Source organism: Ipomoea nil, unplaced genomic scaffold, assembly GCF_001879475.1.
Source record: "Ipomoea nil cultivar Tokyo-kokei standard unplaced genomic scaffold, Asagao_1.1 scaffold1034, whole genome shotgun sequence".
Lineage (NCBI taxonomy): Eukaryota > Viridiplantae > Streptophyta > Magnoliopsida > Solanales > Convolvulaceae > Ipomoea > Ipomoea nil.
In genome coordinates, this window is record NW_017617462.1 from 2,232,775 (window position 1) to 2,286,028 (window position 53,254).

The 53,254-nt window shown below is 34.5% G+C and overlaps 2 protein-coding genes, 2 non-coding genes and 2 pseudogenes across 5 annotated transcripts; 2 read left to right on the forward strand and 4 right to left on the reverse strand.

Moving 5' to 3' along the window:
• Nucleotides 1-5,598: 5,598 nt before the first annotated feature.
• On the reverse strand, nt 5,599-8,228 carry LOC109180765 (annotated as a pseudogene).
• A 7,337-nt stretch (nt 8,229-15,565) lies between these two features.
• LOC109180766 (2-hydroxyisoflavanone dehydratase-like) lies at nt 15,566-15,955 on the forward strand. Its single transcript, XM_019330472.1, has one exon. The coding sequence runs from the start codon at nt 15,566-15,568 to the stop codon at nt 15,953-15,955; it is 390 nt and encodes a 129-aa protein (XP_019186017.1).
• Nucleotides 15,956-17,133: 1,178 nt separating this feature from the next.
• Nucleotides 17,134-21,713, forward strand: LOC109180799 (pentatricopeptide repeat-containing protein At5g50280, chloroplastic-like). 2 transcript variants are annotated; one of them, XM_019330503.1, is made up of 5 exons: nt 17,134-17,420; nt 17,500-17,583; nt 18,794-19,100; nt 19,143-19,566; nt 19,837-21,713. In XM_019330503.1, the coding sequence occupies exons 1-5, from the start codon at nt 17,262-17,264 to the stop codon at nt 21,155-21,157; spliced, it is 2,295 nt and encodes a 764-aa protein (XP_019186048.1). In that variant the 5' UTR covers nt 17,134-17,261; the 3' UTR covers nt 21,158-21,713. The 2 variants fall into 2 exon arrangements, with proteins under 2 accessions (XP_019186048.1, XP_019186047.1); XM_019330502.1 differs by having other exon boundaries at nt 18,794-19,566.
• A 2,996-nt stretch (nt 21,714-24,709) lies between these two features.
• Nucleotides 24,710-24,782, reverse strand: TRNAE-CUC. Its single transcript has one exon. It is a non-coding gene; the product is annotated as a tRNA-Glu (tRNA).
• A 1,316-nt stretch (nt 24,783-26,098) lies between these two features.
• On the reverse strand, nt 26,099-27,515 carry LOC109180767 (annotated as a pseudogene).
• Nucleotides 27,516-42,414: 14,899 nt separating this feature from the next.
• TRNAE-CUC lies at nt 42,415-42,487 on the reverse strand. The gene has a single exon. It is a non-coding gene; the product is annotated as a tRNA-Glu (tRNA).
• Between the last annotated feature and the right edge of the window lie 10,767 nt (nt 42,488-53,254).

Below are 53,254 nucleotides of genomic sequence, written 5' to 3' on the forward strand. Positions count from 1 at the left end.
ATGTTGAATTTGTTTATTTAAATCGGTAATTCAAAGTATATAAATTCAAGATAATATATGAGAGATTGATTATAATTGTCACTAAAATAAAGATTTGCAACTTTGTAATAACGCTAGTCTAAATACTTAGTCTTAAAGTAATAGTCTAAATAAATATTACTTTTGGTTTAAATTTCTCTAATTCTTCTTAATTCTCTTTTGGGTAGCATTGTCATTGTTTTCATCTTCAGTACATGTCTTTTTTTTTTTTTTCCTTTTTTTCTTTTATTGGTAGTGTGTCATGTGCATATAGGTTACTGGTGGCAGCATAGAGGATTCATCATACAATGAGATTATGGTGTAGGAAACTTTAGATTTGCCTTGTTGTGTATATGACTGAGATTTTAGTTGTAATATAAACTCTTTATCTTACAAACACCTATTGATATTTAGTAGTGGTAGTTTTTCCCCTACATGTTTCATGTGTTGTGAGATGTGCCGTAGGTTATCATGTGAAAGTATTGAACAAAATATTAATATTTATTATATTTGTATAAAATACTTGGTAAATAAATATATATAACATGTTTTGTATTATAACTTTGATATTTAATTACAAGATAATGTAAAAAGAAGAAAATGGACAATGTAGTGAATATAATAAATTAATAAATTTAAAGGTAAGGAATCTTTGAATTGTAGAAAATAAAGATAATATAACTAATGAAATTATATTTCATTTTTTTTATAATGAATAATATTTTTTTTTAAATAAAGCATTATAGACATCTAATTCTAAATTAATTAAATGCATATGTATTATTTTTTATTGTAGCTACTTATTTATTTTAATTTAATAAGAGTAATAAAGTGTTATATATACTTTTCATCCACAATAATGAAATCAATGATTTTTTTAAAAAAATTTTCATTCCTTGTTGAGACAAATTGTTTTGAGAGTTTGTCGATGACAATTGCTACAATTGCTGTCAATATAGGATGATAATAAATAATTCAAAATATATGATTACAATAGATATTATTATAATGATATAGTAAAAATTAACTTACAAATTTCTTTAGAAGTTTTCATGTATTGATAAAATTCTGATGTGTAAACTTGTTCAATTGGAGCTAGTAGGATGTTAACATTGTCAAATATTTGGAAAATGGTCCTACCGTTTTAGAGTCCATGTGTAATTGTATTTATGATCAACAACTTTAATTTGTAGTTAGGCCGCACAGATCTGACAATGATGCAAGAACAATTTTGTAAAGTAATGTACAATTATTGTACCATTATAAAAAAAATACAAAAAATATTAATACCATAATGATCTAAATCATTCCAATAATGTAAAAACATAATTGAAATATTAAGTTTTGTTCTAAATAATCCAAAGAAGATTAATTAAATGTTAAAAAAAAAAATTTAACCTAAATTTGTTTTTTTTTTAAATTCAAGAAAATCTAATGATTTTTAAAGTTCCTGATTTATAATCTTTAATGCTCAACTTTGAATGCTATGTATTTAGTCGGGCTAATTATTTGACCAAAATTTACGTTAAATTTTATATTATATATTTTTTAAAATATATTTTAACATATTCATAATATATGTTTAACAATTATGCCAACTCTAATTGGGATGGGGTTCAAACTTAAGACCTTTCTTATATAAATTAATGAGTATGTTAAGAATAATAAATAGTTAACGTAATATTCCGTTATTAAAGTTTATAGTAACAGAATTTAGGGTTATTTAACGGAAGAAATTAATATAATAGAGGGTAAATAAGGAAAATCATTAGAAAAATATTAAAATCAAAATAATATGAACCATTCATTTTAAGAAACAACTACTATCGACATTTTTTTGTTCCAGTTAAGGGCCTAACATTATTGACTCTTATTAGTTTTGTAGAAATGAGAATCACAAATAAACATATATCCAAATAGCATTGCATAAATATAAAAAATGGAGGAAGTTCATACAGTAAAACCTTACCTCTTATTTCTTGACTAGTATTTTCTGATGCGCGATGCGCAAAAATTAGGTGGCCAATTTTAGTATTTTATATTAAGATTTTAATATTTAAATTATTATAAATAATAATAATAATAATAATAATAATAATAATAATGTAAACATTTTTATACATTTGATATTTATATTGTAGGAAATAACTCCAAATTATAATGTATAAATATTATTATTATTATTGAATAAGATAAAAAAATATATGCTGGATGCATGTGCATGGTAACAATATTGGAAAAGATAACGGAAGTTATAACGGTAGGGGTATGTTTGTCCAAAATATTATATAAAGTACAACCTTTATAACATAATGTATTAAAAAAAAAACTTAACGGAAAAAACGGACATAAATAAATTAAAAGGTATAACTTTCATTCACACTTATTATATTTTTAAATATTTACCTTGGAACATGTATTTATAGGCAGTTCCTAAATGAAAATTCAATATTTTTAAAGCATTTACATTACAATTTTTTATAAGATAGAACTTTAAAATGATATAAAAGGAAATAATGACTAATCACCTCTTGTTTCCTTATCTTTATCTCTCATTGTGCTTTAATGTAAATGTGAGATTTCAACACAGGACAACTATTTATAGGCTATTTCTCACCAAAATATAGATTCAAATAGATGTCATCATTATTGTTTAGCATGCTTGTTATTATTGTATATAACTTGAAAAACTAAACATCACATTAGTAAATGGTACTAATTAATTACTTGTCAATCAATGTATATCTTTATCAGTTAAAAAGCAATTAATAGCATTGAAAATAGAATATACAAAACAACTGATACTGAGGTGGCATTAAATATGCAAAATCAGCTTATCAGACAATAAATTGTAAACAATAATTTTAAAAGGAAAATAAAGTCCAAAAAACTTGAGCGGTAAAATAGAGCTAAATGACAGGCCAAATCTCCTAACTTCTACTATCTACTTATATATTTATACTAATAACAGCTCAAAAGAATTAAGTCTATAATAGATAGAAAAAATGATGGTTAAATTTTTTAATCAAATGAATAACTCAGATTGATTAGATAATTTTTTCTTAAGATTTTTTAATTTATCACTGCTGGAAATTTGCATTTTTCCGACCACCAAAATATGGTCGGAAAAGGGTGATTTTCGGTTGGAAATGTAGTTTCCGACCAACTTATCGACCACTTTATGGATTCGGAGAAAAGGCCCTAGCTATTACCGACAACTAGTCAAGGTGGTCGGAAATACCGGCTTCTTTTTTAGGACGTCGGAATTACTAGTTGTCGGATAAAGAGAACATATTTCCTACCACCGGTGGTCGGTAATTGGTCGGAATTACCATCTACCGGTGGTCGGTAAGATTTACAATAAAAAAATTAAAAAATTTTGAATTACCGACCACCTAGTGGTCGGTAAGATTTATTAACAAAAAAAATAAAATTTAAAATTCTAAAAATATCAAATGAATTAGACCTGTTATAATTATACAAATTTCAGCATCACAATATTAAATTCTACAATACAATTAACAATTTAAAGAAATCTAACATTAGTCAATCATTTAAATCAAGGTGTAGCAATTGTTTCACTGCACCATCCAAGGATGGAGGATTGAAATGAATGCAGCCTAATTGATTAGTCAAGATCTAAAAGAGAATATTGTGCATAAAACATCATATTTGATATCATTGTATCATCAAATTGCAGCTCTAAATCTCAAGCATAAAATACATTGGTAGTCAAAGTATAAAACCATACATCAATTATGTAAATCACTAGGTAATAATCTAAAATAGCATAATTTCAGTAGAAACATCTAAAAATTTGCAAAACCTGAGTATTCAATTCTGCAGTGTGTATTAGCCTATTCCTACTTTGAACGCAAGCCCGGAATATGTCTTAGCCCCATCTTACCAATGACGAGTTTAGGAATTGCTGGAGGGTTGTCAAGCCCCATGCTTCGACTAAACTCATTTTCAAGCTCCACAAGTCTGCACTTGTCTCTGCCAACAGTCTTGTTGGAACTATAATAGCCAAGCCATGCCTGGTATGCAGACTTTTTGTTTTTCATCTCCACATCTGCCTTTGTCATTGGTAAATCTTTGATTGTGGACAAGAAGAATTCCTCCCAAGGAGCCAACACCAATATTCCTTGCCCCTCTTAACCTTTTCGCCCAGTTCGACCATGTCGATAGATATATTGCTGTCTATGAGATGACAGGCCAATTGTATAACAAGGGTAACATTGGGATAATCTACTCCCCAGACAGGCACATCAGACATTACAAGAATAAGACCTTTGGATTTATGAAATTCATCTTAAACTCTGTTTTGTAACTTTATGGCAAATGAGCATCCATTGACATTTCTGCTCTGTCAACAATGCAACATCATGTTTCAGGGAATAGTTCAGACAAAGCTATCACTATAGGAAAGCTAAGGAAAGAAAAACAATAGACTACAGGAAATTGAGGGATTTTATGAACACAACACCTCTGTCAATAAGGCCCAATCAATCCTTTTATGAACACTAATATATATATATATATATATATATATATATATATATATATATATATATATATATATATATATATAGGGTTATCAAGGCGACGCCTAGGCGTCTGGGCGGTCACAGCCTTGCGCCTAGTCCGCTCGCCTCGCCTAAGTGCAAAATACAACCCAAAACCCCACAAAACATACATGGGCAGAACCTACACACTAAGGCGGGTTGACCGGTGTAATTTTCAGCCGGAGAAGACGCTGGAATCTGCCTCACGCGCCGGCGCGTGGCGTCGGAGCAGCAGCAAGGCGGCGGCGCGTGGAGGCTCCGATGGCGGCGCGATTCGAGCTCCGGCGTCGTCCTCATGTTCCGAGCAAAGCCCACTACCTCACCCTGACATGTTATCAATAAATACTAGACTTCTCACTACTCTAGGAAAAACTATTCATCTTCTCAAAGATGACTTGAAGTAAATAGGGTTCAAAAAGGCTTCCCAAGACAAGATATTTCCAATATATACAATAAATACTAAACTTCTCATTATTCTAGGAAAAACTATTCATCTACTAAAGGCAACTTGAAGTAAATAGGCTGCCCAAAGACAAGATATTTTCAATATATATGTATATATTTTATATATTTTATTTATTTAATACTCATCGCCTAGGCGGTCGCCTAGTCGACTAGTCGACTAGGCAGTTGGTGGCATCTCGCCTAGAAAGTCCGCCTTGATAACCTTGTAATATATATATATATATATATATATATATATATATATATATATATATATATATATATATATATATATTACCAGACTTAAATTATTCTACTAAAGAAATATATTCAATCACCCCCCCCCCTACAAAGTAATAATTTATTGCATTTCATTCAAAATGAGAAGAATTACAAACCAAACACATTAATAACTGATTAGAACAGGGGCTACTTATCATGTTCTAGCGTTATTGTGCATGAGAAAGAGTTTTGATAGATAGCTATGGAGAGGGATTATACCAGGGTCCTCCGAGAAGTCGTAAACCTTGTCGTTGGCCAATAGTGTAGAACCAAAAACCTCTGTGTTTTTCAAGATAATCTCCTGTCTCAACTTCCAATATAATCTCTTCTTCCTCCCCAATGTGTCTTGCAACAAATTCACTGAACTTTATCTGCAGCACAATGGAGATAAAATCTGAGATGAAGGAGAATTAATTAAAGAATCCTGTAATAAGAAATTTCACTTGAGAAGTGATTCCTTAAGATTTAAGAATCTTGAAAGCAATGTGAATCCTAGCTAATATGTTCACTTGTTCTTTGATTATGATGGGTTTATCAGGAAAATGTAGAGTGAACTCTTTAAGTTGATGAAGTCCCTAACAGATGATAGAAAAGGAATCAGATTAAAGACCATTACTTCTATTTATTGATGGAGGTCTTCTATCTTCCAGTAATATCTTTGCAGCTTCATCAAGGTAAATCATATCTACCTGAAGAAAGAGCAACAACCATAGCATAAGAATTACTTCCTTTACTGACAAGTTTCCCACATAATAGAAAGCTTTGAAATCAAAACTCAACTTACATTAGTGCAGAGGAAGAGCTTAATAAAATTGTGTAAGAAACCCCAAAGATTTCTCCCTTATATTGTCTGCTGAAATTACTCAATGTATCAGTCAATTTGGTAAAAGATAAAGGTCACTTTACAAAAAAGAATTGCATATGAAATTACCAGGCTTAGAGGAGTCTGCCAACTTCGGAACAGAAATGGAGTCTGATTTCTCATTCTGACATGAAACATTAGGGTTTGAGTGTCTGTCATCTTCTTCATCATCCAAAACCTGTAGACATTGAAATCAGGAAACACTAAATATGTTGTATTGCAAAAATAAATAAAGAATTGGGAACAATTATCTGCATATATACAAAGATTGCATTTTAGAATTCAAATTAAAGACACATACTTGGACAGAGACATCTCCACTATATGCACTAATGCTATCATTTATCAAATTTATTGAATTGAGATGAGAAAAGAAAATAGAATTGATAATTTCTTGCTAAATTCAAGTTGCAAGCTAAGCTAATATGTCTTGTTACCTTCAGTTCTTTCAAAAGCTCTAGGAATTGCTTCAAACCCTTTTCATGTATACATATTCTTTGCCTTCCTTGAAAGAACCTGAACAATCGAGGTCAAGCAAAAAGAAGAAGACAACGTCAGTAATCCAAGTAATTAATTGGATCCAAAGATGAAGTTAATGCCAATTTAAAAGATCTTACACCAACACTTTCAAGAACATTCACAATGTTATAGATCCTCCTCCTTTCAACCCCTAAACCACAACCAAATATACCTCAAGTTCAGCGCATACACTTTTCAGAAAAAATAAATGTTTAAAATAAACCATATTCAATAAAAAAAATTGAAAAATTAGATCAGTACCTAGTTGCCTTGCTGCATCATCAAGCCCAATAGTTTCTACGCCTTCACGATTATACAAGCTCAAAAAATTGCATAAACACACAACAATAAGCACAAACTTGGCTTACATCAACAAATATAGACATAGGATTTAACATTTTTCGCATGAAACACTTAAATTTTTAGATCCAAACAAATTACTTAGCAAACAACCTACAATAGAGAATACTTGTCACAGAAAGATAAAACACAAATGCTCACACAAACAGCTAACATGATATATTTATTAGGCCATGCAAAATATTTGTTCTCTATTTCCTATTCACAGTGCATAATTTCATAAGACAAACAATTTAGAACCTCAAAAGACTCCAATTAATCTATATTAGTAAATCCTTAATAACATCAATAAATGCATATCCGTCATCAAGATTCCTCTACCAATCCCATTGATGAAAGATACCCACAAGTCTTCAATCTTGCCCTCACATATATGCAGAGGAACTGCAATTCAAAATTTTGCAGATTGGTCAATGGACAGTCACAATTTCAACTAAGTAATAAGACTAACAAGCAAACCCTAGGCAGTTCACTCCCCATATAATCAGAAATTACAACTGAAATAAGCTCAGAAAATTCATTTGAATCATCAGCTCAAACATTCATCAATATCAATTTTAACCTACTGACCATCATCAAACAGATTCTTCTTAGGTGTTGCGGGTGGATGTTGAATCCTAGGCGGTGTTCTCCCCTTCTTCTTGTCTTTCAGCCTCACCTATACAAATTCACACACAAATATTAATTTATACAGTAACAATATACTGAATCAGAATTGGTATGCCAAAATAAACCTGGATATTTTGTGAATTACACTCGAGCTATAAAGAAAAACACTTACATTTTGAAATGAGTGATTGAAATCAACGGTCTTCTTGTCTCCTCGTCCACAGTAGACTGAAATAATAAGAGTAAAGCATAAAACTCTATTCAGCTCATAAATATATGTAGGTCACAGAAAAGTACCTAAACCCTAAAATGAAAGAAGAGAATAAAGAGTACCTTACGTCGGTCTGTTCATGCCGCTCCTATGAAGTAGCGACAGATATGCTCAATAGAATTAGGAAGTTAAGGATTAGGGTTTAAGATTAGAGAACTAACTTGTAGGATGGTGATGGACACCATAGTAGAGTCGAGAAGAGGCGAAAACGGCAGAGTCGAGAAGAGGCGACAACGGCAGAGACTTTGGCGCAGGCTAAGATGGCGGAGGAGGTGGGAGCGACGACGAAGAAAAGGCTGAGACAACGGCGACGAAGAAAAGGCTGAGACAACGGCAAAGGTAGGAGCGAAGGTGGGAAGTGTTTGGTTCTGTTGAGCGATGCAGAGTGTGGTTTTTGTTTGGGTTGAGGCCGCTGAGCGACGTATTATGTTTGGGCGAGAATTACTCCATATTTTTTGTTTGAGAGGGAAGACCTTTTTATTTGAGATGGAAGACTGTTTTTTTGCTAAGTGAGTAAGGGAGGGTAATAAAAGAAATTAAATTTTTGCGAAATGTTCCGACCACCATGTAAATAGTGGTCGGAAATTCCGACCACTTTCCGACCTCTGTAACCCTCTGTCGAAAAAGAAAAAAAAATCACTTTTTGCGACTAAATTTTTGAGTGGACGGAAAGAGGTCGGAAAAATGCTAATTTCCAGCAGTGTATCCTTAATGAATATGACTATCCGTTAACTTTTCTGTTAAATATAAGAGCTCAAGAGAGTTAGGCCTATAATGGGTAGAAAAAAATGGCGGTTAAATTTTTTAATCAAATGAATGATTCATATTGATCAGATTTTATTAATTAAGAGAAATAATTTTATTAGTTATATTGTCTTTATATTTCTCCAATGTAAAAATTCTTTATATTCAAATTCATCAATTGATTATCTTCACTATATTGTCTATTATCTTTTTTGTGCACTATTTTTTAATTAAATATCAAAGTTATGATACAAAATAATGCTATATATTTATTTACCAAGTATTTTATTAATACCATGAAAAAATTAAAAAAATATAATTAATAAAGCCAATCATATTAACTAGGGATAAAGTACAAATAAGCCACTGAACTATTTGGGAAAAAACAATTAAGCCATCGAACTCAAATAACCCACAAATAAGCCATTGAACCCGGGAAAAAAGAGCAATTAATATTTTTAACAGGTAAACTCCAGGTTTTTGCTGACTGTATTGCCAAATGTTTATTTTATTTACATTATTTTATTATTATAATCCATCTACATAGTAATATATTTTAAAGTAATTATAATCAAAGTAGTTTTGTCTTGTCTATATCTAATTTATTTATTTATTATTTTTTAAAACAAAAGATCTAGTGAAAAAATAATAATAAATAAACAAATCAAATCTCGACAAGACAAAACTATTTTGATTATAATTATTTTAAAATATAATATTATCCAAGTGGATAATATTAATAAAAATAATAATAATAAACGTAAATAAAATAAACATTTGGCAATCCAATCAGCAAAAATCTGGAGTTAACCTGTAAAAAATGTTAATTGCTCTTTTTTTCAGGATTCAATGGCTTATTTGCTCTTTTTTTTTCGGGTTCAACGGCTTATTTGAGGGTTATTTGAGTTCGATGGCTTAATTGTTGTTTCTCAAATAGTTCAGTGGCTTATTTGTACTTTATCCCTATTAACTATTTGAGTGATTTGTTGACAAAGAGAGTATTCAAATCACACAACAAATTGAAGTGAGAACTATCTCGCAATGTCCTTGTTTGATAATCAGCAGTTAGCGGTTAGTGTTAGGAGATTATATTAGCGAATTTGACTAGCGAATTATATTAATGGTTGGTAAAAAGATATTTGAAAAATTAGCTGTTTAGATTAACATGTAAAATGACCTAAGGGTATACATATATTTAATAATAATAATAATAATAATAATAATAATAATAATAATAATAATAATAATAATTGTTTTAAAAAAAATATAATTAAGCCAATCATATTAACTACTTGGGGCCTTGTGGGATTTATTGACAAAAAAAGTATTCAAATCATACAACAAATTAAAGTGGGAAACTATTTCGCAATGTCCTTGTTTGTCAATGAGCAGTTAGCTTTTCAATATTAGTATATGTTTAATATTTTATGCCATAATTTTTATTTTCTCTCCCTTATGTCTCGTATTTGGTTTCAACCATACCTATACAATTATTTTATTGACAATTATAATCAATCTTGACTATATTATCTTGCATTTGTAAACTTAGAATTGCATATTTAAATACGCAAATTTTACATTCAATTATGTATGCATGAACAATTCCAATATAATCTTGTCTTGATATATTTTAAAGTACTTATTTAAAAAAAAAAACATTGGGCATTATCCCAATCGCGCAATGGGCGTAAAAAAGTAGTTATTTTTTTTTTGATACACTCTATTACATTAGGGTATCTGTGCAGACATACTTACACACAAAGTCGACAACGCCTCCACTGAAGTTTGATCTCATGACCTTCCACATGAAAGAGGTCACTACATGCCATCTGAACACTGCTTGACAAAAAAAAAAAAAAAAAAAAAAAAAAAAAAAAAAAAAAAAAAAAAAAAAAAAACTAGTTATCTACTATCTATCTACTATACTAATAAGAGCCCAAGAGAGTTAGGCCTATAATGGGTAGAAAAAATGGCGGTCAAGTTTTTTAATCAAATGAATGGCTCAGATTGATCAGATTTGAATTTTTTCTTAAGATTTACTAATTTATCCTTAATGAATATGATTATCCGTTAACTTTTCCGTTAAATATTATCTTTTCCGTTAATTTCTGTTAGTTCACCGTTAACTTATTCATTGATTTGAATAAGAAAAGTCTTAAGTTCGAAGTTCGAACCCCATCCCAATCAAAGTTGGCATATTTAGTACTCTATTTTACTTTTATTAAATTAAATAATAATTTATTAGTTACAACAAAAAAAGTAATACATATGCATTTCGATCTTTAATTTAGAATTATGTATCTAAAATGTTTTTATTCAAAAAAATTATTCATTATCAATAAATTAAATAAGAGAAATAATTTCATTAGTTATATTGTCTTTATTTTTTTCCAATATAAAAATTCTTTACATTCAAATTCATCAATTGATTATATTCGCTACATTGTCCCTACAATGTCTTTATTAAAAAAAAATTATTTATTATCAATAAATTAATTAAGAGAAATAATTTTATTATATTATATTATCTTTTTTTTCTCCAATGTAAAAATTCTTTACATTCAAATTCATCAATTGATAATATTCACTACATTGTGTATTATCTTTTTTTGTGCGCTATTTTTTTAATTAAATATCAAAGTTACAATACAAAATAATGTTATATATTTATTTACCAAGTATTTTATTAATACCAGGAAAAATTAAGAAAAATATAATTAATAAAGCCAATCATATTAACTACTTGAGGAATTTGTTGGCAAAAAGAGTATTCAAATCACAACAAATTGAAGTGAGAACTATCTCGTAATGTCCTTGTTTGACAATCAGTAGTCAGCGGTTAGCGTTAGCGGATTATATTAGCTGATTTGACCAGCGAATTATATCAACGGTTGGTAAAAAAAAATATTTGAAAAATTTAGCTTTTTAGATTAACATGTAAAATGACCTAAGGGTATACATATATTTAATAATAATAATAATAATAATAATAATAATAATAATAATAATAATAATAATAATAATAATAATAATAATAATAATAATAATTGTTTTAAAAAATAAAAAAATAAAAAAATATAATTAAGCCAACCTTATTAACTACTTGAAATTTATTTACAAAAAGAGTATTCAAATTACACAACAAATTGAAGTGGAAAACTATATCGCAATGTCCTTGTTTGACAATCAACAATTAGCTCTTCAATATTAGTATATATTTAAAATTGTATGCCCTAATTTTTATTTGCACTCCCTTATGTCCCGTATTTGGTTTCAACCATACCTATACAATTATTTTATTGACAATTATAATCAATCTTGACTATATTATCTTGCATTTGTAAACGTAGAATTACCTATTTAAATACGTAAATTCAACATTCAATTATTTATGCATGAATAATTCTAATATAATCCTGCATTGATATACTTTAAAGTACTTATTAAAAAAAAAACATTGGGCATTATCTCTAAAAAACTAGTCTACTATACTAATAAGAGACCAAGAGAGTTAGGCCTATAATGGATAGAAAAAATGGCGGTCATAGATTTTAATCAAATGAATGGCTCAGATTGATTAAAAGATTGATAAGATTTAAATTTTACACTAAAATTTCCTAAAATACCCGCACACCGTTACTAATTTCGTTAAAATTTTAAGAATTGCCGTTAGTTCACCGTTAACTTACTCATTGATTTCAATAATAAAAAAAAAAGGTCTTAGGTTCGAACCTCATCCCAATCAAAGTTGGCATAATTAGTACTCTATTTTACTCTTATTAAATTACTAGTTTTTTTACGCGCTTTGCGCGAATGAGATAATGCCCAATGGTTATTTTTAAATAAGTATTTTAAGGTATATCAATGCAATATTATATAGGAGATGTTTATGCATAGGTAAATAAATGTTGAATTTGTTTATTTAAATCGGTAATTTAAAGTATATAAATTGAAAATAATATATGAGAGATTGATTATAATCGTCACTAAAATAAATGTTTGCAATTTTATAATAACTCTAGTTTAAATACTTAGTTTTAAAGTGATAGTCTAAATAAATACTATTTTTAGTTTAAATTTCTCTAATTCTTCATAATTCTCTTTTGGGTAGCATTGTCATTGTTTTCATCTTCAGTGGGCGAGGCTGGCTGTCTACGAGCCCCCGAGGAACTTCCAAGAACGCTAAGTCAACCCAAACAAGTTAATGTGGAAATATGATTGTTGTGCTCTTCCCCTGATCATCCCCTTGCTATGTGTTAATGTGCACGTTGTTGATTGGTGATTGTTGATGATCATTGATTGATTATGATTGATTGTCCATGATAAGAAAAGATGAGATGTGATTGGTGGAAAAGAAAATGTTGGTGGTTGGCACAACGAGTGTCCGGTCATTGTACTGAAGGTACAGGCCTAGTGGTTATTATGCTATAGGCACAAACCCACCTTAGACTATCTTGCTAATGGCATGGGTCAGGTTATAAGTGTTGCGATGCCATGTCAGGGCTATATGCACTGAACATGTTCTTTCTTTTTTATATTTTTGTTGGTAGTGTGTCATGTGCCATTAGGTTACTGGTGGCAGCATAGAGGGATTCATCATGCAATGAGATTATGGTGTATGAAGCTTTAGATTTGCATTGTTGCATATACGACTGAGATTTTAGTTGTAATATGGACAATGATGTAAGAACAATTTTATCTGATAAAAAAATAATAGTATAATATTTGTAAAGTAATGTACAATTGTACCATTATAAAAAAAATATAAAAATATTAATACCATAATGACCTAAATCATTCTAATAATGCAAAAGCATAATTGAAATATTAAGTTTGTTCTAAATAATCAAAAGAAGATTAATTAAACGTTTTTTTTTTAAAAAACTTAACCTAAATTTATTATTATTATTTTTTTAAATCAAGAAAATCAAATGATTTTTAAAGTTTCCGATTTATAATCTTTGATGCTCAACTTTGAATGCTATGTATTTAGTCGGGCTAATTACTTGATCAAAGTTTATGTTTAATTTTATATTATATATTTTTTTAATACATTTTAACATATTCATAATATATGTTTAAAAATTATGTCAACTCTAATCGGGATGAGGTTCGAACCTAAGACCTTACTTATATAAATTAATGAGTATTTTAAGAATAATAAATAGTTAACGGAATATTCCGTTAATAAAGTTTATACTAACGGAATTTAGAGTTATTTTAGAGAAGGAAATAATATAATAGAGGGTAAATAAGGAAAATCATTAAAAATTACTAAAATCAAAATAATATTAACCATTCATTTTAAGAAACAATAGGACCCACATTTTTTTGTTCTAGTTAAGGGCCTAACATTATTCGCTCTTATTAAAAGTGTAGATATAAATGACCGCCAAATTATTAAATCAAATGAATGGTTCAAATTGTTCAGGTTTTAATTTTTTTAAAAGTTTTTTAATTTATCCTTAATTATATGATTATCCATTTAACTTTTCGATAAATACCGTTAATTCACCGTTAGTCTAATTCTAATATTAACGTCTAATATAGAATTATAATTATACCATTAATCTAATTCTTATATTAAAGTCTTAATAGAACTTAACCACAAATCCTAATGTCGAAATCTCCTCAAACAATATTAGTATATATTTAATATTTTATGTCCTAATTTTTATTTGTTCTCCCTTATGTCCCGTATTTGGTTTCAACCATACCTATACAATTATTTTATTGACAATTATAATCAATCTTGACTATATTATCTTGCATTTGTAAACTTAGAATTACATATTTAACCCGCACGGGCTTAGCTCAATGGTTTAGTGGGCAGTATTTGGGAGAAGAGACCAAGGTTTGAACCCCGGCGGCGGCAGTGCGGGAATTATGTCCAAAGTGGGTAGATTCCTTGTTCGCACCGGCATTTGGTCCTGTCTGCTGAACCATTGAGTCACCGTGATTTACAACTTCCCACAAGGCTCTGTCGGGTCGGAGTGTGGGGCCCTTGGGGTTGGGGACTCAACCTTTGGGAGAAGAATTACCTATTTAAATACGCAAATTCAACCTTCAATTATCTATGCATGAACAATTTCAATATAATCTTGCCTTAATATTATCTATGCATGAACAATTTCAATATAATCTTGCCTTAATATACTTTAAAGTACTTATTTAAAAAATATAAAAAAACATTGGGCATTATGCGCATAAAAAACTAGTATTATAATAAGAGATAAGAGATATAATAGTTTTCGTGCGGTGGGGGCAAACATGGGAAGTGCACAATTTAAACGATTGGTGCTGGATGGCCGTTGATGATTGTGAAGCGACCTCGTCACCCACGAAATAAGTTCGTTATTTTGCCTGCCAGCTGGCGTGGTAGTTGATTCTTTTCGTCCATATGAGTGGAATTTGGGCTCTAGCATTGTAACTCGGAATGACGAATCTAACTTCTTTTCTTACTCCACGAATGCCAACGCCCAAGAGCAACCAAACAAAACAAAAATATTCGTAAATTTAGGTAAAAAGATAGATTTATAATTTTTTAAAAATATATACAAATTTTTTAAACTAATTCTGATTTTTGTGATTTTATAAGTGGACCGAAGTAAAGCGTGGATGAACTTATGGTCTTTTTGTGTGGGCATTTTTGTCATTTATGGTCATCATCTTTCTTATAACCTCTTGTTGGGCATTTGCATTTATATTGATTGCCTCAGTAGCCCTAGAACTACGACAAAATTCGAAGAAATTGAAAAATCCAAACAACGAAGAATTAAAGAAGAAGAAGGATGTACATTGAGGTACAAATTTTATCATCTATCTATAGTAATAGACAAGGGGTGATGGCGTGCTCCGAACAAGGATGCCGTGCTATTTGATTTCTCTCCAATGCTTATAGTCTACACAGACGGCCGCGTTGACCGGATCGCTGATTTTCCGTATGTTCATCCGTCGCCGGAAAACCCGTCCGCCACTGTCTCCTCCAAAGACGTCACAATCTCTCCTCATATCTCCGCCATAATCTACCTCCCAAGGCTCGTCGCCGCTGACAAAAAACTCCCCATCTTAATCTGGTTCCACGGCGGTGGCTTTTGCATCGAATCCCCCTTCTCCTCTCTCTACCACCACTACCTCAAAATTCTAACATCGGAGGCCCAAGCCGTCGTCGTCTCAGTCGAGTATCGGCTCGCACCAGAGAACCCCTTGACGACCGCGTATGAGGATTGTTGGGAAGCTCTACAGTGGGTCGCTTCTCAAGATTATCATTGGCGGCGGTAATATAGTACACACTGATTAGAACCGGAAAAGTGGGATTTGCCTAGATCTCGGGTGCGATTCTATCGTACCCATACTTCTAGGGCTCATTCAAAGCTGACACTGAATGTTTATCCAGAAGGATATGGGGTTTCTTACGAGGGGTAAGAAAAGGGATGATGACAAGAAATGAAAAAAATGTCCAGACAAAAACGGAGTCATCACTGGCTTCTCGACGGAACAATTCCCCAATTTACGTAATTACGTAATTAACTACAAACATATATTGAACTAGAGTTTTAACTTTAATTTACCATAAAGAAAGCTCAAAGCCTCTACTAAAGGTACGATGTAGATGAAATTCGCCAATTGACTTTAGCGAAGCAAATTAATTTAAGTTATTTATAATTTATGGATTCAAATCGAGAAAACAAATAAATAGCTCTAAACATTCGAATTCGAAACACTATTGTTACCAAGCTAACTAAAATAAATTATATTATGACTCATTATCGCATTAAACTATTGATAAATATTTTTAATATATTAAATGTAGTACCAATATATTAAAAATATGGAAAAAAAATGTAATTTTAGTCTTTCAATTGTTCCTTGTTAGCGGTTTTAGTCTCTAACTTTTACCGTTGTAATATACACTCATAACTTTTTAAAAAACTTTCAGTTTTAGTACATGGATATTTTATTACTTTTTAATATTTCTTCTTTAATTATAATTTTGTTTAGTCTCAATATTTAATTAGTACAATAAAAAGTATGATTTTAACAGGGTCATGTAAGAAAAATAAGGACGATGTATCACAATTGAAAAGGAAAATTTTAACAAAAAATGTTAACAAAATCTCTATTTTGCAGATGAAATACCAAAATTGACAATGTTATAAAGAATAAAAGTAATAAAATTTTGACAAGTATCTTGTGCTCAGATGACATATACTCATATAGTGACTTCTCCCATGTGAGAAGTCATGAGATTCATTAGGTTGAGAAAGACGTTTGAACAATACTGCAATGTAATAGAGTCAATAACATTAAAAAAAAAAATTAAAAATACAATTTCTTTGAAGAGTCAAAATTATATATTGTAATGATGAAAAGTTAAGGACTAAAATTATATTTTCTTAAAAATAAACATTCAATATATTTATATATTTCATAATTTTTCCTCGACAAATTTGCACTAAAACAGGATTATATGACTTCGTGTAGCTAACTCTTATCTTCGATTGTGATTGGTGCTCCGTCAGGATATGAAGAAGGTAGTGGTTGTAGGTGGTGACGGCGCGTGAGGAGCACTGCTTAACAACCAACAATGGAAGCTCTTGGCCTTGGCTATGGACTTCCAAACCTTTCTCTTCTCAGAAGCTATCCTCGACGACAGCAACGAAGGTCGCGGCTCTCTGGTTCAGCCAGTTGCGTCGCACTTTTAGCGCCAAGGTTTTCTCCCATGTCCGGAGCTTCAATCGCAAAGGTCTTGTTTGTCTTGTTTTTAGTTAAATATGCGTTTCAACTGTTTGTGTGCTGAAATGGTTATTTTTCTCATTTTGTAGTTTCAGCACAAAATTGGAGTAAAAATGCTAGAGTTGAAGCAAATAGAAGAGATTGGTGCTGCTAGAAAAAGAGGGGATGCTCTGGTACATTTCTTGTTCAATGGCACTTCTCTTGAAAATCTCTTTGACATATTCGTTTTTGAGATAATGCTTTATGTGATTGTGGATTTGTGGATATTGCAAAATTCCCCAATAATTTTCTTCCCTCAAAAGAAGAACAAATGTAATTGTTTCATCATAATTCAGAAAAACTGCCACTGAATATTGTTGAGATTAACAAGAAAGGGCCAAGTCCAGTACATGCCTCTCGAAAATGTGATGGTGGTATAAGGAAATAAAGTTAGCCTTCTCTACTGGCTATAGCTCGTAGTAGTGTTAGAGCCAGGTTAGGTGGAGGCCGGTAATGGGCCAATTGGTGGTTAGGGGATTGTTGGGCAGAGGTCGGTAAAGGGTCAAGTCCAACACCCTGCCTCTCGAAAATGTGATGGCAGTAGGAATTAAAGTTGTGCTTTCGCTAGTAGCTTTAGCTTGCTTTTGGCGTAGTGGTAAGCGTTTGATCCTAACAAATATATTATATTTGAGTGAGCCTGAGGGTTATGGGCATCAATCTGCCATTGACTAAGCACCAAATGAAATCTTTGAGCTTAACAGGGGCAGCCTAGGAGAAACCTTGATGTTCTAAACTGGTTAGGAAAGCTCTATAGCTAAACATCTCTTACCTGCCTAATGCCCAAACTATAACCTGAGGAAATATATGGAAATGATTAGTGTGTGAAGAAATGATCTCTCTGCCTTTTATATTATGTAGAAAAAGAAAATCCCAATGAATAGGATTTCTAGTATGATGATAGAGTAAAAAGATGAAGGTGATTTGAGCTTGTTCACAGAGGTAACACTACAATTATTTTTTGTCTAAGAAAAATTCCTCACCAGGTTACCATCTGTATCCTTATAAATGTGCAAAAAGCTGTCTGCACTGAACCTTAATCTCTACACACTACGGGTCATGCCTACAAATAAAATCACATGTTGAAATCTAGACTTTTTGCAAGCTCTTCTGTAGATCTGTGTCACTGTATGCTGTAAGCCTGTAGCTGTTGTTTTGTTAAAATATCTTTATCGTATTACTGCTTCAGTGCTTGTTTTCAGACTTTTGAGCATTTTATCTCTGGGTTTTGTTTGTATAAACAATTATAAAATGAACAAATGGAAAAGGACCCCAATGTGCCTCACTTATCACCTTCTATCTTCATTCTATCTTCCGAATTGTCATGATTTTAAGTACTGCTTGCAGGCATGTGTGAATGGCTCTTCAACATCCTCTATTTTTCTTCATTTTCTCCTAGAAGAAGAAGATGAAGATGTAGATGAAGAAGAAGAAGAAGAAAAAGAAGAGGAAGAGGAAGAGGAAGAGGAAGAAGAAAGGTTAATCTCAAAAATAAATGACCCAATTATGAATTTCTTCAAGACACGGGTAGAGAATCCGGACTCAGTTCCTGATGCGGATCATCATGGCAAGTTCTCTCTCAGTAAGAATCGCAAAACCTCTTGGCACCTTTCTCCAAGCATTGGTTCAACTATAGAAAATGAAGAAAAAGGAGGAGGAGGGGGAGGAGAAGAAGAAGAAGAAGAAGAAGAAGAAGAAGAAGAAGAAGAAGAAGATAATGATGAAATTGAGAAACTCCAAACTGACCTTCCTATTACAAAAGTTGGGGGAGTTGTTGGTGAAATTCTGGAAAAGGCTAGGAGTTTACCGGAAAATGTGACATTTGGGGAGGTTTTAAGGGAGTTTGAAGGGAGGATTGGGGAGAAGGAGTGCGTGGAGGTGTTGGGGCTTCTGGGAGAAAAGGGTTTGCTCAAGGGCTGCCTATACTTTTTTGAATGGATGAGGTTGAATGAGCCTTCACTCCTTACGCCTCGGGCATGTACAGTTCTGTTTCCAATACTTGGGAGGGCTGGGATGGGCAATGAGTTAATACTTCTATTCAGAAGCTTGCCAAATCACAAGCCATTCAGGAATGTTCATATTTATAATGCTGCTATTTCCGGGCTTTTGAGCTCTCATCGGTAATATTTCTATTGCATTTCTGCTGTGCACTGTATCATGCGGTTAACTTAGGCAAAATCCCATTATTTTTTATTTAGTTTTCTTAGTGACATTTTTGCTGCATTTACTAATTTATCTACATTTTATTTAAACAAAAACTTTGCATTTGTGGAATGCAAGTAACATCAGCACTCAGCTGAGCAGTTTCTTGCATATGGCGTTTTAACCTAGTGACTTATGTTAGACCATCCCTAGAAACTGAGTTGGACTTTCTCTTGGTTTAATCATAGGTACAATGATGCCTGGGGAGTCTATGAGATGATGCAAACGAATAATGTTCAACCGGATCGTGTGACCTGTTCCATACTTATTACAGTAATGAGGAAAATGGGAAGCACTGCCAAGGAAGCCTGGCAGATCTTTGAAAAAATGAATAAGAAAGGGGCCATGTGGAGTCTTGAAGCCGTAGGTGCTTTGGTTAAATCATTTTGTGATGAGGGGCTTAAGAGGGAAGCCCTAATTATCCAATCTGAAATGGAGAAAAGGGGGATCTCTTCAAATGCTATTGTATATAATACTATAATGGATGCTTATAGTAAATCAAACCAAATTGAAGAAGCTGAGGGTCTGTTGGCTGAGATGAAGATGAAAGGAATATCACCCACATCAGCCACTTATAACATTTTAATGGATGCATATAGCAGAAGGATGCAGCCTGATATAGTTGAGAAGCTACTAGAAGAGATGGAAAATACCGGGTTGGAGCCAAATGTAAAATCCTATACATGCCTCATTAGTGCATATGGCAGGCAGAAGAAGATGGGTGACCGGGCTGCTGATGCTTTCTTGAGAATGAAAAAGGTTGGTATAAAACCAAATTCTCATTCATATGCAGCTCTTATTCATGCTTATTCAGTCAGTGGGTGGCATGAGAAGGCTTATATCGCTTTTAAGAATATGCTAAGGGAAGGAATAAAACCCTCAATACAAGCTTACACTGCTTTGCTTGATGCATTTCGGCGTTCGGGTGACACAGAAACACTAATGGAAATTTGGAAAATGATGATCAAAGATAGAATTCAAGGGACTAGGGTAACTTTCAATACTCTTCTCGATGGATTTGCTAAACAAGGTCACTATGTTGAAGCAAGAGATGTTATATGTGAGTTCGGAAAGGTTGGGTTGCAACCAACAGTTATGACATATAATATGTTGATGAATGCATATGCAAGGGGAGGGCAAGAATCGAAATTGCCACAGCTTCTGGAAGAAATGGCAGCACATAATCTAAAACCTGATTCGGTTACCTATGCCACAATGATATATGCCTATATCCGTGTTCGAGATTTCAAGAGAGCATTTTATTATCACAAGAAGATGGTTCAAAGTGGGGAAGTTCCTGATGCCAAATTATATCAGAAGCTCCGGACAATATTGGATGAAAAAGCTGCCATTAAGAACAGGAAGGATAGGAGTGCTTTGAAGGGCATTATTAGAAGCAACATGGGTGTACTGAAGCAGAAGAAAAGGAAAAAAGATGAGTTCTGGAAATATAAAAAGAATCGATCAAGAAATGATCAAACAGCTCAATATCAACGGAAAATGTTCTGATTGGCTTCCTTCTTCGATCACTATCGGGGTAATCCCTTTTCAGTTGCGCTTGATGGATATATTGTTTCATATATAATACTTATATGCTACTAATGGGGTATAAAAGGAAATATCAGCATGTTGACAAGGAGGGTGGGGAGGTTCTGAAATTCTTTCCAAGTGGAACTGCTGACAAGAGCCAAGCAGTGGTTGGGTGTAATTGCTCCTATTAGCTTGCAGCCATTCCTTGATAAAGGATTTCTTGTAAGATTTTCCTAGTATTTTTCATTCATTGCTTCTTTATGTTTGTGGTCGCATCATTTTTCACATGGGTTTTTAGTCACCTTAACCGAAAAGCCCAGAGGGTGGCCAAGTATCATGTATATGGTTCCAAGTTCATAGGAATAATTATTAATTATAAAGTCACCCCTAGAACTCTAGAAGGTTAGAATTTCTGCTATAATCGCTCCATGTACATGTTTTTTTAAAACATATTTTTGTGTTGTCAATGTAATCTAGGCCAAAAGAGTAGGTTAATAGAGTTGTTTTGGAATGGACTTAATTCCAATTTTGCTTCTTGACTATTGCATTTTCACTTTTGATTCTTGAGTTTAAAATTAATCAAACTTTATTCTTAATTATTAAAGATGTTATTTGTAGTTTTCAATTATTAAAAGTGGTATATCTGGAGCTATTGGGTCTGGACCCTAGGGTAGTTAGGTGACTTAGGTCAGGGAGTAGAGATCTATGGGTTAATTACGTTCGTTAAATAATTGGAGTCTATGACCAAAGTCTTTTGGCCTAAATTGGATTGAGAAATACAATTGGGAAGGGCCAAAGTGTAAGGATTGAAGGGGTGAGGTGTGAAAAGTATAGGGCGCTAAACTGTAAAGACGAGAAAAAGAGCGCTAAGGGTGTGTTTGGCGATACGAAAATTGAACAAAAAGGGAAAAAGGACCAAGGGAGGAGGAGGGCCGGTTTTGCCACTTGCTTACCTGTACCCATAAGTTTTTATGGATAACTATGGAATGTGATGCTGCTTTAGTTAGGGTGACCTTGCTTGTTATAGCTTTCTTGTTGCAATTCTCTGCTCATTATAGATTCAATTAACGAGTAATTGTGTGCCACCTTAACAATTTAACTGCACTGAGATTGATATTGGTTGGTGGTGATCTGTGCTATATGAATCAATTTTGATGTCTTTCAATTAAGAAAAGGTTGTTACCCCATTCTGCATTTTGATTCATTTATTATTTATTTACATACAAGTCAAGGTGCAGCTACTAGAGAAACGAAACTAACTTCAAATATAGAAAATTTTCTTATTTACTTTCTTTGAGACCTTTCTAACTAGTGAGTTCTGATAGTTGATTTTGCATTCTTAATTTCTTGTTGACATGAGATAGGCTGGAGTTTAATTTCTTGTTGACATGACTCATGAGATAGGCTGGAGGGGAAAAGTGACACTATTATTTGATTGATGAAATGTGATGGTAAAACGATCAATTACATAATATGGGCACATCTATTAGCAAATATTTCCGTCCTCTTAGATTCTCTTATGTCAGTTCACACAAATTTTCCTCACCTTATATTTTCTCTCAGTATTTTTCCTTATCTTGTTTGTCCAAGATTTATGGGATATGATGATATTAGCCTTTGAATTTGTTGCTAATGCTCTGACATCTATGAAAGGTGCTTTGGACTAAATGTTGGTACCTTATGGTGAATACATATTACTAAGTATTGCATGATGACTCAGCTAGATTTGAAATTGAGATAAAATATGTTATTGGGGCTGCTACTAAATGGGATTTACTCTATTCAGTTCATTGCAATAGTTGACACTCAGGTTCTGTCATCCAACATAATAACATCTCTAGTTTACTCTGAAGGCCGACTTCAATGCAGCTAAAATTTTGAACTTTGCTCTTTTGTGGGATGTGGTATGCATATGGACATTTTATTGTAAAAGAATTACGTGAAACTAAATAAGAATGCTATAACTAAAGTAAAAACAATGGAAAGCATCTAAGGAATTATTATTATTATTTTAAAAAATTATCAGTTCTAAGCTAAAGGAATCTACAATAGTGGATTTTGGATGATTATTGCAGGTTTCTAAGCATATGTGGAAGAGAGTGTGAATGGTTTTACTGCAAAGCGTTGATTTTTAATCAGACTTGTGGTACCCACAAAGGAAAAAAAAAAATCACGCCCTGATTGCGTGAAGAGCAACTACAATGCCTAGCCGTGCGTGTTAATCTAAAGTTTTTTTTTTTTTTTTTTTTTCTCTCATCTTCTCTTTCCTAGTCACACTTGCAAAAACTTCTCAAAAACTATGTCTATTGAGGATGCTCTAACGAACCAGAAGAGTGGTCACATATTTGATGAGATGACCCATAAGAAAATAACATCAAGAAAATAATTAGCGTATGTTTGGTTCGCACAAGGAATCAGAATCGGAATCGGTATGGGAATCAAATAATTGATAATGGTAATGGGTTTTGGTGTGAGTATGGTAGTAGGAATCAGAACCGGAATCGGTATGGGAATCAACTACGCTTCATTAAAGATGGAGAAGAAGTGAAGACAATTTTGAGCCTCAGCAAAAGCGCACTAAGAAACATTAATTTAATCTTCTCAAATTAGTACTCTTTTTTCAACTGTTTTCTTCCGGTGGTTGATGATTATAGAAAGTCAGATTTAGTTAGTGGTTTATTTGTTTTTACTTACTTTAGTTATAATTTAACTATTTTCAATTTCTTTATCTTGTATTAAAATAAGAGATTTTAGCATCTTTGTCTCTCATTATTATATGACTACTTTAACCAATTAAGGAACACTAATTAAAAAATGCACACTGGGCATTGGTCTAATCGCGGAACGCGTGTGTGCTAACTAGTAATAATAATTTAATAAACTCCAAAGGAAATTTAGATTGTTCGCCCATGAGAATCAAAATCGGAATAAGAATCAAATGCTTGGTAATGATAATAGATTTTGGTGAAAGTATTTTAAATGTTTGGTAGTAGGGTAGAATTGGAATGATTACCAATGTTGTTGTTTGGTTATGTATGATCCTATAATGGGAATAAAAGTTTTAAAAATACAAGAACAAAAAATTAAGACAATTTATTCTAATATAAAGACATCCAAAGCACCAAAAAATAAAATAAAATAAAATAAAAATCTAAAAGCACTAATCTAAACATAAAAGAAACCCTCATTTTATTAGGAAGGATAATAATGGAATGAAACCCTTATTTTATTAGGGAATGAATTTTCTAATTAAGGGGTAATCAAATTCATAATAATGTTCTAAAAATCGATCAATCAAACAATAACAATAACTTTAATTCTCATTCTTGATAGCTAAAACAATGAACCAAACACATCCTTAGTTGTCTAACTCTGGTTATTCAACTTTTGGCCTACGGCCATCTCTCCATTTAATTCCTTAGAATGTGTAAATATTTATTCCTTCCACATACTAATACACGTACACGTGATTGTACTGAATCGTATCAAGGCAGGATAAGACATGGACGCCTTGGACGCAAAAGTTTAAAATTCCGTTGCCGGGAATCGAACCCGGGTCTCTCGGGTGAGAGCCGAGTATCCTAACCAACTAGACTACAACGGATTGATGTTAAATTGCTTTCTGTAATCATTTTATATCTTAAGAATGAAAGATTCCATTTAATCAACCATGTTAATTTGCTGTTGTAGAAACAATTTTTCCATAATTTTTTAAAAAACTTTTCACCCCTATTGATCTCTCAAAATTTTTAAATCCACCAAATTCAATCCAAAATATTTAATATCATCATTTTTACCAAAAGTCACCACTTTTCACATGAAGTATTTTGGATGTTTTTAGCTAATTTTAGTTGACTCAAATTTTTTTTTTAAATCAAAATAATATTCGATAATTAAAACCAAAAATATCGCTATAGTCAGAAAACTAAAAGTAGAATGAACTCAATGATAAAATTACAAGCTACGTGTTGAATCAATTAAGCTATGGTTTCACTTGTTTGAATATTATTATACATGTTTAAATGACATTTTAATTTTTACGTCATATTTCTTATGAACGAAAATGAATTAAAGTGGGTACTATATACTGTGGATGAAAGCTCTCTTAGTCATGTGCTTGCCTTAGTAGAATTATTAGTGGAAGACAAATGGCTTATTTTATAATGCTAGAATCGCCATTATATTGTTGTTCATCGTTAATCACCTATTGTTTTATACTTATTGTCAACATTTGGTTCAAACATAGAAATTAGAATGAATTTTAGAATAATTATTTTGACATTTTTTGTAAAATTAAAAAGGTAAATGTCTGACTGTAGACACCAAAAATTTGAAGTCGACAAATAGGCCGATTAAATTATTATTGGGCCCAATTTCGAGGTTGATTATTGGAGCAATTTAATTAATTGGGTCATGATAATTAAATTAATTTAATTAGTCCAATTAAATTTGGTCTTGGATTATTGAATTAATTAAGAGTAAATACCATCTTTGGTCCCTCGAGTTTGGTGGCATCGCCATCAATGGTCCCTAACTTCCGTAATTACCATCCGTCATCCTCCGAGTTGTGAAAAGTTACCTTCTAGCGTCCTTTTGTTACTTCCTCTCGTCTTAGCCGTCAAAATGGAGGGTAATATTGTCATTTGACTTATACAAAAAGAGTTAATACCAGTCAAAGTCCCTCGAGTTTGGTGGTTTGGCCATCTTTAGTCCCAAACTTGGCCAAACAATATTAAAGAAAGTTGGTGGCTTCTCAAGTCCGAACTCGAACTCCCTCTTCTCCTATACAATATTAAAGAAAATTTACAAATGTATAGTATTCTCCTCTTCAATTTCTCTCAACGCCATTGCCTACATATTAGCAGAATTCATATATATTCACACAAAAAAATTTTATGATATGATAATGAGAGAAGAAATTTAAACCTGGGAATAGTGGTATTGAGTAGCCGGATACTCTCTAATATACATCCTGTGAAAATCCGTGGGAGGAAGAAGCAGAAAATGCTTCTCCCCAGTGATCACGACGTATAGATTTTTATAATGATCTTTATGGAACGATGTCTCCGAAAAATCATTCCCAATCCAGAGGTTCACGACATCAGGAAGGCATCCCAGGGCCTCGGATGCCCAGGAAAAATGGGGCTCACAGTCCGAACCGAGAGCCTCATACTCCGAACGGAAGCAATCATGTTGTTGCTGAAGGTAAGCAATGGTGGAACTATTATCGGATTGGAGAACCTTTGACAGAGCGTCAAAGAAAGAGAGCGGCTCGACATGTGCTGAGGCGAAGCAGAGGGAAGAAGGGGAGGTAGGAAGGGAGGTAACGGAGTCAGCTCGGACGTTTGGGGTAAGGTGGAGGGAAACAGTGGAGGAGGAGAGGGCGTCGAGGAGGTACTGCGTAGAGTGCCAGAGAGTGGTGGCCGGCTAGTGGTTGATAGCGGAGGAGATGAGGCATGGCTTGTTGGGGGAAACATAGTCGCGGAGGAAATGAAGAGGCGTATGTGGACAGAGGAGGCGGTCGATTTGAGAGGTCGTGCCTAAACTCGAGGGACCTTGGTTTGACAACAGAATCTTTCTAAGATATCCAATTCCATCCTTGAGCACCCAAACTTGGGACTAAAGATGGCCAAACCACCAAACTCGAGGGACCTTGGCTGGTATTAACTCTTTTCGTATAAGTCAAATGACAATATTACCCTCCATTTTGACGGCTGAGACGGGAAGAAGTAACGGAAGGACGCTAGAAGGTAACTTTTCACAACTCAGAGGATGACGGATGGTAATTACGGAAGTTAGGGACCATTGATGGCGATGCTATCAAACTCGAGGGACCATAGGTGGTATTTACTCAATTAATTAATTAATCCTAGCTCAATTCATATTTGAATTTAATAATAATTATAATTATAATTTAAATATAATTTTATTATATTTGAATTTGATAATTATAATTTAATTTGAATTTGAATTAGATGATAGAATCTTGAATCGTGATTTTATTTTGGCAAGGTTCATTTTAAATAATTTATCTTAAGTAATTAATTAATTATTTATTTATTTAGATAAATATTAGATGAGTTTGTTGAGGGATGGAAGTTACAGTTTTCATTATAAATAGAGCTTCCACTTCATTTTTTAAAGCACACCTCCTTGAAATTAAACATTAAAGACACAACTTGAAGACTTGAAGCATTTGAAGCCTTGAAGACATAGAAGACATTTTCTGCTGAAGACCACTTGAATCTCGGAGGCACACACCGCTTGAATCCCAGAGGCCACGCCACTTGAATTCCGGAAGCACTTTAAGGACTACACAGAGATTTTGTACCTGCATCTTAAATCATACGCACTGTAACCCGATTTTGTTATATATATACAATTTTAATTTTTTGTGTTTACACTGACTGTATTGAAAATGTTCAAACTAAATAAAATTGAAATTGGAAAAATTTAATTTTTTATAATAGATTCAACAAACACTAAAAATGTAATCTTTATTGAGCTCTAGATTGGTAGTTTTTTTTTTTCTTTGAATCCAATGCTCGATAAAAACCCTTTTAGTGCTGGTTGAATCCATTATAATTATTAAAATAATATTTTATTCCTATTTTAATTTTAAATACTTCAAACATTTTCAATGTGCAACATGAGTGTGAGAGTAATGTGGTTTTTAATGAGGTGTAGATTAGTAGAAGTTATAGTTGTTACATGTAACTTTTGTGTGTGTATATGTTAAAATCTTATGTGGGATCATTTCATAGGTCTCAATTTATGAGATGAGTCGGGTCATGAGAATTTGGGTCTTATGATATATATGGATTTAGTAATATTATTTAATATTTATATTTATTACAAATTGCCTATAGAATTTTGCTATAAAGTGTTATATATAAGGCTGGAGTATTTGTTATAGAATAAATGACTGATTTGGTCCCTCGACTATGCCATACTTACCAAATTGGTATTCAACTATCAATTTTACCCAATTACAGCCTCACCTATTAATTTTGTAATTGATTTGGTCATATGAATTCAACAGGCCCCCAAATATAGTTTAAAATGTATTTAAAGAAGGATAAGGGGTAAATTAATAATGTATTCAAGATTCTTTATATGGTTTAAATTTTAATAAATATTATGTCCATATTTTTAGGAGGTGTAGTAAACGTAGGTATTAATGCGTAATCAAACATCCTGTTGAAACACAAAGACAGGGTAACAATGGAGTCACCATCTCCGATTGAGAACGTGTACGTATTTTTTTTTTTTTTTTAAGAATTCACTGATTGAGGGGTGGTGTGTGCAGTGTCTGTGCCCTGGACGAAGGGTAGGTGTTAGTGGGTGTAGAAACCGCGTGTGTTGGGTTTAAAGGCCGTGTGCTAACAGATGCGATGACATTAACATGATGCATACGGTGACTTAGGATGGTTTTGCGAAGCAATAGTGTGACACCCCGAAATCCAAATTCAATTAAGGAATTAATTAAGTAATTAACCCTATTGCAATTAATGGTTTAATTCCTAAAAATCTTGAAAATTCAATAGTCGGGGACTAGTAATTGACTAATCAACCCCAAAGTCAAAATTGTACCTTAAGCTTTATAGGGAGTTCCCTTGTTCCCTTACATTTCCTTATGTTAGTAACGGTATTCTTGACCTTTCACTTGGTGTTAGTATTGTAACCTAACCTAGTAGACCACTTTCATTCTTTCCTTACACTTTCTAAAAATCTAGCTCCACCTTCTCTCTAAAAAGGTAGATAGCTTTCCTTCCAAGCCAAGTTGGAGCCTTGCCAAAACTTCAAGAGTTGCTTCCAAGATTCAACCTTTCATATATTTAGGCATCTAGGAGGGTAAGATCTAAGTTCATCTTGTGTTTTTAGTTTTATCTAAGGTGTCTTTTCTTAAAGACAGGATTTTTATGATCTTTTGGTATGTTCTTGAAGTGGGTTTGGAAGGTGAGCTTTGTGAGGAGCTTGTTGAGGTGTAAAGTGAAGTCTTTAGTCTTCAAGAGGTAACCCATGCTCTACAAAATCTATTTTGCTTACCTATTTGAATATTTCTTGGATTCTACATGTGTTTTGCTATGAAATGTGAGTGTTTATGCATTGTCTTGTGAAAATGCATATCTAGAGCTTGTGTTTAGGGTTCTTGTATGCCATTGCTTGGCTATTCCTTTGATTCAAGTCATTTTGTTGTATTTGGTGAGATTTGGCATGTTTTGGACTTGAATTTGAGTTTGGAGATGAAAATCCGTGAAGTGTTTTGTTGTGGTACAGGGGTGTACCCGCGGGCGGAACGGCGGGTAGGAGGCCCACCCGCGGGGTACATGTTGTAGAAGGGCTTGTACCCGCGGGCAGGACCACGGGTAGGGGCCTACCCGTGGGTCCACCCGCGGGGTACAATGTATGGTTGTGTGGGGATTTGTTCCCCGTGATTCTTTTGACTCGGTATTTGGTCTTTTGACTTCCCGATGTTCTTTTGTGGAACTATTTGAGTGTCTTCTTGATGTTTCGTATGTCTAGAACTATATGGTAGGAATCCATGTAGGCTTTGGTTTCTTGAATCGTGCTAAGTGTTCAACATTGTGATTTGTTGAACCGTGATGAGTCTTGTGTGTTCTTCGGAACTACGTTTGGTTTACCCGTTTGATAAGCATGCTAGTTCAGTGTTTAAATGCTAGCGTGTGTGTTGTTTGTACCTTCCTTGGTTGATGATAACTTGTGTTATTCATCGTTGTTGTTGTTGGACTGTGATCCATTCCTTGATTGAGTATGATTTCATATCTTCGTTGTGATCCGTTGATTGATTCCTGTTGAGGTGTGATGTGTGTGTGGCTTTACCTGGATTGCACGATTAGTGGTATGGGACACAAGTCACCAAGGTATTCCAGTGGTCCTCGTGGTGGCCATGACGTGATTATGGAGTTGTGACCTTTGTGTAAGGTTCACGTATTTCTTGGTGGCATGTGTTGCCGTGTGTGAAATTGGTACCCTCGTGTACTATGAAATCGGTGGTTCTGTTGGAGATCTGTTGGAGAGGGGACGACGGTCCTCGGAGGGAAAAGGTTGGACTTGGTGTACAGGGGTCCTGGAGGTAAAGGTTGGAACTAGATATAAGGTTGGGGGTAGCCATAAGGTTGGAACCGGGCATAAGGAAGGCATATCAACTCGTGATGGGTGATGTCACGAGGGCTTGTGTAGCTGTTGTTGTGAGTTCTCTTCTTGTGACGTGTGTAGTCACAAAGGCATGTGTTGTCGTTGGTCTTGTCTTTATCCTTTGGAGTTGTTGTTGTCCTTGTGGTCTTGGGATGTGTTCCCGTGTTCTTGTTGAGTGTGTTAAGTCTTGTGTTGACGATTACTCTTGGTTTTACACTTATATATCTTTGTATTCTGTTTCGAAAATGGTTTTACAAATGTATATCTTACCTATGTATGTTATTTCACATGTATTGGTGGGTTACCAGCATTATTCGCTGACCGGGTGTCGTCCCATGTTTATTGTGTTCTTTCAGGTGATGTCTAGACGAGTGCGCGGTCTAGTGCCTGCTAGTATAGCTTCTCCCTTACGTTTTGTGGCCTGTGAGCCAGCTTAGATGTAGAGCAATGAGATATTTGGTTTAGATTTAAACATTGCAGATGTTGCCTGTGCGTTCATCTCTTTGGTGAACGTGGCATAGCACCCCGTATTCCAGTTTATTTATATACATCTATCTTTCAGTCTTCCGCTGTGTTTGTTGTTTGGTTTAGTTATCTGCATGTTTAAGGCTTTAAAATAGCATGTTTTTAGGGGGTGATACAAATAGTGTCCACAATATTGATAACAAATGGAATAATATCACAATATTGATAACAAATGGAATAATAAGAGAAATAAACGCAATGTAGAGGGAGTATGTGCAGTCGTGGTGAAATTGTGTTAGGAAATGACATCTAAACGCACACGGGTGCAATCGTCTCGAGTGCTATAATCTGATTTGGGATGATGGGTGTTTTTTTTTTTTTTTGTTTTTGTTTTTGTTTTTTTTTTTTGTTTTTTTTTTTGTTTTTATTTTTGGGGGTTTAAGTGGTTCTAAATTCCAGTGAGATCAGAGTGTGTGCATGTAGGTAGAGTGGTTGTGGTATGGTGTGTAGGGGAACTGGATGACGGTTTGTGCATGTAGTGTTTAGTTATTTTGAGAATTATGTGCACGGTATTTGCATTTGATAATGTGCGGAACGATAATGGTTGTGATTGTAGTTTTGAAGTTTGCAGTCCACGAGTGTAATAATATTATTAGTTGTGTGTACTAACGTTCATTTGTGATTGCAATAACATGTGAATTCGTATAAAATAGGAAGTATGTACATCATAGGTAACATAGGTGTGCATATATGTGAACTCATGTGGGCGTGTATATGTTTGTAGTATAGTAGTACTGTGGCCAGGATTGAAAGTAATGATTGATTTGATGTTAGAGTTAATCAACGATTTGGTCCGTCAATTATTAGTAAACTGTCAATGTAGTCCCTCAATTGCTTATTCATCGATTTGATCCCCGAAAACAATTATTTTTAGTCGATTTAGTCCCTCCGGCCGTCGATTTGGTCCCCATAAACAATTATTTTTATTCGATTTAGTCCCTCCGGCTGTCGACGGAAGACGGCCTGAGGGACTGAATCGACTAAAAATGATTGTTTTCGGGGACCAAATCGATGAATAAGCGATTGAGGGACTACATTGACAGTTCGCTAATAATTGAGGGACCAAATCGTTCATTAACTCTTTGATGTTATTAGGTGTGTGCATAATCGTGCACAAGTGTCTGAACATATGCCTTAGGGATTGGGTTTAACCACAAAATGATTGCACACATGTTGTCTGTACGCACATTTAGAAGTATCCAACTTCTAAGGAATTCTTGCAAGAGATGAGACAATTTTAATTCTCTTTGAAAAGTTTTCTATATTCTTTTATTATGAACACTTAAAGAATATAAAAAGATCTTCAACTACTTCAAATCCTTGACACTTAATAGATAATAATAAAAAACAAAAATTCACTTTGCAAAATGCTATATGATCCTGTTAGAACAAAACAGTTCTTGGGATAACAAAGGGAAAATAAGTATTCCCACTATAGAAAATATCATTAAAAAAATCAAAATTTTCATATGTTAAACATTACCTCCACAAGTTCTAACAAAATGTCAAAAGAGAATCCAAAGCTAGTATGTTAAACTCATAAATTGAAGTTTTATAAAGACAAATAAAACTTTCTAAGATGGATAATAAGTTCTGAAGATATAACAGAAGTAATCATGACTATTAATCAACTAGGGTAAGCACAAATTATATAGAGTTGAGAGGAAAGAGATCAATATTCTTTTTGAACAAAGAAATGCAAGCAAATTCCTTACCGTTTCGATAGGGCAAGAACTATATGCAACAGGTTTGCCATCGTGAGTTAGAATTTCAGATCCTTTAACCTACGCAAAATGGAGAAAACTTAATCAAATAGCACAATAATCTCCATTACACGAAATACTGTCAACATAATTCACTGCAGAAATCTGTATCACGAGAATTATCAAAACCAATTAATGGCTTCTGCGAAGTATTAAATAGGGAATAACAGATTGACAAATTCAATTACTCCATGAATGAAAACCTCTTCTCTATCACGGTTTAGTAGTACAAAATCCTTTAAGTTCCCAACCATTCCCATCTGAAATAAACTAGCTCTTCAGATGAAATGTGGAAAACTAGAGAAAACAATTAGAAATTTAGAATTCAGAGATTAGTAATTTGGAATCTTATGCATGCCAAAACATTAGTAATGGATTAAGGCTCAAACATCATATAAAGATATCAGAAACATTTGGAATGAGAGTGAGGTTAGAAACCTGAATGTGATCCTTTAGTACAGTAAGGGTATGCTATAACACCCCCGATTTTAAGCTATATTCAAGGCAATTTAAAGCTTAAGTTTAAAGATAAATCTAACCATTTGATTAAAACTAAGCGGAAGCTAACAGTTAAATTGGGAATATCACGCCACATCTAACTAAGAGCTAAATGCACAAGTTAGGAAAAAAGTACTTAACCGTCCAAAATATAGTATCAAATTCCCAAGTTCAAATCTATAGGCACACAAGCCTCCATAACTAGCTAAGGGACAAGAGGGAGCTACGCTAAACTAATCCGTCTTCTAGCGCGCTCATAACGATTTACTCTGTACCTGTAAAACATAAGGGGTAGCACCCGTTAGCAAATAATGCTAAGTAACCCACCACTACTCGTTGAGTACATATAATATAGATATAGGGAAATCATTTTGAGACATGGAATACATAACATATAGTCTTCTAAAATGAGGAATAGGAACATCGTAAGACTAATCATGAAGCACTCACAACCAACCGACCATCATACGATAAATCAAGAGATCAATACAATGATAAGAACAATGGAATAATCACTAACAAATGATCATCAATATCAATCAAGGTAACATCATAACATGAAGGATACAATCATTACATGCTCATAGCAAATGAAAGTCAAAGATCGCAACCAATGACATGTTCCAACCTTATATCACCATTCCAACCTTATTTCGGTTCCAACTTGTATCTCCAAGTGCCAGCCTGTACACCAAGTCCAACTTTATCCCTCCTAGAGCTATTGATTGGTGAATACAAGCTACCAACCTTCATTGAGAACGAAAGAACAAGCATATACTAGTACTAACAACATCGTAACTAGTATGACAATCAATAGGATAAACATAACGGTTCAAACGAACATCATTGACTTCTCATTAATCCAACAAATCACAAAGTTGGACCTTTAATCATGATTCAAGACTCATAATCCTATCATGGATACATAGGATACCGTTCTAGACGTACGAAACATCAAAGGAGACACACAATTGCACAACGATTCAACAAAACATAGGTCAAAGCATCACGTACTAGTTGGAGGAACGATGGGTGGACAACCTTCCGCCGACCCCCTACACGTGTACCAGCGGGTGGAACCACAGGTGGACAACCACCCGCGGTCCCCCCCGTCACCATCAACATACGTTCCGCGCGGGTGGAACGGCGAGTGGGCAACCCCCCGCTATTCCTCCCGTGGGTACAACCTGCGAGAAGATAATTCCCTTTGGGGAAAAACATCAACATTGCCAAGTTCAAGTCCAAAACACCCAAAATCCCATATCAATCATCAAAGGAACTTGAACCACAAGAATAGCTCAAAGAATAACATTTATGAACCCTAGATACAAGCTCTAAACATGCATAAACACAAGAATATGCATCATTTCACTCATGAACATCAATAGAACATCAAGAAATCATCATAGCAAGTATAAAATAGGTTTTGTAGAGCATGTGTTACCTCTTGTAGCCTAAGTACACCCTCTTCAACCCCTAATCTTCCTCTTGGAGCTCTTCCTCTACAAGGTCTTCCCAACACAAACCAAAAACCACACAAACAACCAAAACTTAGATAAAGACAAGGAGAATCCAACTAAAAACACTATCTAAGCTCAAGCCTTACCCCTCATAGAGTCTTGGTGGATGAAAGTTAGAATCTTGAAGGATTTCTTGCAAGGTTGAGGGGAGGTTTTGGTTTAGCTTGGAGAAGAAGCTAAGACTTTAGAGTTAATGAAATAATTAATTCCGTTTAAAGGATAGATTTTTGGGGTGTCACATATGCTCAGATGCAGCTTTACCACCATGATCATGATCATTGGGCTGAAAGTGATTGCAAGTAAAATCTATTATGGTTCAAATCCAGAAGTTTTTATAAACATCATCTTTGAAGACTTTAAAAAATATATTACCTCTAGAAAAAGCTAGTAGCAAAACCTTGTTGCAGAGGGTGACCAAATGGGGAACCACCAAGTAATGCATCCCGAATTCGATCATTGAAGCTAGTAACATTTGATAAGTGTCAGGACCAGATGCTCCATCATATACTTGGAAAAAAGTGCTTTGCAAAAAATTCCATATCTAAAAGTGAACATAACATGTAACGTATGAAGTACGAAATGCTCCTGAACCCCCATTCACATCATAAACAGTTCACTATTCTATTTAAACTTAAGGCTTACGTGAATTAACATGCACCATATGTAGGAAAAATACAGAGTATGACATGGTATAAGTGACATGATATGAACCACTTAGTCACAAAGACTGAGACAACCAAATGGGATTAACTAAATTGTGTACAGTGTTTGTCCTCAAAGCTTTCTATTTATTCATTTGCCATTCTCTCACTTGCACAATGATTTCTCCTAGCTTCCTATTGCATATATGTGCTTGTGTTTGACTGCACGGCATTCGATTCCGATTGTTCATCCTTTGAGAACGACAACCTAGGGAATCTTCATTCCCAACCTTCTTTCCACCCCACGCATATTACGACTCGTCAGACTGGAATCTTCCTGACTTTGACTATCATTTTTTTTCTTTTTTTTTTTTTTAATATCAGGATTTTTTTTTCTTCTTAATTTTTTTTTAAATAGGTCAACATCAAAGTGTAATGCCTTTCACCTTGCATAGACAAATTAATTAAAAACATAAAGGAAACTTCTATGAAGTTTTTGACATTTTTGAACATAATATTCTATCAAATTAATAAATCATCTTAAAAACAAGACAAATTATCTTTCTTCACTGTGCTGTCATCCATAGCTTTATATTCCATGTTCTTCAAAGCAAGTTCCACGCTACAACCGCCCAAGTTTAAAGATTCTCTTGTGCCAACAAACCCACAAGGAGCGCTCTTTGATTCACAGCTTGAGGATAATACAGGTCTAACAACATAGCAAACTTTTCCCTGTAACAAAGAAGAAGAAATATTAGTATATCAAAGTGATATCCAATTAGAAATCTGATATCCTTTTTTCAGAAAAAAATAAATAAAGAAAGAAAACAAATAATAAGGCTACAAATTGAAAATCCAAGACTGTAAATGGTGAAGGTCATGTTCCTGTATGGTACAAATTGAAAATCTAGCTAGGAAAGCAGCGGGTGAAAAACGAACCCAAGCTCGACCTCATAGCTTAGCTTGAAAGCCTCAGATCTGCCCCAAGTTCGTACCTGGGAGAAAAAGAACGAATCAACAACGGCGGGAGAGACGACTTTGGTGCAACGGCAGATGTGGTAACGACGGCGACGGCTAGGGTTTCTTAGCGGCGGAGGCAGAGGTTCGAAAGGTTTAGTTAGTTTTAATGCAGAGGTGCGAAAGGTTTGGTTATTTTTGTCACGGAGCGGTCACAATGGAAACGACGGTGTGTCTCAGAGCGGTGCCAAATGATACTGTCGGACTACTGCTACAGAAATGGCTATGGAAACCTTCTTCACCGCCAAGCACCTTGTGCTTAGATGGCATGTAGTGACATTTCCTATGTGGGAGGTCATGAGATCAAGTAAGATTACTAGATAGAGTTTTTTCCCTGGAGATATTTATTCTTAATGGCGCCAAATGATAAAAAGTTTTTCCACAAAATATTTTCACTTTTACTGACGTTTTATGCTAAAATTGATTTTTAAAATAAAACATTTAGAGACATTTATTATAAAATGTCATTGATTCTAAATCTTTACTAACAAAAAAAATTATATTTCGTCAATAAATATTACAAAAATTTTTATTGTCTCTACCAAAATATATAGTGACGTTATTTAATATAACATCGCAAATTGTTATATTTAGCAACGTTTTCTAGAGAGTCATTAAAATTTCCGTCGGGCTTGACTAACCTAGGGGGAGAACTATGGCACCAACATTAGGTTTCGTAGAACCTAAACTCTCAATTCCTAAGTTGGGTGAGGCATTTTACCAAACACTTGGTGGGCGGTCTACCTTCCCCCTCCCAAGCCTAGCCCTCTCGAATCGTAAGGTGGAGATTGCAAGGGCAAGACTAAGGAAAGGGCAATCTCTTACTCCTTTCCCACTCTCACACCCATCTCTCCATTGGAGCTCTCAATGGAGAGAGATCCATATGCACACCTCTACAACATAGGCATTCAAGGCCAAACAATACATCAATTCCCATCATTCAATCCATACAAAACATGAATACACGATCGTAAATCAATTCCAATCCAAATCCTAACAATCTAAGAACTCATCATCATTAATAAATCACAAACACAATGAAAGAGATTCAAGATAACACAATAGAATAAGGAATTGAAAGCTTAAGAAAGTAGGGTCACTCAATCTCCAATCAATGTGAGCAATCCTTCAAGAATTGTTGATCAATGAGTGTAAACTTAAGAGGGAATGTAAATCTAATCTAAAAACCCTAACTACGAACTCTAAAACCTCTTTTCTAAAGAGGGAAAATGATTGATGATGAAGTAGTCCCGCATCTATCCCTTTAAATAGGCTAAAACTATAATTTCGGCGAAAGTGATCGTCCAACGCACGTTGGACGATGCGTTGAACTTTCTACCTCCAATCAACGCATGTTCCAATGCGTTTGGGAGCGCGTGCATTGGAATTTGTCTTTCTTGTCTTTAGCAACGTTGTAGCCCTTGAAGTTGCCGAACCATAGCCACTTGAATCACCTCATTTGGACACTCCTAGCTCAAGATATGCTCCAATCACCAAACTGTCGCCGGAATGCCCTGTAATTTGACAATGCTTTGCTATTTCCTACAAAGTCAATCACAATTAGTCCTTGCTCCTAACTTCTATCAAAGTAAGCTATTCTAAACATGTATTAGGCTCAAAGGACTCCAATTATAGCACAATAATCCTCCTAAATACCCTACCAAATGTAGCATCTTTGGCACTTATCAGGCTTCATGGGGAATCCCACTCATGTTTTTTAATATCTCAATACACGCTTTCATACTGTATGGGTTACCTGCCGCCGCCGTACTCATCGTGCTTTCATCTTCTCTAGCTTTTTGACTATTTCCTTTGGAAGAAATACTCATAGCAATAGTATCAAATGCATTTCCTAGCACTATACAAGTACTCATCTTCATTAATGCGTTCCTCATCAGAGTTTGGTGGCATTTGTGAGGAAGAGTTGGTAAGACCTCCAGTAGCAACAGATCAGGCAAACACCTCAGCTATTAACTCAGTGTTTGCAACCATTTCACTTAAAAGTCTTGAATTTAGGATGCTTCTGTTTCAACCATAAATATATGTATTATTAAATTATACAATTGAATGAAATAATTCGGCATCATTATAAACTAATAGAACAAGAAGTTTCGATTTCATACCGTGTAGAATTTCTTCCATGTATCCTCACATGCCTACACAATGTTTGTAGATAGATTGTATGTTACACCGGTATGAGCAATCAACTCAGAAAACTGATCGTACATCATTTTCAGCCTATTCAACTTTCCTTTAAGTTTAAAAGGGCCCGTAACATAACCCAACAGAGTCTCATCTCACGATCAATTTCAGCCCATTCTGAGGGCTTGAATGAAAGCTTTCCATGCATACTTTTTTTTTTTACTCTTTCGTTTAAAACTCTCACAAATTGTGCAATGACCGTATCGGGCCATTTTGCCTCGTGATCATTGGTTTCTGTGAAGTTATTCATCTAAGTCAGTCGTTATACCCTACACCACGACACGAGTAGCACTGTGCGTCGCGCGCCTCCCAAAACGACGTCGTTTTGGGAGGCGCGGTAGGAAGTTGCTGTGATTATGTATATTTGTTCATACAATTATGTATATTTGTTACAATTATGTATATTTTTTCATACAATTATGTAAATTTTTTATACAATTATGTACATTCTTTTTATACAATTATGTACATCCGAATCAGAAAATTTTTGTGTATTATGTTAAGAGTTGATGTGTATTATGTTAAAAGTTCATGTTTATTATGTATTATGTTAGATTATGTGTATTATCTTTTAAAAAAGAGTGTGTATATTTTGTTATATAATTATGTACATTCATGTATACAATTATGTGTATTCTAGTATAACATTATGTACATTTTTGAACATGAGTTTTTTTTTAAAGAAAAATTAACTGCCAAACACTGGGGCGGGAAATTTCAAAAAAAAAAAAAAAAAAATTGAAACGACGTCGTTTTGCATCTGGGCGCATAATGCAACGCCCGCCGTGGTGCAGGATATAAATTGCCCATCTAAGTCGCCAAGTTCACCACCCACCACCCTCTTTCAAGCCCAAATTTTCTAATATAAAAAAATCAAGCAATAAATAACAATAATATATAGTTCAATAAATATATAGCTCAATAAATTTATAATATAAAAAAATCGAGCAAATAACAATAATATATACATAATATGGGTACATCCATTCGAAAATACTTAAAAACCCTTAATTTCTTATTGATAAGCTGGGGAAAAGTGACACTATTATTTGATTGATGAAATGTGATGGTAAAACGATCAATTACATAATATGGGCACATCTATTAGCAAATATTTCCGTCCTCTTAGATTCTCTTATGTCAGTTCACACAAATTTTCCTCACCTTATATTTTCTCTCAGTATTTTTCCTTATCTTGTTTGTCCAAGATTTATGGGATATGATGATATTAGCCTTTGAATTTGTTGCTAATGCTCTGACATCTATGAAAGGTGCTTTGGACTAAATGTTGGTACCTTATGATGAATACATATTACTAAGTATTGCATGATGACTCAGCTAGATTTGAAATTGAGATAAAATATGTTATTGGGGCTGCTACTAAATGGGATTTACTCTATTCAGTTCATTGCAATAGTTGACACTCAGGTTCTGTCATCCAACATAATAACATCTCTAGTTTACTCTGAAGGCCGACTTCAATGCAGCTAAAATTTTGAACTTTGCTCTTTTGTGGGATGTGGTATGCATATGGACATTTTATTGTAAAAGAATTACGTGAAACTAAATAAGAATGCTATAACTAAAGTAAAAACAATGGAAAGCATCTAAGGAATTATTATTATTATTTTAAAAAATTATCAGTTCTAAGCTAAAGGAATCTACAATAGTGGATTTTGGATGATTATTGCAGGTTTCTAAGCATATGTGGAAGAGAGTGTGAATGGTTTTACTGCAAAGCATTGATTTTTAACAGGGGTGTTAGCGAACAGAGCTTTCGGCAAACTACTCGTGTTCGTGTTCGGTAAGCGTTCGTTTATGTTCGTTTGTTAAGGTAAACGAACATTAACAAACAAAATTTAGAGCTCGATTAATAAACGAACAGAGCTTGAACATTTCTAAGCTCGTTTGCTAAGAGATTGTGAACAAGCTCGTTTGTGTTCGTTTACTAATGTTCGTGAACAAGCTCGTTTATGTTGGTTTAATAATGTTCGTGAACAAGCTCGTTTGTGGTCGTTTAATAATGTTCGCGAACATGTTCACAAACATATATATTATATTATATTATATTATATTAGTTATGTAGTTGTGTTGTTTGTTTGATTATTTTTCGTGAACGTAGATTATTTATTGTTCACGAACGAATTGTGATCATGAACATGTGCAGGTGTTTGTTTATTAAGTGTTCATGAATGTAAATAAATATGTTCGTGAACGTGGTTGTTAATGAACATGTTTGTGAACGTGTTTGTTAACGTTAACGAACACGTTTGCGAACGTGTTCACGAACATTAACAAACACGTTCGCGAACATGTTCGTTAACGTTAACGAACACGTTCGTGAACGTGTTCGCGAACGTTAACGAACACTAACGAACGCTTAACAAACGAACACGAACAAGATTTTCAAAAACCTTAACAAACGAACACAAACACGAACACTCCAAATTCCTTAACAAACGAACACGAACAACCTCCGTTCGTTTATGTTCGGTTCGTTAACAGCCCTAATTTTTAATCAGACTTGTGGTACCCACAAAGGAAAAAAAAAAAATAACGCCCTGATTGCGTGAAGAGCAACTACAATGCCTAGCCGTGCGTGTTAATCTAAAGTTTTTTTTTTTTTTTTTCTCTCATCTTCTCTTTCCTAGTCACACTTGCAAAAACTCCTCAAAAACTATGTCTATTGAGGATGCTCTAACGAACCAGAAGAGTGGTCACATATTTGATGAGATGACCCATAAGAAAATAACATCAAGAAAATAATTAGCGTATGTTTGGTTCGCACAAGGAATCAGAATCGGAATCGGTATGGGAATCAAATAATTGATAATGGTAATGGGTTTTGGTGTGAGTATGGTAGTAGGAATCAGAACCGGAATCGGTATGGGAATCAACTACGCTTCATTAAAGATGGAGAAGAAGTGAAGACAATTTTGAGCCTCAGCAAAAGCGCACTAAGAAACATTAATTTAATCTTCTCAAATTAGTACTCTTTTTTCAACTGTTTTCTTCCGGTGGTTGATGATTATAGAAAGTCAGATTTAGTTAGTGGTTTATTTGTTTTTACTTACTTTAGTTATAATTTAACTATTTTCAATTTCTTTATCTTGTATTAAAATAAGAGATTTTAGCATCTTTGTCTCTCATTATTATATGACTACTTTAACCAATTAAGGAACACTAATTAAAAAATGCACACTGGGCATTGGTCTAATCGCGGAACGCGTGTGTGCTAACTAGTAATAATAATTTAATAAACTCCAAAGGAAATTTAGATTGTTCGCCCATGAGAATCAAAATCGGAATAAGAATCAAATGCTTGGTAATGATAATAGATTTTGGTGAAAGTATTTTAAATGTTTGGTAGTAGGGTAGAATTGGAATGATTACCAATGTTGTTGTTTGGTTATGTATGATCCTATAATGGGAATAAAAGTTTTAAAAATACAAGAACAAAAAATTAAGACAATTTATTCTAATATAAAGACATCCAAAGCACCAAAAAATAAAATAAAATAAAATAAAAATCTAAAAGCACTAATCTAAACATAAAAGAAACCCTCATTTTATTAGGAAGGATAATAATGGAATGAAACCCTTATTTTATTAGGGAATGAATTTTCTAATTAAGGGGTAATCAAATTCATAATAATGTTCTAAAAATCGATCAATCAAACAATAACAATAACTTTAATTCTCATTCTTGATAGCTAAAACAATGAACCAAACACATCCTTAGTTGTCTAACTCTGGTTATTCAACTTTTGGCCTACGGCCATCTCTCCATTTAATTCCTTAGAATGTGTAAATATTTATTCCTTCCACATACTAATACACGTACACGTGATTGTACTGAATCGTATCAAGGCAGGATAAGACATGGACGCCTTGGACGCAAAAGTTTAAAATTCCGTTGCCGGGAATCGAACCCGGGTCTCTCGGGTGAGAGCCGAGTATCCTTACCAACTAGACTACAACGGATTGATGTTAAATTGCTTTCTGTAATCATTTTATATCTTAAGAATGAAAGATTCCATTTAATCAACCATGTTAATTTGCTGTTGTAGAAACAATTTTTCCATAATTTTTTAAAAAACTTTTCACCCCTATTGATCTCTCAAAATTTTTAAATCCACCAAATTCAATCCAAAATATTTAATATCATCATTTTTACCAAAAGTCACCACTTTTCACATGAAGTATTTTGGATGTTTTTAGCTAATTTTAGTTGACTCAAATTTTTTTTTTAAATCAAAATAATATTCGATAATTAAAACCAAAAATATCGCTATAGTCAGAAAACTAAAAGTAGAATGAACTCAATGATAAAATTACAAGCTACGTGTTGAATCAATTAAGCTATGGTTTCACTTGTTTGAATATTATTATACATGTTTAAATGACATTTTAATTTTTACGTCATATTTCTTATGAACGAAAATGAATTAAAGTGGGTACTATATACTGTGGATGAAAGCTCTCTTAGTCATGTGCTTGCCTTAGTAGAATTATTAGTGGAAGACAAATGGCTTATTTTATAATGCTAGAATCGCCATTATATTGTTGTTCATCGTTAATCACCTATTGTTTTATACTTATTGTCAACATTTGGTTCAAACATAGAAATTAGAATGAATTTTAGAATAATTATTTTGACATTTTTTGTAAAATTAAAAAGGTAAATGTCTGACTGTAGACACCAAAAATTTGAAGTCGACAAATAGGCCGATTAAATTATTATTGGGCCCAATTTCGAGGTTGATTATTGGAGCAATTTAATTAATTGGGTCATGATAATTAAATTAATTTAATTAGTCCAATTAAATTTGGTCTTGGATTATTGAATTAATTAATTAATCCTAGCTCAATTCATATTTGAATTTAATAATAATTATAATTATAATTTAAATATAATTTTATTATATTTCAATCCGATAATTATAATTTAATTTAAATTTGAATTTGAATTTGAGGATAGAATCTTGAATCAAGTGAATCCGATAATTATAATTTAATTTGAATTTGAATTTAAATTAGATGATAGAATCTTGAATCTTGACTTGATTTTAACAAGGTTCATTTTAAATAATTTATCTTAAGTATAAATATTAGATGAGTTTGTTGAGGGATGGAAGTTATAGTTTTCATTATAAATAGAGCTTCCACTCCATTTTTTAAAGCACACCTTGAAAACATTAAAGACACAACTTGAAGACTTGAAGCATTTGAAGCCTTGAAGATATAGAAGGCATTTTCTGCTGAAGACCACTTGAATCCCGGAGGCACACGTCGCTTGAATCCCAGATGCCACGCCACTTGAATTCCGGAAGCACTTTAGTAAAACCCGAAGAATCAGAGGACTACACAGAGATTTTGTACCCACATCTTAAATCATACATACTGTAACCCGATTTTGTTATATATGAAATATATAAAAACGCAGCACACAGTGATGTTGAAACCAACGTTGTAACATAACTGATCTGTAACGCAGTTCGGGTAAACAACCCTAATCTGCGAGGCACTTCTCAATTTGAGAATTTGCCTAAATCCACTAAAAGCTCAGTATTTAAAGTACATTGTTTGGAATCCGAAATTACACAATAGAAAGATATTCCCTATCACACTATTGTAACCTAAACACATGTACTACTTTCTTGGCGATTTGGATATCTCTTATCAATGACTCTCGTACCTCACAAGTTAGATCTTGAAAGCTTGTTTGTTGTGTTGTAGAGCTGCTTCTTTTATAGGGGTAAGAGTCTTAAGTTGGATATGAGTAGAATTGCTATTCCTAATCAAACTAGGAATAGAGATCCTAATTCCTGCTTGATTTAGTAAACCCTTTTTGCTTATAACTTTGACAAATTATTTCAAGTCAACACTCTCCCCCTTTGTCAAATTTTTGGTGTACACAGAATAGAGGTTTTACTGGCCTGCTTGATTGTTACTTTGTTAGCTCAAAACATTGATTGTTCTCAAGAGACGCAAGAACAGATCTAGAAATTATAGTAGCATATTTTCATAAACTCAAAAGTCATATGCATGCATATGCACAAAAATACCAGAATAGCATATACACAGAATACCAGGGCGGGACAGTAAACACAAATAGACAGTAAACACAAATAACAAATATCTGTGTTTGTTCTCCCCTTTTTTTTTTGCTAAAAACCTATTGAGGGTGTTGAAACAACGGTTTCAACACCTTCATCATGATCTGCCCTCTGACTCTGCTGAGGGTGTTGAAATAGCGGTTTCAACACCTTCATCTTGATTTCCCCTCTGACTTTCTTCTTCATTTTCTTCTCCAACCCCTTCTTCATCTTCTTGGTCTCCCTCCTGATTCTCTTCTTCATTTTCTGACTTTAGAACTTTTAGCCAATCAAGTATTTCTGCTTTTTCTTCTTTGATTTCCATGTGTTTCCTTAGGACCTGTTTCTCTAAGGCCTCTAATTCGGTCAATCTTCTTTCAAAGTAGTTTATCAGTGTTTTGTGATCGAGTGGATTGTCCTTTGGTGCTGAGGTTTTCAGGTCATTCTGGTGACTTCCCTTTTTCAACTTTATAGTCATGTTGATGCTTTTGACTGGAGTTTTTGGACCATGGGATTTGAGACTAAATAAAATTGAAATTGGAATAAAATTTTAATTTAATTTTTTATAATAGATTCAACAAACACTAAAAATGTAATCTTTATTGAGCTCTAGATTGGTAGTAGTTTTTTTTTTTTTTCTTTGAATCTAATGCTCGATAAAAAAACCCCTTTAGTGCTGGTTGAATCCATTATAATTATAATTATTAAAATAATATTTTATTCCTATTTTAATTTTAAATACTTCAAACATTTTCAATGTGCAACATGAGTGTGAGAGTAATGTGGTTTTTAATGAGGTGTAAATTAGTAGAAGTTATAGTTGTTACATGTAACTTTTGTGTGTGTATATGCTAAAATCTTATGTGGGATCATTTCATAGGTCTCAATTTGTGAGACGAGTAGGGTCATGAGAATTTGGGTCTTATGATATATATGGATTTAGTAATATTATTTAATATTTATATTTATTACAAATTGCCTATAGAAATTTGCTAAAGTGTTATATATAAGGCTAGAGTATTTGTTATAGAATAAATGACTGATTTGGTCCCTCGACTATGCCATACTTACCAAATTGGTATTCAACTATCAATTTTACCCAATTACATCCTCACCTATTAATTTTGTAATTGATTTGGTCATCTGAATTCAACAAGCCCCCAAATATAGTTTAAAATGTATTTAAAGAAGGATAAGGGGGGAGGTGTAGTAAACGTACGTATTAATGCGTAATCAAACATCTTGTTGAAACACAAAGACAGGGTAACAATGGAGTCACCATCTCCGATTGAGAACGTGTACGTATTAATGCGTAATCAAACATCTTGTTGAAACACAAAGATAGGGTAACAATGGAGTCACCATCTCCGATTGAGAACGTGTATGTTTTTTTTTTTTTTTTTTTTTTTTTTTTTTTTTTTTTTTTTTTAAGAATTCACTGATTGATGGGTGGTGTGTGCAGTGTCTGTGCCCTGTGCCCTGTGGACGAAGGGTAGGTGTTAGTGGGTGTAGGAACCGCGTGTGTTGGGTTTAAAGGCCGTGTGCTGACAGATGCGATGACATTAATATGATGCATACGATGTTACGAAGCCAATAACTTAGGATGGTTTTGCGAAGCAATAGTGTCCACAATATTGATAACAAATGGAATAATACCACAATATTGATAACAAATGGAATAATAAGAGAAATAAACGCAATGTAGAGGGAGTATGTGCAGTTGTGGTGAAATTGTGTTAGGAAATGACAACCAAACGCACACGGGTGCAATCGTCTCGAGTTCTATAATCTGATTTGGGATGCACGGTGTTTTTTTTTTTTTGTCTTTTTTTTTGGGGGGTTTAAGTGGTTCTAAATTCCAGTGAGATCAGAGTGTGTGCATGTAGGTAGAGTGGTTGTGGTATGGTGTGTAGGGGAATTAGATGACGGTTTGTGCATGTAGTGTTTAGTTATTTTGAGAATTATGTGCACGGTATTTGCATTTGATAATGTGTGGAACGATAATGGTTGTGATTGTAGTTTTGAAGTTTGCAGTCCACGAGTGTAATAATATTATTAGTTGTGTGTACTAACGTTCATTTGTGATTGCACTAACATGTGAAGTCGTATAAAATAGGAAGTATGTACATCATAGGTAACATAGGTCATAGGTGTGCATATATGTGAACTCATGTGGGCGTGTATTGTTTGTAGTATAGTAGTACTGTGACCAGGATTGAAAGTAATGATTGATTTGATGTTATTAGGTGTGTGCATAATCGTGCACAAGTGTGTGAACATATGCCTTAAGGATTGGGGTTAACCACAAAATGATTGCACACATGTTGTCTATACGCACAATGGGTGCAAGTGTTATGATTGATACACACTAGGGCATGAACCTTAAAGATCAACCCAAAACTAACCATTCTTTTGTGTTACCAAGTAGGTGTCACCAAGTGTAGCAATGGCCTCGCAACATATGACATGGTAATCTCTCATGGAAATACAAAGTACTTGATAATAAAATGTGATTCAGCATTGAAACCAGTAGTTGGGCAATATTTCCATACTCTTGAAGATGGCATAGAGTTTTATGACTTTTATCTATAATACGTGATAGTGGTCGAATTTGACGTGCGACATAGTACTAATAGAAAGAACAAAGTGGGCTAGGTGTTAAAGAAATATTTTGTTAAAAATACATATGGGCATTTATTTTGTTAGGCTTCTATTGCCATGGTTGATACCGTATGAATAAAGTAGTTGGACCACACATGTTTTTAATCAATGCAATAAAGGGAATGTTATAATTATGAGGATTGCATTATCTGAATGAATAACTAACAGGAATACAAGTGTAGATATATGTACAATAGAAGAGTCCTACTAGAACACAAATAATATATTCCTAACATTCCCCCTCAAGCGCAAGGTTGACAGGAACAACAATGAGCTTGCTCCGTAAGAAAGAGAAGCGCGGCCCGGACAAAGCCTTTGTGAAAATGTTTGCTAACTAATCCTTCGTAGAGATAAAATTAACATGTATCTCCTTCTTGGACACCTTATCACGAACGAAATGATAGTCGATCACCACATGCTTCGTCCTCGCATGAAACACCGGATTAGCACACAAGTATGTAGCACCCAAGTTGTCACACCACAACTTAGGAGAAGAAGAAGGAGGCAGACCAAGCTCCTTCAAGAGAGACACCAGCCATGTGACTTCCGGAGAAACATCTGCTAACGCTTTGTACTCGGCCTCAGTCGAAGGACAAGCTATAGTGGGTTGTTTCCGACAAGTCCAAGAAACAAGATTGCTACCTAAGAACACGGCAAACCCACTCGTAGACTTACGATCCCCCAGATCTCCAGCCCAATCCAAATCAGAAAAGGCATGTATTTCAAGAGACCACGACTTGTTAATACGAAGACCATAGTGAATAGTACCTTTAACATACCGCAAAACCCGCTTGAGCACACATCAGTGCGTCTTGGTCGGAGCATACATATGTTGACACAATTTATTAACAGCAAAAGCAAGGTCGGGTCGAGTAACTGTGAGATACTGGAGCGCACCTGCAAGACTCATGTATTGAGCCGGGTCTGCGTAAGGCGTCTCAAGCTTGTCCTCCGTCCGAGCAACCAAGACAAGCGTGCCTAAAGCCTTGGAATCCACCATGCATGCATGCTTGATAATGTCCTTCATGTAGCGCTGTTGGGATATAATCATGCCATCACCATGAGTAACCGTTTCAATGCCAAGAAAGAAGGAATGACACCCCATGTCCCGAACCTTAAACTCATGAGCCATCTTGGCCACCAACTCAGTGACACGCAGAGAATTAGAACCCATCACTAGGATGTCGTCCACATAGACAAGCAAATAAATCCGCACAGCACCACTAGAATAAATAAACAAAGAGATGTCAGTCTTAGAGGGACAAAAACCAACCGACACCAAGAAATCATGTAGACGAGTGAACTAGGCCCGAGGAGCCTGCTTAAGGCAATAAAGCGATCTCTGCAAAAAACACACATGGTTAGGGAAATTCTTGTCCTCGTAACCCGGTGGCTGACGCATGTACACCGTTTCAGACAGGTTCCCATTAAGAAAGGTGTTGTGTATATCCAACTACCGAATAAACCAATTCCTCAAAATAGGCATAGAAAGAAGCAACCGCACCGTGGTAGGCTTGACAACTAGGCTAAAAGTCTCAAAGAAGTCCTGCGCTACAACCTGGTTGAACCCCTTCACAACTAACCGGGCTTTATGACATTCCACAATTGCAATGCTGGAGGATCATGCACTGTCGTGGTAGCCAATTTAGAAAACTGCCGTGATGAAGCAAGCAGCTCCGCAGCAGAGCCCACTGCCACAGTTGCAAGACCCATCAAAGCGCAACCTGGCGACAGTTGAATACCTTGTTAGTGGTCAGGTCTAAACAACGATAGCCACGAAACGACTCGGGGTAACCTAAGAAAACACAAGGAGTATAATGATATTGTAACTTGTTACGGTTATATGGACATAATAGAGGAAAACACAAACACCCAAATACTCGTAAAAGGGAATAAGAGGGACGAGAATGAAATGCACGAAAGTGAGGACTCTCATTGCCAAGAACACTCGTAGGCATCTTGTTTATTAAATTGACAGCGGTCTCAAATGCATAGTCCCAGTAACGAGTGAGAACAGACGCCTAAGCCATTAAAGCTAAACCCGTCTCAACAATATGACGGTGCCTATGTTCTATCCGGTCATTTTGTTCGTGTGTATAGGCACAAGAATGCCTATGAGTAATACCAAGAGACGAAATTTTTTATATTCCCCCCCTAAGTCAGATTGAATATAAATTATCTCGCGAGAAAAGAAACGCTCAACTTGCAAACGAAAACGATCATATATTGAATATAAATCAGTTTTCGCACGCATCAGATAAAACCAAACTAAACTAGTATAATTGTCCATGAATAACACAAAATAACGGAAACCATTAGCAGAAAGGAAAGACATAGGGCCCCAGATATCCATATAAAGTAATTGTAAAACATGCGAACTAGATTGTTTGTTCAACACGTGGTAAAGGAAAAGAGAAGCTTTCCCAACCTAACAAGCAGAACACAAAGACAAACTAAGACTAGGAGAACTAACAGATAACGAATGTAAAATTTGATGCAAAACACGAGAATGGAGATGTCCTAGCCAATTATGCCACACCATATAAGCGACACGAGCAGCTAACGCAGCAGGACTATGACTTGGAACTGACCAGGAATAGAGACCACCCGAAACACCTCCCTTATGTAGTACCTCCTTGGTTGAATTATCCTTCACAAAGAAACAATCCGGGTGAAATTCAAAATAAACACGATTATCTCTAGCAAAGCGCTGAACAGATAATAAGGAAGTAGATAAGCCAGGAACAAGAAAAAAATAAGATAAATTTAAGACTCTAGACCTAGTGGCTACTGAATAAGAACCAACACCAACTATAGGCAAACTTGTACCATCTCCGACGCTCAGCAGATTAGACCCTTTGTAGCTAGGAGCAAAGGACATCATAGAAAGGTCAGGGGTGACATTGTTCGTAGCTCCTGTGTCCGGAAATCACTTATGTGAACCAACCGAACCAATTTTATCTCCAGAGTAAGCGACGTTCGCCTACGACCCGGGAGCATCTGCGTCCCTGCGAAAGCAATTCAAAGCTAAGGGGCCCTGGCCATTGCAAATTTGACACCGCAAGCTGCTGGACCTACCACGATCGCCACGACCGCGGCCTCGCTACCGAAGACCACCCCTGCGTTGTTGCTATGACTGCCCGCGACCACGCCGAGCAGTTAACCCCGTACAAACTGTCGGTCCAGCGTCGTCCTCTGCGCAAATGAACTCCTGAGCGATGGGAAAACAAGAAAGCTCCGTCAGTGTTACTGGTTCGCTGGTTGTCAACGTCTCCACAAAGGGGCCGGTACTCTGGCCTCAACTCGCGAAAAATATACAGGTTTTGATCATCTAACCCCACTGTTCTGCCCGCTAACGCCAAGTCTTCAATCAACAGCTGAGCTCGGCCACGGTAGTCGGCGATCGAAGCATCCCCCTGCCGGAGAGCTTGTAACTGGTCGAGGAGGTTGCAAGTGATGACTCGGACAGTGAAGAAGACACTAATACCAATTTTGTAGCATTTACCGCAAACCATAAGAATGACAACGGAAACGAAAATGATATACAAGAATTACTAGATTCATATACCCAACTACATGCCAAATGGGAACAAATCATCAAAGTAAATCTAGAGCTCATGAAAGAAAATCAGTTTCTAAAAGATGAAAAAGATAGAGGAGAAAAATGACTCAAAGAAGCTCAAGGTGAATTATCAGATTCTAAAAACAGAGAGGCCAAACTACTACAAGAAATCAAGATTCTAACTGAAAGACCTAGATCTCCAAATTCAACCTCCGGTGAAAGCCACCAAACTGAAAATCCTAAAGTGTCGCAACATCACTTTCAACACCGCAGAAGGATCATATGCTATTACTGTCACAAATTGGGACACATAAAGGCATACTGCTACAAAAGACAAAAATGATCTCTATTACAGGCAAAACAACAGAGATTGGTCAACACAAAACAAAAATAATGGCAAGAAAATCTGGGTAAGAAAAGACCAAAATGTTGGCTACACCTCTAAAACAAGCAAAGAACAAAACATATGGTATTTTGACAGTGGATGTTCAAGGCATATGACTGGAAATCCAGAAAACCTAGAAAACATTCAGTATAAGAATGAAGGGTACGTTACCTTTGAAGATGGAGGAAAAGGCAAGATTATTGCAAGCGGTATCTTGAATGTACATGGGCTACCTAGACTGCCAAAAGTCTTCCTGGTACAAGGATTAAAAGCAAATTTAATTAGTATAAGCCAGCTATGTGAAGATGAACTTAAAGTGGAGTTTTCAAAAGATAGCTGCAATGTTCTCAACCAAAATCACGAATGTGTCATGATAGGGAAAAAGTCTACAAACAAATGCTACACATGGAACTGTGATCTAACCTGCCTACAAACAACCGTCAATCAAACACAATTGTGGCACCAACGGATGAGACACATAAATTTTCATGACATGAAAAAGGGATTAAAGAAAGGAGCCTACAGAGGAGTTCCAACACTTGACATATATGAAAATAGAAAGTGTGATGCATGCCTTGAGAACAAAATCACACGAACAGCTCACAAAAAGCAATTCGGCTCACCTCCAGAATTTTAGAATTACTCCACATGGATCTATTTGGACCCACTCAAACGGAAAGCATAAGAGGAAAAAGGTACGTCTATGTGACTGTTGACGATTACTCACGATTCACATGGGTAAACTTCCTTAGAGAGAAGTCCGAAGCATTCACAACCTTCAAAACTCTCATCATCAAAAACAAAAACGAAAATGATGGGAAAATAGGAAAAATTATCTGTTTAAGAAGTGATCATGGTAGAGAATTTGAAAACTCGAAGTTCAGAGACTATTGCATAGAAAATGGAATTCATGATGAATTCTCCGCTCCAAAAACACCCCAATAGAATGGAGTAATCGAAAGGAAAAAATCAAACTATCCAAGAGATGGCAAGGGTTCTCTTAAATCACAAAAGATTATCACCAAGGTTTTGGGCAAAAGCAGTAAACATCGCATGTTACTTGATCAATCGAGTATACATACGAAAAGAAACTAACATGACAACATATCAAATCTGGAAAGGAAAGACACCAAACTTAAGACATACTCATGTCTTTGGCAGCAAATGTTATATATTAAAAGATAGAGAATCATTGGGAAAATTTGACATCAAATGAGATCAAGGAATATTCCTAGGATACTCATCAAATAGTAGGGCTTACCGGGTGTTCAACCTCAGAACAGACAGTGTCATGGAGTCCATAAACGTTGTTATCAATGACACAACTTCAGATGAACTCACCACTAATGAGGAAGAACCAAGTGTTGTTGAAACAACAGTTTCAACACCTCTGGATCAAAAATCTGAAACAGAATTTACAGAGGAACATGAAACAAAACCTATTGAGGAAACTGAAGAAAGTCATACCTCTGAAGGCACAAGGACACAGAAAAACCATCCCTTAGAAAATGTTATAGAAGGACTCAATGAAGGAATCAGAGCTAGGGGAAAGAAACGAGATTATCGGAAAATGGAGGAAGGAGACTACTGCTACACTTCCAAAATAGAACCCAAGAACATCACTGAAGCTCTAAATGATAAATTCTGGGTGGAAGCCATGCAAGAAGAATTGCAACAGTTTGAAAGAAATAATGTCTGGGAGTTAGTTTCTAAACTTGAAAATGCCAATATCATTGGCACAAAATGGATTTACAAGAACAAAATTGATGAACAAGGAAACATAACAAGAAACAAAGCTCGACTTGTAGCACAGGACTACACACAAGTTGAAGGAACAGACTTTGAGGAAACACTTGCCCCAGTAGCCAGAATTGAATCAATTCGGCTTCTCATAGCAGTAGCATGCATACTCAAAATAAAACTCTATCAAATGGATGTAAAAACAGCATTCTTAAATGGCAATCTAAAAGAAGAAGTCTATGTTTCTCAACCAAAAGGGTTTGAAGACCCTCATCTTCCTCAGAATGTGTATAAACTCAACAAAG

Coding starts and splice junctions, on each gene's coding strand:
- LOC109180766 (XM_019330472.1), top strand. CDS start 15,566: ATGCTTATAGTCTACACAGACGGCCGCGTTGACCGGATCGCTGATTTT.
- LOC109180799 (XM_019330502.1), top strand. CDS start 17,262: ATGGAAGCTCTTGGCCTTGGCTATGGACTTCCAAACCTTTCTCTTCTC. Junction 17,584..18,793: donor GAAAAAGAGGGGATGCTCTG/GTACATTTCTTG, acceptor TACTGCTTGCAG/GCATGTGTGAATGGCTCTTC. Junction 19,567..19,836: donor GGGCTTTTGAGCTCTCATCG/GTAATATTTCTA, acceptor GTTTAATCATAG/GTACAATGATGCCTGGGGAG.